The sequence below is a fragment of the Vitis riparia genome, chromosome 5 (genome assembly GCF_004353265.1).
Source record: "Vitis riparia cultivar Riparia Gloire de Montpellier isolate 1030 chromosome 5, EGFV_Vit.rip_1.0, whole genome shotgun sequence".
NCBI lineage: Eukaryota > Viridiplantae > Streptophyta > Magnoliopsida > Vitales > Vitaceae > Vitis > Vitis riparia.
In genome coordinates this window covers 18,346,427-18,418,515 of record NC_048435.1, presented here as the reverse complement: position 1 = coordinate 18,418,515, position 72,089 = coordinate 18,346,427, and the positions used below count along the sequence as shown (strand labels likewise).

The window sequence follows — 72,089 nt, the reverse complement described above, 5'->3', positions numbered from 1 at the left end:
TATTTTTCATTAGTTTTTTATGTTTACTTTTATGAATAATGATGGTCTTAGAATCCTCTTGGGTCATCTAAGAGGTAAGAATAGGGTATGAGTAAAGCTAAAAATTCAAAGTTGCATGAAGATTAATGGTGTAGTCCTATTTTTACTAATCAAATATTTGAGAATATTTGAGAGGGTTAGAAATATCTACATGTGCTCAATTAAATATTTTTAAATTCTAGAGTCTGTGAACATCATTCGTCTATGTAGAAAAATTGGTAAAAAATAGGAAAATTGTTGAAGAAGCCAAAGGGCAATCTAGGAAAAATGGCGCCACCCTATAACATGGTGTCATTTTTCACATTGATGCCACCATTTGGAGCTAGAGAAGCCCACCCATCGGAAAAGTGTGCTACCTTTTAACTTAAACGTTTTTTTCTCTAGAAATGCCATAATTTTGTTTTGGAACTTTAAGAACATGCTAGACCCATATTTTTGGGCTTTTCCCAAGCGACAATTTGATCTACCACCTTGATTTTGATGCCTCCACATGGCGTATCACTTAGGATAACATCAAAGTAAACTATTTTAAAAGATTTTGCAATTAAATAAGGGAGATTTTAAGGGGCAAGGCCCCTTGATGGGGAGCTCTTCTTCAACCTCTATAAGTGGGACTTGTTGCAATTTGAATCTTTGTAGTGTTTTCCAACTTTTAAGAGCCTTTTATGCACTAAGAAGCTATTCCTAGTCATGGTTAGTAGCCAAGCTTCTTCTCATCCCAAAGAGGATTACCTTAGGAGAAGATCAACACAAAAATGCATTGATTCTTAGGTACAATTCAATTCCTACTATAAAATTCAAGATTTTCTCATCTAATTCTAAGGATTTTTTTTTTTCAAATGTTTCTAGGATTTGACATAATTGATGTTTTATAGACACTATAAAAGTTTTCCTATAGGTTAGGTTCCTTATGGTTGATTTAGATCATTATGTGTGGATGTTTGAGTAGACCTAGAGATGATTTATTGTTTTAATTCAATAGAGGATTTGAATGTTGAAAGTGCAATTGAGTTTTTGCTTGGATTAATCCTATTCAAAGTTTCAATAGGCATGAATATATCTGGATGACTTTTTATTCAATTGATAATTCTTTATTCTATTTCATCTAAATCACCATAATCTTTCAATCATCATTCATTCATTTTATCATGAATACTTTTTATTTTCTTTTTAACTCATTTGTAAATCTCATAAGCTATAGATTTTCAACATTTAAATTCAATATCTTAAGTTTTAAATGAGCAATCCCTATGGAGATGACCTAACACTATACTAGTTTATTTCTTTAAAAAAAAAAAAAAATTGGCTTGAGAAACGAATAAAGACATATCAAAAGGTTGTTGCTATAAATCATTTTTCCAAATCATATTTCTCAAAATTCATAAAGTAAGTCTACCTATGCATAACTAAATAAAACACCAAAGCCAATACTTTTGTTGTATGGCTAGATATGATATGTGCATTTTGGATATAATTTTTCTTGATTAACTACTATTCTTACTTAATTAATGGATAATTGAGATGTGTTATGACAGATTAATATTTTCTTTCTTGCCTTGATCCTTTTTGTGACCAAAAGGAAGATATAAACAAATTTTTAGTGCATCTAGGAAGTGATGATATATTAAGTTTTTCTTAATGCACTACATTTGAGGGATATATATGTTTCATTATTGTTGTCTTATTTTCTTTTTACACACTACATTTTATGCTTATATCTTTGTTTAAGTATATTTCAAGTAACAAGTTTGAGAAGACAAGAAAAGTGAAATGAACTTACTAGTGTCATTCATATTTTTTAATGATTTTTGGTGAGAACTAGGTTGAGTGACATTAGTGCATCTTAATTTAAGAGTCGAAGATCCATTTATAATATTGATGTTTTGTCCCTAAATCACCAATAGAGAGGTTTGTTAATGTATTAGTTTAAGTTGAAAATTTTGCTCCAAAAGTTATTTGTTCGAACCTACTTTACTACCATAAAGATTTATACATGCCATGTTCGAGTTGAAAACTCTATACTTAAAGCTTGGTAAGTAGACCTTGAGTTGAATTAGTAAAAGTAATGTGTGCTAACATAAACATTTTAGTCACAATTAACTGTAAAAAGGAATTAATGGATGCTTGAAAGCACATGGAAGCGATCCATGTAGAATATTATATGAAAAACAAGAAAAACAACCTTGGACGTCCAAACATTTAACAAAGGGCACTCAAGCATCACCTTGGAAGGCTCAAGAACTTTGCATATATATTTGAAATTTAAAAAAAAAAAAATTATTCAAGAACTATATATTTTTTAATGATGATGTTATCCTTATTTAACACAATAAAAAAGTTATGGTCTTGGTATAAAAACAAATTTAAAAATATATTTTGGAGAAACCCTTGAAAAAAATGAAGAAAAGTAGTTATTCTAACTTAATGCTCTCAAATTGCTTTTTTCTCAAGAAAATCTTGGAAATCCTTTCAAATATGAAAACTAGAGATCAAGAATTTGAATTTCTAACCCTCAATATCGTTTGAAGTGATCCCTTAAGGAGCATAAGGTGTTCTATGTCATAAATGTGAAAAAAAAAGAATGTATGTGTTGATTGGTATAAGTCTCATAGAATAAGTAACGTCTAAACCAAGTAAAATTATGCACTTTTCTTTTATGTATAACGAATTTTCCATTATCAATGGACTTTTAGTTTTTGCATCTGCATAGGTTTAAACTACTCTCTATAACAACTTGTTCACGTGAGATTGATTAATTATTAATTTATCTAATCTTAAGTATCTATGAGACTAATAAAAATAATCATTTGTCCAAAATAATCCATTTGAATTTGTGGTGGATGAAAATCAAGTTCTTGATTAACAATTTGGAAATGAATCAACACCTATGTAGTTGATTATTTTAGCATTTTTTAAATTTGAGAATGTACTAACGGATAAAAATGTAAATTGGATGTCAATGGAGAATGTAACATATTCAATATTACAAAAGTTGGACTAGAATTTCCAATTTGGAAGAGTTCAAAACAAAATTACAACAAATGGAAATCGATAGGTTTGATTCCTCTTATCGCGTGTAAGTAAAAGAGCTTGATAAGTTGGACTTTGAACAAAAATAAATAAACAAACAAATAAATAAAATATTAAACATATTCCATATTACAAAGTTGGACCAAAATTTCCAATTTAGAACAGTTCAAAACAAAACTACAACAAATGGGAATTGATAAGTTTGATTCCTCTTGTCCATAAGAGAGCTTGTTAATTTGGACTTCAAACATAAATAAATAAATAAATAAAATATTTCTATAATGTAGAATGGTTCCCTTTTCATAATAAGTAAAAATGTGTTAGCAGTTAAATGATGTTACATGTGCAAGTCTCATTCCTTTGCACTAAAGTCATATTCATTTATATATTGGTATTATTCCATTTCACCTTGAATGATATTTTTTTATAACTTGTCAGTCCTTTTCACCATGGTTCAATCAATGAAATTTTCATGATACCCTTTGAACGGTGTAGATTCGAAGCCCGACCCTATGAGTGTCGGTTGGTGCATTAGATTTTGCCAAATGAGAAACAAAATCAAAACCATTCATTGATGGGAATATTGTTATTTTATTTGACAAAAGATTCTCGCATTTGTTCTACTTGCGAAACATAAAGTGATTGGCATCTCAACTTGATTTGACAAAACATTCAAATTCATTTCATGACATAAAGTTTAAAAACGTGTCAAAACATCAATGGTATCCTTCTAATTTCAAGTGGAAAGATTTTAACTAGGAATGAATAAAATTTTATTCACACATAAATTTAGACAATATATACTTCAATTTTTCATGAAGATAGATCTTCCTGATTTGGATGATGTAATTTGTGTTGCATCTTTACTAGTGACCCTGTATAATTTCATCCACAAAATTCTTCAGGTTCTTGTCAGAAGATCCACCATCCTTCACAGCTTCCCTGGCCAAATCCTTCCATTTCTTGGCATTGCTTCTCACCTCTTGACCCCTTTCTCCACCTCCCATGACCAATTCCAAGCACTTCTTGATCTCACCACCTTCAACTATTCCTTCTTGGTTCACCATCACCCGTAGGCCTGTCTTCCACACGTCTTCAATCAGCTTTGCGTTTGTGGTTTGATCAGTCCACTGAGGAAATGCCACCACTGGCACCCCAGAAGCCAAGCTTTCTAAAGTTGAATTCCAACCACAGTGTGACACAAAACATCCCAATGACGGATGTGACAGAACTTCCACTTGAGAACACCAAGGAACTATCATCCCCAGTTGTTCCAACTCTTCAACGCAACTCAATTTATCTTCTTTCTCTTCTTCTTCGTTTTCTTTGGCTCTTATGACCCACAAGAAAGGCCGCCCGCTGTCTAGCAGTCCGCGAGCAATTTCCTCTGACTGTTGCTTTGATAACACCGAGAGGCTTCCGAATGACACATAAATGACAGAAGATTCAGCGTTTGAGTTCAGCCACTGGATATAGTCCTTTGAACCACGGAAAAGATCGCCTCCAAATGACGTATCGGATGGATCTTTTCCATCCAAGAAAGCCGATGGAAGCAAGGGTCCAATTCCCATTAACTTAAACTTATTGATAGCTCTTAGAGCCTCGGATTCTAATGCATCGAAACTGTTTACCAGTACTCTCGGGTTGCTTTCACGGTTGAGCTGCTCTAGTTGCTTCTGATGCAATTTGAGGATAAAATTGTGTGCACTTGCTTTTGAGGGCACTAAAAATGAGGGAAGATCACTACTACTGAACAAGGGGAGCCCTGGTAATTCAATGGAAGAAGAGGAACCATTGCCCTTGTTCCCAATGAGCTCTCCATAACCATTGAAATAGTAGTAGTAGATATCAAAAACAGCGGCAGGTTGACTCCAAACAAGTGCAGATGGGAGGTGAAGGCTTCGGGCTACCTCTGCTACCCAAGGAATTAGCATACCATAGAGTAAGCAAGTAAAGGGACGACCTTCATTAGCTCTGGCCATGATGAGCTCAGTAAGAGCTGGGGACCCGAGACGCTCCAGCTCGGACATGAAGTTTTGGAGGCCGTCCCCGTGGTCGAATCCATGATCATAGCCATCCGAGAATGTCACAAACTCCAACCCATCCAGGGTTGGGGATTTGGACATACGGGTACCGGCAGAGCTGCTAGTGACAAAGGTGACATGGGCACCAGCACGTATGAGGAGCTTAGCTAGTTGGAGAGAGGGATTGATGTGGCCTTGTGCCGGATAAGTTACTAGGAGGATTTGGGGTTGCATTATTTGGCTGCTGAATAGTAAGTACAGGATTATTTGCTAGAAACTTGGTAGAGCGTGGATCTATGCAGAGAATGATTGGGTTAATTTGTGTAGGGAATGGCCTTGGAACGCTTAAATAAGGCACGGAGTTGGCAGAGTGGACGAATTTGGCGGTAGTCGTGAGCACCTTTGCCTTGTGTTTTAAGTGCTGTCAGACTAGTTGATAAGAGCCAGCGCCTTTACATCTCTTCTCATGAATGCACGGTGACTTGTCGTTATCTTCTCTTGCACACAAGCTGATAGTTGTCGGCTTGCGTACATTATTTTTCCCCAAATTCAGCATCATGCTGAAGACAAAGGTGCCTCGCCACAAGTTTATAACAGTGAGAGCTACAATTCTCTTAATGCTAAAATCAAATGTTTCTCCTCAACACATCTTGTGAAAACAAGAATTCTATTTAATATATATAAATTATTACCCTTGTATGCCATTTTAGACAACTTTTATAAAACCGACATACTTTTTTTTCCCTTTTTGGAAAAAGCTTCTTTTGTCTTTGGGCTGCAATAGCTTTACTTAACAACCAAAAAAATGGCACCAAGAACATGTAATTCAAGTAGCATGTTGGACACAAGAAACCGATTGAGTTAAAATAATTTAAAGGTTACAATGACGTGAAAGTTTTGCAGTTCTTGAGGTCTTTAGGTGTAAATATATGACCAATTATATTTCTACAACAAAATCTTCTATTAGGTATACAATTGAATTCTGAGTTCATCGGCCAGCAGGCAATGAGAATGAGCACATGGAATGGTCAATTGGGTTAATTTGTTTGTTGGAATTATAGGCTATGACGTGTTGCAGTGACGAATGGGAGGAATACGTTTGTAGTGACGATTTGTAGGATCTCGTGGACTGTTTGCCCTGGTTTTACTCAAAGTTTTAGTCATCGACAAGGAGCATCTTACGTCATCTCACGCCGACAACTAGTCGTCATCCTCTGCACGTCACATACTCAATGAGCATGATGAACACGACAAATTATCTTAAAGGTGGTTTCAAATTCCCATTTCTAAATATTTTTCTCCAATTCAATTACGAATTAGGCCGGCATCGCTAACTTCGATGCTTGTTTGGTGATAGCTAAAGCTTATGTGTTTACCAAAGTTAAGACAGGGGTCGGAAAAATGGAATTGTCTCAATTTACATTTTAGTATTTATGCAAGATTGATTTTGAATTTCTAAAATTGCGGCTAGCAAGCTTGACCTCTATTTGGCAAGATAATTTCACCCTTGACACTAATGAGATTTAGGAGGACTTTGCAACAAGGAAAAATAAATAAATAAATTCAACTTTGCTGAAAAGTAGTTGAGGACTTGGTAATATATGGCTGCAACTGGACGAGTCCAACCTGCCTAACCTGTGCGTAATGTGATGTTCAGGTTGGCTTGGACAAAGTTTCAAATGGATTAGTATTGGGATTGGGTTAAAATAATACACAATCACTTTGAAAATATTAAAGTCAGTGTAGACCGAAGGTTTGGGCAACCTGCCCAAATCTCAACCCACACATTATTTATTTATAATTATATTATGTATTATTTTATTAAAATATAAATACATAAAAATGATAAAAAAAAAAAAAATGAAGGTATTTAAATGATATTTGTTTTTTTATTGAATAGAAAAAATTAAAATATTTAATTTTTTTATTTAATTAAAAATATTTTATTGATATTAACCTAATTCCAAAATTTGTTTTAAGTTTACTTTTAAATTTTAAATTCTAATTACATGTATTTTTTGTCCACTCTTAGTTTTTATTTTTTTTATAAATTATTTTATTTTTATTTATTATTATTATTATTATAATATTATATTATATTATATTTTATATATTTATACTTTATTTATTTATTTCATTTTCTCTCTCCTCTCTCCTCTCTTTCTCTCTTCCTCTTTCTACCTACCCTCACCGACCCCCGCCCCCCATACCCACGTCCAAGCCCGGGCCCCCGCCCCCATTTTCCAAGACCCCTCTCTCTTTTTTTCTTTGAGACACGCAAGGCCAGCCCCCCTCATTCCCCCCTCTTTCTTTTTTTCATTTTTGCTGTTTCTCTCGTTGGAGGACACGCAAGGCCGACCTCCTTTTTTTCCCCTCCCACTTAGGGATTTTCTTCTTCTCTCCCTTCGCACAGAGTCCGCCCCCCGTGGTCGACTACCCATTTTCTTCTTCCCCATTTTTTTCCTTTTTTTCTTCCTCTCTCCCGACACCACACCCCGTCGGTTTCTCCATCTGCTCTTTTATTTATTTTATTTTTTTTCTCCTTCCCCAAACTCTCACACAGCCGGCGGCTTGACGCTTGCGTCTTTTTCGGCGCCCCCTCCATCCCCATTTCCCCCTATTTATTTATTTATTTATCTTTATTTTATTTTATTTTATTTTTGTTTCTAAAAAAAAGTCATTATCCTGCCTTTGTCTCTCATCCTCTCACTTCCCCGTATCACTCATTTTCCCATATTATTTTTAATAGTAATTATTGTTTATGAAATTTGGATTATTGAGTTAATATGAAATTTTGGATTAATTTGTTATTGGTATATTAATATGTAATTTGGTTTAATTTATTGTTAGTAAATTAATTCAAAATTTGTTAATTTAGGTTTGTGGGTATATTACATTTGATGATTAATTTGAAATATTTGGATTATATCAATTGTATACTGTTTATTTAGACTTGAACCTATTATTAATTTGTTATTTATTTGGGCTCGTTGGATTGGGCTTAGTACATTATTACCTTTGGCTATATATATTATTAATGTGGGCTTATTAATTGGATATTTGTTTGATCTTATTAGATTGGGCTTAAGATATCATTTCTTTTGGTCATGTGTATTATTAATATGGACTTGTTAATTGATATGAATTTTAGGCTTACAATGTGAATGAGATTTGTTGGATGACTTGAATATTTTGATATGAGCTTGGTCAATTTGGACATGAGACAATTATGGTGTGTATTAAAATTGAGTTTGGATTATGAGATATTAAATTTAAGCCTAATGAGATTTATTTTAATTTATCATGTGTTTAGGTTTGATTAATTGAGCTTATATTTTTGTTATTAATTTGAAATTTTTAAACTAGGGCTTATAACATGTGAGATGCTTTTTATTGGGTTATATTTGTTAATTTGGACCCATTTTTGAAATTTATTAAACTAATTTGAAACTTGAATAATTATTTTGGACTCTACATATTTTTTGATATTTATATTTGTGCTATTATTATTTTTGCATGGATCCACTCTGCAATCTTGTTGGATGAGTACGAATTGATGACACGTGGAACTTGTTGTAAGTTTATTTGGGCACATATTTTATTTTCCACTTTTATTTGATTTTATTTTTATTAGTTTGTGTAAATATTCGTTTGTATGTATTTATTGAGCGTGTACAAAATTGAACATCGAACAAACTATAAATTTTGTTTAAATGAGAGGAAGAATTCAATAATTATGTTTTGATAAAACCATAATTTTAAAATATTATTTTTAATAAAAGAAAGTTTTTTTCATTATTTATAAAAATTCAGAAAAATGCATTTATAAAAATCCAAAAAAAAAATTGTTTTTAATAGAATTCAAAAAATTGTTTTTAATAACATTGTCCAAAAGTTTCTTTGTTTATTTGTCCAAAAAATTGTTTTTGTAAATAAAGTTGTCCAAAAAATTAATTTTTAATAAAATTGTCTAAAAATATTTTTTTTAAATGAATTCTTTTTTCTTGATTAAAATGGGATTAAAAGTGTTTTTAAGAAATGGAGGATTTAAATCTTTGTTTTTTTCTTTTTTTAATTAAAACTTCTTTTGCAAATAAAGTTATATCATTTTAAATAATTTATATAAATCACTTTTTTTTAAATGAAATCAAATTAAAATATTTTTGTAAATAAAATTGTAAAAATTCATTTTTTTTAAACAAGTAAAAATAATTTTTGTGCCCAAATTGAAATTTTATAATAAATTATTTGATACCATAAGTGTAAATAACTTTTTTTTTAAAATTAAATATAAATGAAATTGAATCAAATCACTTAAAGAAAATATCTTGTCAATAAATAAATTGAAATCACTCATTCAAAATCATTTTTAATAAAATCCTTTGAAATTTCTTGAAAACTATTTTTTTTAATATTTTTTACTATTTATTTATTTAGTTTAATAAATCATTTTACATAATTCTTTTGTCATTTATTTTGTATATTCTTATAATTAGATTTCGTCATTATTTTTGTGTATATTAATTTTCATCGTGATTTCTACATTGATTATTTTTCTTGGAATCCATAATTAATTAATTAATTGCCACAATTCTCTTAATTCGTTTAGTAGAGGTCGTACGCATACAGGCCTAGAGGGGTGCTACAGCTCACTACTGTACCTTTCCAATAAGTAACTTGACCCCAGACCCAGATTTAGTTTTTCACATACCCGTACCTTTCCAATAAGTAACCTGATCCCAGACCTAAATTTAGTTTTTCACATACCCGTTTTTCCTTCAGGAGTCATACTTAGAGTTTTTTTCTTTCATATTTTGTTTTTCTCTTTAAAAATAAAACAAAAATAAGTAGCGATTCTAAGTCTTTTTCTAAAAATCAAAATTTCACCAAATAATATAAAAAGCAAGTTTCGTCATCAAGTGAGAACGCATCGAGCCAAATGCGGGGTCCACACCAACATAACAAAAGTGAATTTGTTATCAATAAGTTTAGTTTAATTATATTGATTAATGTCAATAAGTAATTTTTAATTGAATAGAAAAAGTCAAATATTTTAACTTTTTTCATTCAACCAAAAAACAAACGTTACCTTAATTTTTAATAGTTATAAAATAGTTATTTATTGGCAACTAAAATTAATTTTATTACTTTGATATATTTAGGCATTAATCTCTTGTTTCATAATATAACACATATTTTATGGGCTATGAAATAATTTTTTCCAAGTTTGACATGGGCTGAGAATTCCCTACCCTACCTTGGGTTAGGTTTAACATAGGCTGGAAATATCAACAGTTGGTTTCACGTGAGTTAACCTTTTTCCCAAAATTTTTTACCAATACGTTTTTCTCTGACATAAAAGTATTTTTTTTGAAACTGTCATTCACGTGAATCATGTCGTGTATGAATAGGCTCCGTAAGATTCAATTTGAGATCCACTTCGAGGTATTGTATTGGAATATAATAATATTGATTCATATTTATTGATCTATTTATGATGAAACATAAATAAAAAGCCACCCAAATTATAATCCTAATTAGTAATTTAGAGTTCAAAATTCTTATTATCAGTTTCCAAATTAACATTTCAATATTTAATACATTCGATTATTAAATTTTTGTGAACACAATAATAACCAAAATGAGGATATTAATATTTTAAATCTATTATTTTTTCAATATAAATTGATCTTTAATTTTAAAATGTTTACATCATTTGGAATATGTTTCATTTTTAACATGTCTTATGTTGTGTTTATAATTTTTATAGTGTTTATAACTTTTACAATTTTTAAAATTATAATTACATATTAATTTCAAAAACTCGAAGTGACAAATATCTTATTTGGTAACCATTTTAGAAAATAAACATTTGGTAACTAAAAAACAAAAATGAGTTTTTTATTCTTAAAAATATAAAACAATGTGTTTTTGGAACACATCATTTAGTTATTTTCATTATTTTTCTTATAGCAATTTTTTTCACTCATTTTCTAAGTGTTATTTAAAAAAATAATTATATAATATAAAAAATGTTTAAAAATAAAGTACTACATATAAAAATTATTTTTAAAAATATAGAAAGTATATAAGTTAAGAACATTTTAATTTCTAAACAAATTTTTTTTTCTAGAAATATAATAAAACAATTTTTAAAAATAATTTTTTAAAATCGTTGTGAAAATAGCTAGAGTATTTTTAAAAAATAAATAATGTGTAATTTCTCTCTAGTTTACATTACATGTACTATAAAAATGAACATATAACTTAAAAATAAGCAATCAAGATCGAGTTAACATATCTATTAATTTTGTTAGTTTGAATAAAATATTTAATAAATGAATGGCGCGAGAGTAAGTAAAGATAATCTCTTGAGTCAAAAAGATGAAATAGGAAAATAAAGGAAATCTAGTAAAAGAAAATTATTTGATGATGTAATAGGTAATTTAAGATTAAATATTCTCCCTTTTAAAAAGGATATCGGAAAAAAAAAAAAAAAAAAAAAAAGCTCTTTTACTTATTTGTTTCTCAAAATTAGTTGGTGCCAAAATCAAATAAAATTTTTTAGAATCACTTTTATATACAAAGGATTTATAGTGTGTTTAGAAATAATTTTAAGAAGCATTTATACTATTTTTAATATTTAAAAGATATAAATTTTAAAATATTAAAAATACTTTATGAAATTACTGTAAAATGAAATCTTAAAATTCAAGTTTTGGAATTGATAACATTTTGCTAGCTCATGAATTTTTGCAACTTAATAGGAGAAATGGGTGCTTGGAGTTATACGGTTGTTAAATTAGATATAGAAAAATGTTCATGATACTCTACAATGATCTTTTATTATAAAGTATCATCTAAATTTCTCTTTCATAAATATTGGACAATTGAGTATGAGATGTACTAGTGTAGTATATTTTTCTTTTATAGAAAGCTTTTTTGAAGAATAAAATTATTCCCTTCAAATTTATTTATCAAGAGACATATTTTCATTTGGTATGAATGTCCACGATTGTGGCCTACTAGTAATCACATAGTAGTTCCCTTCATAATGACAAATGCTTGTTTATAATTGTATTGTCTTAGCTCAAATTACTTATATTAATAAGAGATAATAAAATTTTAAGAATTGATTATTTTGTTAACTATGGTCATCAAATCAACTTGCAAAGTCTAGTTTCAAAAATCTTAAAGTCTAGTTTCAAAAATCCTAGTGCTAATGGTAAGGAGGATTTGAAACTTCTAAGACATGAAGAATGGCTATTCTAGTTTCGCTAATCACATTATGAATTGTTTTAGAACTACTTTGCAGTTTTTTTTTATTTTTTATTTATTTTATTTTATTTTATTTAAATTCAAAAAACTTTTGATTACAAAACTTGCTTTTGTGCCAAGAAAATAAATTTTAATTTTTTTTAATATGAAGACAGTGAAACTATATTTGATATAATATCTTTTGCTCATACCATCAAATGAATCCTTTTTGTATGAATTGTGTTTAGTGTTTCTCAAAATAGATCATGCAATAAATCGACCTAAGTTTTCGGTGAATGATTAATAGCATGCTACTATAACGGTTTAGAAAGGATAATTTTATAATTAATTTTAGCACACTACTATAATTTTAATAACATACACTAAAATTGGTTTTTCATTTTAGCATTTGGTACTAATTTTTGGATTTACATTAAACGTTTAGATTTTGATCGAGGTTTCTTAGATGATAAGATTTGATTTGGGTTTGTTAGTAAATCTTATTAATAGGACTGACATATTTATATGTTCGCAAATTACTCATTGATTCTATTTCCTGAACATGGAAATTGGAAATTTTAGTATAGTTGATCCATTAATAAGCCGACTAAGAGATCATGGGTTCAAATTAGGTTCAAGCCCACCACAATATCAAATGTTTTCAGAAATAGGTCCATCATTAAACTGAAAAAGTTATTGATTCATGATTTAATGATCGGATTGATGATCACATCACGATTGAATCAACGGTCAAATCATGATTGAATTGATGATATCGTAAATATAATTTATATATTATATAAATTTAAAAATATATCACTAAAAAAATTAATAATATTTTATTTTTTATATTTGATATATCAAATTATATCATAGAGATAAATATAAATATATTAAATTTGATTAAATAGAACATATATAATATTTAAATTTAAAGGTATATTTAAGATGAAAAGAAAATTATAAGATTTAATTTTATTTATATGTTTATATATTTTATTATTTCAAAATATTTTAAATTATTATATTAATTAATTTATATTATTTTTATATTTATAATTGAATAATTATTATAAAAATAAATGTGAATGTAAATATTTATATTTGTTTAATGGTTTGATATGATAGAAATTTGAAAAACATATTAGTATTTTTATATATATTTATTATACAACAATATTTCAAAAGTGATGCATAGTCAAGCGGTTTAGCCTTTGCTTTTCCACCGCAAAGTCTTTTTTTCTTGTCTTTAATTTATAATTCACCCACATCCCACATCGTAAAATTGTAGATTATTTGTGGTGTAGAAATATCTAGTTAAACAAGTTATGGAATAATTCGTAGGCCTTCGAAGATCAGTTGGACCACATGGGCCCGGTAGTTGCTATTCTGGATCCTCTTCTTGTCTTCAATTTATAATCATCCCACATCCCATGTCGGAGGATTGTGGATTGCTAGTTGGTAGAGACCATGCATTGTCTCTGGTCTGGCAATCAGGCCGCAATTCGGACCGTTAAACCACAAAATGTTGTTCGTTTTTTTAGTTCTATTCAAATAGAATTTAATTTAACTCTAAATACATATTAATATTATTAGAGAGTGATAGAATGTAAACTATAATTGACAAAAAGCTGGTTGTTCATAGAAAGAGGCATGTGGTTCCTAATGTAAAGCATCTCTAGAGAAGGAAATTGAATGTTGTAAGAGAACAAAATGCGAGAATTAGGTGATATTTGTTTTTTTAGTTAAATTTAAATAGAATTCAATTTAACTTTAAATATAGTTTAATATTATTAAGTATTAAGTTGTATTTTTTTATTATTTTATTTATATTAAGTATTATGTATCAATAGGACGAAAGTAATGTTGAAATTATGTCTTGGTTGTTTCAAAAAGTTATTTTTAGTATTAAGTAAAAAGTAAAATATTTTGATTTTTTTATTTAGTTAACTTTTAAAAAAAAATGAAAAAACTCTAGGTGATTTTGGATCAATTTTCTTCTGTCATTTTATTCTCATCGGTTGCCAATATATATACACGGAGAAGAGATATATCAAGACTCCTAAACAAGGTAAAACTAAACAAGGAAGAAACTATGTACAAATTACAAACACAATATTTGCCTACCATGCCAATCAAGGCTTACCAAAAACTTGCCAATCAAGGCTTACCATAATCGCTAATACCTCCCCTCAAGTTGGTGCATGAGGATTCCGAACACCCAACTTGCGAAGAAGAAAGTCAAACTGTCGTTTTCCCAAAGCTTTCGTATAAATATTTGCGAGCTGCATGGAAGTATGAACATACTTTGTGTGAATAACACCATTTTGTATCTCATCACGTACAAAGTGAAAATCAACTTCAATATGCTTTGTTCGTTCATGAAAAACGAGATTAGTTGTTATGTGTAAAGCCGCCTGACTATCATAGTACAAATGCATAGGGTCAGAATGCATCACACCAAGGGTAGACAACAATCCTTTCAACCATTTCAATTCACAAGTTGTGGTTGCCATGGACCTATATTCCACTTCAGCTAAAGAGCGAGACACCGTATGTTGCTTCTTGCTCTTCCAAGAAATTGGCGAATTACCCAAAAGAATAAAATAACCAGTCAAAGATTGTCGTGTTAAAGGACAACTGGCTTAATTTGAGTCATAATAAGCATATAGTTTCAGGTCGCAATCAAAGTGCAAAAGGATACCTTGTCCTGGATTGCTTTCAAATATCGAATAACTCTCAAAGCTGCTTCCCAATGTTCATCCTTCGCTTGCTGCATGAACTGAGCAAGCATATGCACACAATAAGACAGTTCTGACCAAGTAATCGTCAGGTAGATGAGCCGACCCACCAGGCGTCTGTATTGTCCAGGATCATGTAAATCAGAATTCACAGTAAGTGCTAATTTATGGTTTTGTTCAAGAGGAGTCCCAGCCGGCTTGGCTCCCAACAGCCCAACCTCAGAGATGATGTCCAGTGTATACTTGCGTTGGCATAAGAAGATACCATCTGAGTTCCTCGCAACTTCAATCCTCAAAAAATATTTTAGTTTTCCTAGATCCTTCATATGAAAACACCAACTCAAATAATATTTGAACTGTTGCACATCTGTTCCATCATTTTCAGATATAATTAGATCATCAACATAGACAAGAACATTGAGTTGAATGTGTTGAGCTTCATAAGTAAATAATGCGTAATCAGAATACGATTGCTTAAATCCATAACTTGTCAACGCCGCTACTAACTTGGAAAACCAACACCTGGGGGCCTATCACACACCATATAATGACTTTTGAAGTCTACAGACTTTACCTGATGTTGGAGATGCAAAACCAGGCGGCATCTGCATATATACCTCTTCATCTAACTCACCGTGCAGGAAGGCATTATGTACATCCATTTGATGCAATTCCCAACCCTTCGCAGCTGCAACGGCAAGAAACGTTCTCATTGTGACCATCTTTGCTGTCGGGGCAAATGTCTCATTGTAATCTATGCCTTCGACTTGTTTGTTTCCAAGAATCACTAAGCGCGCCTTGCATCTCTCGATGCTTCCATCAGAATTATATTTAATCTTGTAGACCCATTTGCTCCTGATTGCTTTCTTCCCAGGAGGCAAGTCTTCTACTGTCCATGTTTCATTGTCTTCAAGAGCTTGTATCTCCTTTCTCATCGCCTCTCTCCAACATTCATCTTTTATTGCCTCAGCATAAGTGCTTGGTTCACACCCTGTGGTAACAGCTACTAGAAAGAACCGATGTTGTGTAGAAAATTTATCACAATTCACATAATGTGCTAAAGGATAGGGTGCACCTGAGGATTTTGACTGGAACGATGAACTCGTTGAGAGGCTTACTCGAATGGTATGTGTTACATAGTCTTTAAACCGAACAAAAGGTTTCTTAACCCTTTTTCCCTTGCCAAACTGTTCCTCAGACACCATAGGTCTTGACACGTCGGTGCCCCCTTGTCTCCTACTTCAGTATTCCCATCAGTAGCCATATCCATATTATGACCCATCTCAACATCAATCTCATGCTCTACATCCGAGACAGAAGCCTGTTGCTACTCCATGTCATTCTGCATATACGGGCCCTCATCATCTACAGAGAAATCCATGACTTTATTCTCGATCAAGGAAGAGTTAACAACATTGTCGAAGTACGAAAATTCTGCTTCAACAAAGATTACATCCCTTGAAACAAAATATTCGCCGCTTTCCAATTCATATAACCGCTAACCTTTCTTTCCAAATGGATATCCAACAAAAATACATTTTTGGCTCCGACTAGCAAATTTGTCTTTATGTTGATTTTGGTCATGGGCATAGCACAAACACCTAAAAGTTTGAATGTGCTTATAGGAGGAGGCTTGTCCGTATAAGATCTCATATGGTGTCTTACCATCCAATAAAATAGATGGTGTCCTGTTAATCAAATATCCAGTTGTAAGAACACATTCACCCCAAAACTCAATAGGTAAATGTACCTGAAATCACAGGGCTCTCGCTACATTGAGAATATGACGATGTTTTCTTTCTACACGCCCATTATGTTGTGGCGTCCCGACACACGAAGTTTGATGTAAAATTCCATGTTTAGCAAAATATTTTGTCAAACACATAAACTCGGTACCATTATCACTCCTAACAATTTTCACATTTTTTTCAAATTGTCGTCTCACCATTACAATGAAATTTTTAAGAACACAAGCAACCTCATATTTTCTATTCAACAAATATATCCACACTGCACGTGAACAGTCATCAACAATTGTCAAGAAATAAATACCTCCACAAGAAGCAGGAACCCTATAAGCTCCCCATAAATCACAATGAATTAGGTCAAAACATTCTTTAGCTTTATTATCACTAGAAAAGAACACTTCTTTGGTTTGTTGAGCTTTAAAACAAATATCATAAAACTTATTCTTCACACCATCATTTCTACTAACACTATCAACTTCATAAATTAAATCTACTACCCTAGAAGAGGGATGACCCATTCTTCTATGCCAGAGCTCATAAGACGTAATACTAGTTGTCTTGTAAGCACGAATAGGAGCGACTCCCTTGAGAAAATAAAGCCCCTTGTGTTGTTCAACTGCTCCAATTTGCATCCTCGAATTGCAGTCTTGTATAACACAAATTTTATTAGTGAATTGAACAACAAGATTGGAATCATCAAGAAGCTGCAACACAGAAATCAAATTGCATTTCAATTTAGGCACAAACAAAAATGTCGTAGTTTCAATTTTTCTCCAAGAGTCACAGTTCATTTTTTCAAAGCTTTGGTCTCTACTCCATTTGGCAACCCAACCGGACAAGACATAATATCATGCAAGTCATTCAAACATTCATATGTGCCAGTCATGTGATGCGAAGCCCCTGTGTCAATAATCCAAGGAAAAATATTTTGCTTACCTGTCAACCTCTCATTAGCACCACCTTTATGTGAGTTTAACATGGTAAGAAGTGTGGCCCATTGTTCGTCACTCAACCCATTAATTCCTGTTCTATCAGAATGAGTCACAACACTTCTCCCACTATCAGTTCTTAACATTTGAACTGCATTGGCTCTAACAGTCCCTCCACGTCCTCGTCCTCCACCTGTACCCTGCTGAACACCACATCCACACCCACCACTACGCTCACCTGTGGTTGTGCGTGGCCTGTCACCCCACCATTTTGGGTAACCAATCCATTGAAAGCAACTATCAGCTTCATGTCCATTCCACTTGCAATTTGAGCAAATCACGGTCTTGTCTTTTCCATCCCTTTCTGGGTTTCGACCACCAACTTGCACTGCAAAACTCATGAGTCTGCCTCTTTCTTTCTTTGTTCGAGTCATGGTCCGTACTCGTTCTTGTTGTACGACCATAACATAAACTCGATTTAGATTCGGCAAAGGTTCGGTGCTCAGGATATTGGAACGTATTGTCCCATATCCACCTTCATCTAATCCCATCAAGAATTGATGAACTCTTTCTTATTCCCGCTTCTTCTCCAACTGAGTGGTAATGTTACATTTACACCCAGTACAAGTACATACTGGAATTGAGTCACAATTGTTCAATTCGTCCCAAAGATACTTGAGTTGACCATAATAGACAACTATGCCTTGCCCTTCCTGCTTGCAATTCACAAGATCTTATTTCAATTGTTGTACACATGGACCATTCCCAATAGAAAATCGCTGCTTGATTTCTTCCCAAAGTTCCTTTACGTTTTCCATGTAAGATATGGTTGATCGAAGTGTGGGTTCAATGGTATTAAACACCCATGAGACAAGCATTGGATTGATGGTCCACCAATCTTCAAGTTCTGGTGAATCGTTGTCTAGTTGTTTGATGGATCCATCCACGAATCCATATTTTTTTTTGGCTCGCAAAGCAGTACGCACAGCACGCGCCCATTCATCATAGTTCTCACCTTTCAGTTGAACTTGGGTAATTATATTACTTGGATTATCGTTGGAAGTCAATGCATAGGAGGTCAACATTTTTCTGTCAGAGTTGGACCCTTCATCATCTCATTTCTTCCCATCACCAGCCATGATGATGTATGTTTAGCTCACAATGGCTCTAATACCATGAAAAAAATCTAGGTGATTTTGGATCAATTTTCTTATGTCCTTTTATTCTCATCGGTTGCCAATATATATACACAGAGAAAAGATACATCAAGACTCCTAAACAAGGAAAACTCCTAAACAAGGTAAAACTAAACAAGGAAGAAATGTACAAATTACAAACACAATATTTGCCTACCATGCCAATCAAGGCTTACCATAATCGGCTTGCCAATCAAGGCTTACCATAATCGCTAATAAAATAAATAATAAATAAAAAAATAAAAAACAAACAATTTAAAATTTGAAAATAAATTGCATTAACCTTTAAGCTAAAAAAACAAATACCACCTTAATTCAATTACCAATAAAATAGAAAACTTTTGGTTGCAAATGAGTCAAGAAATTAAAACAAGATGTTAATGAAATATTGAAAGATAAAGTGATGGTAAAAGACTATAACCCCACATTGAGATGTTGACATATTTCTCAGCCACCTTAAAATTGAAACTTCATTTTTTCTTTTTCTTTTTTATTTGCTTTTATTTTTGGCTTGATTCAAAATATTGATAGGGTTGAAACAAATCATAATTCTAGGCATTTTCTCCACCCAGGATATGCTAACGTAATCCTCAATAAGTTTATTCCATTAAACTCCAACTAAAATTTTTCTATATTTTACCCTAATATATGTATATATTGTTTTTTTTTAAAAATTTTTTTCTAACTCCTTTATTTGCTTGTGCTCGGGTAATATTCTTAGACTTATATAATATTAATCATATCGTACATCCAAAATATGATAAGTTCATTTAATTAAACTATAATTACAAGTTCTATATTTTCTACTATTTGATATGAACTTGCTTATTATTAATAGGTGTTCCTAAGAGAATATGAACCGACTTACTATTTGTCACCAAAGAATATTCTACTACTTTATATGAACTTATTACCAATGAATACCTTTTCCTAGACATTACTCCTTTTATCTCCCAAATTTCCATGATTTTACATTGAATAATTTGATACTAATGTTTTGAGTGTCAATCCCATAATTTTTTTTTCCACAATTTCTGTTTTATTGAACTATCTTATATGAGAAAGTGGTATATTGATGTGGTTTAATCATCCATTCATATTTATAATCTCTTCAAGAATTAATTAATTATAAAAATAAATAACATGGTAGGTTAATTACTTCAGATCATTGACATGCTATAACAAATGCATCTATAAATTGTAGAAAGGTAAACTTTGTTTATGTTTGTATTTCCTCCTCTATTTCTTTTTCTTTTATTTTGCTATTATTTTGGCATGGATAAATTTTTTCTTTCTTGGAAATTAAATTAAGGGCATCTTGTAATAACCATAAAATCCTTGAGCAATCCTTTTGGGAGCTCCTACTTCATGTGGCTTTGCCACCTGTTGAGATTGTCAACAAATCTTGTAATCTCTTTAATAATTCTTTCCTAATTTAGAGAAAATATATATAGGTGTAAGTTGGTGTGAACAAATTATTTAAACTTGATTGTGGGGATTGATTTTAGGTATTTTGATCATAATTCCTATCTATATAAAAATGTATAGGTTCATCGAAAATTAAGAATGAAAAGAATTATTCCCCATATTTTTAGTTAATATTAGAGCAAAGTTTGAAATCTCTGCAATTTTTTTTTCTATGAATCAAAATGAGTGAAAAAAATATTCAATCTTTTGGGACAAAATCAGTTCCTTCTGTAATTAAATTTGAGTGTGTTTTTAATGCAAGTATCATTCTTATTGAATCAAACTATGACATTTGGTCCCAATTGATGAAGATGCATATTGTTAAGAGAGAGAAACTCTTGTCTATTTGTGGCAAGACAAAGTCACCTATGGAATTAGAAGATGAATATGAGAAGTGGTATGCAAAAAATCAGAAGGCTAAGAGGTGGCTATTCATATCCATGATTCTAGAAATTATGAAGCGTTATTTATGCTTACCCACTACCCGACCATGAAATCATGAGTGCTTTCTCCAAGGCCTTTTATGATGGAAATGACAATTTACAAGTTTTCTCTTTGAATTAAACGTCCTTTACGACCAAACAAAGTAGAAAATCTCTCTCTAAATATTATGGAGTGTTGATTGAAATTTTTTTAGAATTGGACCATTGTTAAAAAGTGGTCATAAAGGATGTTGATGACATTATAGTGTACAAAAAATCTATTAAATAGCTAAGGGAACACATATTTCTAGCTGGATATATTGGATGGTGATTTTCAAAAAATCCATGGAGAGATTTTGTGCAAAGAACAAGTTAAAATTTAGAGGATGTTATTTTCTGGTTTGTTGCAAGGTAATACATCTCACCACTTTGAAAGGCAAGTCCGAAAACTCGTAAGCTTTTGCTATGGTAGCTAGAAATTGGTTTAACCAAAACTGGTCTTCTCAAAACCAACAGGATCAAAGGAAACTTGACCATCTTAAAACCACCAATGGTGTCAAACAAGTCTACCTACAAGCAGTCTTTGTAATCAAACTAGTCATAACATAAGTGGATGTTTTAAGCTTGTGGAATATCTGGAATGGTGGGATCATAGTCGTTATCCACAAAAGTAGAATTCCAAAGAAATCTCTACTACCACAATTGTTCAAAGAAAGACGAAGGATGAAGTTGCTAAAAAAGCCTTAATATTGGTAGTAGTTGCAAACAATGGTAGTAAGATTTTAAATATGTCCACACTTGTTTCTAGTTATGCATGGATAATTGATTGTGGTGCTACACATCATAAGATATTTGATTCTAGACATATTTCACTTCTTAAATTGTCATCACAAATTTTTTTCTATTGCCAATGGTACTTCCATCCCAATCATTGGGGAAAGATCCTTGACCTTTAATAATACTTTGAATTTAGATTTTACTTTAGTTGTTTGGTATTTTAATTATAACCTTTTGCTAGTTTTTCAAATAACCACAACCTTATCTTATATTGTATTCTTTTGTCTTGGATTTTGTGTGTTTAAGGACATCCAAACAGGATAGTTGATTGGTTATGGTATTAGGTGAGAAAAGCTATATTACTTGGACTTGATGTCGATGAGTTCCAACAAACTATGTCAAGCTTCAATAGTGGATAGCTTTGAGGGGGAGAAAAAGAAATTTAACATTTTGGTTATGACTTCGACATTTGGACTAGAATTTTATGGGTATGATGGAAGAGCAACTAGGAAACTGCTTATCAGAATTAAACCACTCTGTCATTATTTGAACTTGTCGTGATTTCTCATGGCATCCTTTTCTCTTAATTGGTTATATTGATCATGGCTCTGTTTTAGAAAGAAAGGTAAAAGAAAGGAAAATGTTGAAAACATGCATTAAAGGGACCTTAACATTTGAAATTTGAATTTTTTGTTCCCTTTATTGAGATCAAAAGGTTATGAAAGGAAGTTTATGTCTAGTCTTGATATAATGGAACTACCTAGAAGTTGTAGTCTTTGAATCAATCCCTAAATTAATATTGTATTACTTATTTTAGGTTTATCCATTTATATTCATTCTTAAAAGAGAAGAAAAATCTCATGGAAATATAAATAAAATCAATCACTTAAATGAACACGGGATATAATATGTGGAAAATCCATCTAGAAACCTACTAGGTGTAAAAAACCACGGGTGGTTTCTCGACTGCTAAATAATCCACTAAATATGAGAAAAGAGTATATAATTTTACCTGATCAGATGCACCTATTCTCTAGGGTCTTATATTGACAACACTTACATATTTTTTCCACGTCATTGATCTAGCACTCCTCTGTGCTCCTTAATAGATCTCTCAAAGCCCTTATCAAAGTTTTGTGATGAGATCTCTCACCTTTGTTGCAGTTGAAATTCACTCTTAAAAAAGATCTTGAAAATTTGAGAATTGAATGATCAAACTTTTGATGAATGACTATGCTCTTTTAGAGTTTATAAAAGTCCACACCTTACCTTTTAAATAAAATATCTCGATTTATATTTATAAAACCCTTTTTAGAATTATGAAGAGTTTCCTAATTCTAAAGATCATTTTTAGAATGAAATATTAATTTATAGATAATCACAATTTTAAAACTTACTAAAAAATATTTCAAGAATTCTTTTTAGAATCAAACACAAATTTAGAGAACATAATTTTAAAACTTATCAAAAACAATTTTTGGAATTAAAAATATAATAGAGTTCAAATTAACAAATTAAATAGAAAGTATTTTCTTCCTAATTTCTTGTATTAGATATTTTATAAGCTTTGTCAACCATAAATACATACTTACCTTAACTTTTACGACTCTGAATAACCCAAATATGAAATTGATGAAGTCTAAAGTTGTCTTGAAATTAATAAGACCCAAGGAAGTAAGTTGCATCTAATTAGTAAGAAATGAACAAATTTGTTAGCTAAATAAAATACCCTAAGAATCAATCTCCCATTCGACAATTTTGTTACAAAATAAAAAGATATAGTGAGGTCTTCCATAACTCTCATAGAACCTCATCGAACCTAATCCTAATCTTAGTTTAAACCATTTCTTACATAGTGATGTCAATTTCCTATAATCTACACAAACACACTTAAACAATAAACTTTTGAAAAGCATAGGATAGCAAAAATGAAAAAAAAAAAAATATAATCAATAAACTTAATAAACCCTTTTTTTACTTCCCCTTTTTATCATAAAAAATGACAAATATAAGAAATTTAAGAATGATAAAACAATTATAGAGAGTGTGAGTTGTCAATCTTCTAGATGCCAACTAGAGAGTGTGAGTTGTCAAGAGAGTGAGTAGGAGTAGTGGTGGTTTCAGGGAGTAGTAGAGATATTCTTTGCAAGGTAGACACATAGTAGGTTGGTTAGAGGTGGTTTTTGGTAGAGATAACTTTCCAGGAGAGGGAGTGTCATAGACGCATATTAGTTTAAGCTGAAAATTTTGCTCCAAAAGTTATCTGTTTGAAACTACTTTACTACCATGGAGATTTATACATGCCATGTTCAAGTTGAAGACTTTACAATTAAAGCTTGGTAAGTAGACCTTGAGTTGAGCTTAGGTCAAATTAATGTGTGCTAACATAAACATTTCAGTCGCAATTAGAAATAAAAGGGAATTAATGGATGCTTGAATGCACATGAAAATAAGGATGGAAATTTTGTGGGTAACCCACCGTGCATCATCCCTATTGGGACGGGTATGAAATATAAGAAAAAACTCTAATTTCAACGGTCGTTGCTTCTTCTTCCTCTGATACACTGCCTGAAACCCTATCTCCAGGATTAATACCACTTTTTCTTCCTTCCTCATACCAACTAAAATACTCTGAAATCAATTCCATCTTGTTCTTGGTTATGCCTCAACGCCCAAAACTCCTCTAACATGACATCAAACTGGTCATAGGCCCTGATCTTCTTGTCTTAAATATGTGCAACACAATCATCTAGAACATCACCTTTAAGTCTTTATTCGAGAACACAACTCAAGAGGAATGCGAAAGCCTTTGAAGTAGTGGATTTGATGAAGTCTTGTTTCAAAGATTGACCTGAAGAGGAATTCAAATCCATGGTTGATGTTGACCCATGTTCTCGTTTGGTTCATTGTTAAGATGAATTTGTGTGTATGTGTGTGTGTGTGTGTGTGTGTGTGTGTGTGTGTGTGTGTGTTTTGTGTTTTAGATTAATTTTCAATCATTTATGCTAATTATGGGTTTAATATTATAGATTGTTGCGGTGTTAATTTGAACTTTGATATTATTTTTTCATATTTTGTATATTATCATAATTTCGTTATTTTACAATGAAAGGAAAGTGCATTTAAGTATGATCAATTAGGATTAGGGCTTAATGGACATCTAGGACTGGGCGGGGATGGGGTTATTAATCATTTTGTTAATGAGGATGGAAACCAATCAACTTGCCCCGACTCGGGTTTGTACCGGGGATGGGAAATAACTGTGTAATCAGGGGTGGGAATGGGATATATAGGAATGACCTCTCCCAAACCCGCCCCGTTTCCATTACTACATGAAAGTGGCCATGTAGAATATTATATGAAAAATGAGGAAAACAACCTTGGATGCCCAAACATTTAACAAAGGACACTCAAGTCTCACTATGGAAGGATCAAGATCTTTGCATATATATTTGAATTTTTTTAAAAAAACTATAAAAGAACTATATGTTTTTTTAATGAAAATGTTTCCTTATTTAACACAATAAAAAATTTATGGTCTTAGTTTAAAAATATATTTTGGAAAAACCTTTGAAAAAATGAAGAGTAGTCATTATTCTAACTTAAACACTTAAAGAGGCTTTTTCTTAAGAAAATCTTGAAAATCCTTTCACAGATGAAAACTAGAGATCAAGAATTTGAATTGCTAACCCTCAATATCGTTTGAAATGATCTCTCAAGGAGCATGGGGTGTTATATGTCATAGATGTGAAAAAAGAAAGTATTTATTGATTGGTATAAGTCTCATAGAATAACTAGCGTTTGAACCAAGTAAACTTGTGCACTTTCTTTTACATGTAATGGATTTTCCATGATCAATGGACTTTTGGTTTTTTCATATGCAGAGGTTTAAGCTACTCTCTATAACAACTTGTTCATGTGAGATTGATTGGTTATTAATTTATCTAATTTTAAGTATTTAGGAGACTAATCGAAACAGTCATTTGTCCAGAATAATCCATTTCGAAATAAATCATCACTTATACATTTGATTATTCAAGTATTTTTAAAATTTGAGAATGTACTTATAGATAAAGACGTGAATCTGATGTCGAAGGAGAACATATTCAATATTAGAAAGATGGATTAGAATTTCCAATTTAGAAGAGTTCAAAACCAAATTGATAGGTTTGATTCCTCTTGTCAATGAGAGATCTTGTTAAGTTGGACATCAACAAAAATTAATAAAAAATATTGCTCCAATGACAAATGGTATCTTTTTTATAGTAATTAAGTGGTGCCACCAATTTAACTCTCATTCCTTTGTATTGAAGTCATATACAATACATATTTGTATCATGTATGAGATTCCATTGTTTTCTACCTCGATGTTATTCCATTATACCTTGTATCATTTTTTTTTTTACAACTTATGTCATTCCTTTACCCTATTGTTCAATCATTGAAATTTTATGATACCCTTTGAATAGTGTAGATTCGAAGGTCAATAAGTACAGGTTGGTGCATTAGATTTTTCCAATTGAAAAACATAAATTGATTGGCTCGTTTTCAAAACATTAATCGATGGGAATATTGTTACCTTTATTTGACAAAGGATTCTCTCATTGCAAAACAAAAAGTGACAGGCTTCTCAACTTGATTTGACAAGACATATTCACATTCATCTTCCAGAATTTAGTTTGACAAACATTTTAAAAACGTGTCAAAACATTAATGGTATCCTTCCCATTTTCTAGCGGAAAGATTTTAACTAGGATTAATGAATAAAATTTTATTCACACATAAATTTAGAAAACACTTAAATTTGATTTTTTTTTTTTTAATTTTTCATGAAGATAGATCTTCCTGATTTGGATGATGTATTTTGTGCATTCTTCACTAATGCATTTTTGCTTACTTTTATAGGGAGAGAAAAATTATGACAACCATAATAAAATCTGGTATCATACAATTTTTAGGATCAATTTTTAACAATAGTTTCTACTTATAAACTTAAATATCACCAAATCAAACATGTCTTATTCATTCTTCCTTTTTTTTTTTTTTTTGTGTTGCATCTTTACTAATAACCCTGTATAATTTCATTCACAAAATTCTTGAGGTTCTTGTCAGAAGATCCACCTTCTTTCACAGCTTCCCTTGCCAAATCCTTCCATTTCTTGGCATTCCTTCTCACCTCTTGCCCCCTTTCTCCACCTCCCATGACCAATTCCAAGCACTTCTTGATCTCACCACCTTCAACTATTCCTTCTTGGTTCACCATCACCCGTAGACCCGTCTTCCACACATCTTCAATCAGCTTCGCGTTTGTAGTTTGATCAGTCCACTGAGGAAATGCCACCACTGGCACCCCACAAGCCAAGCTCTCTAAAGTTGAATTCCAACCGCAGTGTGACACAAAACATCCCAATGAAGGATGTGACAAAACCTCTACCTGAGAACACCAAGGAACTATCATCCCTTGTTGTTCCAACTCTTCAACACAACTCAGTTTATCATCTTCTTTCTCTTCTTCCCCATTTTCTTTGGCTCTTATGACCCACAAGAATGGCCGCCCGCTGTCTAGCAGTCCACGAGCAATTTCCTCTGACTGTTGCTTTGATAACACCGAGAAGCTTCCGAATGATACATAAATGACAGAAGATTCAGGCTTTGAGTTCAGCCACTGGATATAGTCCTTTGAATCACGGAAAAGATCGCCTCCAAATGAAGTATCGGATGGGTCTTTTCCATCCAAGAAAGCCAATGGAAGCAAGGGTCCAATTCCCATTAACTTAAACTTATTGAGAGCTCTTAGGGCCTCGGACTCTAATGCATCGAAACTGTTTACCAATACTCTCGGGTTGCTTTCACGGTTGAGCTGCTCTAGTTGCTTCTGAAGCGATTTGAGGACAAAATTGTATGCAATTGCTTTTGAGGGCTCTAAAAATGAGGGAAGATCACTACTACTGAGCAAGGGGAGCCCTGGTAATTCAATGGAAGAAGAGGAGCCATTGCCCTTGTTCCCAATGAGCTCTCCATAACCATTGAAATAGTAGTAGTAGATATCAAAAACAGTGGCAGGTTGACTCCAAACGAGTGCAGATGGGAGGTGAAAGCTTTGGGCGACCTCTGCCACCCAAGGAATTATGATACCGTAGAGTAAGCAAGTAAAGGGACGACCTTCATTTGCTCTGGCCACGATTAGCTCGGTAAGAGCTTGGGACCCGAGACGCTCCAGCTCGGACATGAAGTTTTGGAGGTCATCCCCGTGTTTGAATCCGTGATCGTAGCCATCCGAGAATGTCACAAATTCCAACCCTTCCAGGGTTGGGGGTTTGGACATGCGGGTACTGGCAGAGCTGCTGGTGACAAAGGTGACATGGGCCCCAGCACGTATGAGGAGCTTAGCTAGTTGGAGAGATGGATTGATGTGGCCTTGTGCCGGATAAGTTACCAGGAGGATTTGGGCTTGCATTATTTGGCTGCTGAATGGTAGGTACTGGATTATTTGCTAGAAACTTGATAGAGCGTGGATCTATGCTGTGAATGATTGGGTTAATTTGTGTAGGGAATGGCCTTGGAACGCTTAAATAAGGCACGGAGTTGGAAGAGTAGACAGTAAATAAGATAGCTGTGACGTTTGTAGTGACGAATTGGCCGAAGTTGTGAGCACCTTTGCCTTGTGTTTTAAGTGCGGTCTAGTCGATCAGAGCCAGCCTATTTACATCTCTTCTCGTGAATGCACGGTGACTTGCAGTTGTCTTCTGTTGCACACTGACTTGTAGTTGTCGGGTTGCGTACATAACTCAAATTCATTGCATATGACCGAAAGAATTTTGATTTTTTTTCCCAAATTCAGCATCATGCTGAAGATAAGATACCTCCCCACAAGTTTACAACAGTGAGAGCCAGTTCGCTCTTAATGCTAATTAAAATCAAATGTTTCTCCTCCACAAGTCTTGTGAAAACAAGAATTCGATCTATTTAATACATTTATATCACCCTTGTAGGCCATTTTAGACAATTTTTATAAAACCGACATACTTTTTTTTTCCCCTTTTTAGAAAAAGATTCTGTTCTTTATGGGCTGCGATTGCTTTACCTCAAAACCAAAAAATTGGCACCAAGAACATGTAATTCAAGTAGCATGTTGGACACAAGAAACAGTTGAGTTAAAATAATTTTAAGGTTACAATCACTAAAAGTTTTGCAGTACTTGAGGTCTTAGGTGTAAATATATGAACAATTATGTTTCTACAACAAAATCTTCTATTAGGCATACCGTATACAATTGAATTCTGTGTTCATCGGCCAGCAGGCAATGAGAATAAACCAATAATTTATATTAAGTTTATTAATGTTTGGACTAGTTGGAAGCCTTCAAATCGAATTTATCTGGTGGCATGTAGTAGGTGGGTACATGGAAAGGTTGATTGGCTTAACTTGTTTTTTGGAATTATATGCTAGAGCAGGCAGCTACGACGTGTAGGAAGTCGTGAGTTTTTTGGAATGGGAGAAGTACGTTTGCAGCGACGATTTGTACGAAGTCGTGAGTTGCTTTGCCTTGCTTTAGTCGACAAATTGGTTTCAAATTCCCAATTCTCAATCTAATATTTTACTCGAATTCAATTACGAGTTAGGATGGCAATGGCATCACCAACTCCGATGCCTATTCGGTGATAGCTAAGGCCTACGTGCATACCAATATTAAGAGAGGGATCGGAAAAATTGAATCGTCTCAATTTACATTTTAGTATTTATGCAAGATTGATTCTGAAATTTCTAAAATTGTGGCTAGCAAGCTTAATCTATATTGGCCAAGATAATTTCACCCTTGATGACGAGTTCAACCTGCCTAACCTGTGCCTAATCTAATATTCAGGTTGGCTATGAAATAATTTTATTTTATTTTATTTGATAACTCGTGTGAATCTCTGGTAATCCAAATTGCTTCCAAGTTTGATGTGAATTGAGAATTTCTAATCCGAACTTGGGTTAGATTTAGCATGGGTTGGACATATTGATGGTTGGTTAACCTTCTAACCCGTCCAAGTTACTACCTTGTTTAGTAATTTAGGGTTCAAAATTCTTATTATGAGTTTCAAAATTGACAATACAATATTTAATACATTGAACTGTTAAATTTTTGTGAACACAATAATAACCAAAACATGGATATTAAAATTTTAATCTATTATTTTTTTTTATACAAATTGATCCTTAATTTTAAAAAGTTTATATCATTTGGAATATGTTTCATTTTAAACATGTTTATTTTGTGTTTATTTTAATTAAAATATTTAAAATTATAACCATATATTAATTCCAAAAGCTCTATTAAGAAGTCATCAGCCTCCTATATGGTAACTCTTTTAAAAAACAAATATTTCATAACTAAAAAATAAAAAATAATTCTCTATTCTTAAAAATATAAAACAATATATTTTTATAGAACATCTTTCAATTATTTTAAAATGTTTTTACTTATTTTTTTAGTATTATTTTAAAAAATAATTATACAAATATGAAAAATGATTGAAATACTATATATAAAAATAATTAGTATTATTTAAAAAAATAATTATACAAATATGAAGAATGATTAAAATATTATATATATATATATATATATATATATATATATATATATATATATATAAGTTATTTTTAAAAAATATTTAAAGATTTATAAAATAGGTTAAAAATATTTTAGGTTCTTAAATAGACTTTTATTTTATAAATATTATAGAATAGTTTTTAAAAATTGTTTTTTAGAATATTTTGAAAAATATTTTTGGAACGAAATTGAATCATTTAAAAATAATAATATAATGTGTAATTTCTATCTAGGTACATTACATGTAATATAACAAAAAAAAGAATATATTAGTTAAAAATAAGTAATCAAGATTGAGTTAGCATATCTATTGATTGTGTTAGTTTGAATAAAATATTTAATAGATGGGGGGCTAGAGTGAGAAAAGATAATCTCATGAGTCAAAAAGATGAATTAGGGAAAAAAGATATATAAAGGAAGTCTCGTAAAAGAAAATTATTTGATAATATAATAGGTAATTTAATATTAAAAATTCTCCTTTTTGAAAATCATATCGACAAAAAAAATCTTTTACCTATTTCTCAAAATTAATTGGTGCTAAAATGAATTAAAAATTTTAAGAATCACTTTTATATACAATGGATTTAGAATGCATTTAGTGGTGATTTTATGAAGTGTTTTTTATATTTTAAAACTTGAAAGATACAAATTTTCAAATATTAGAAATATTAAAAATATTTCTTAAAATTACTACCAAACAAACTCTTAGAATCTATACAAAACGAGCCTTATAATTGATAACATTTGGATAGTTCATGAATTTTTGTCCTTAATAGGAAAAATGGGTTAGTGGTGTTAAGCAGTTGTTAAATTAGAAATAAATTGTAAAGTTTCGTCTAAGTTTCTCTACTAGAATATGAGATGTACTGGTCTAGTATATTTTTCTTTTATAGAAAGCTTTTTTAAAGAATAAAATTATTCCCTTTTAATTTATTTATCAAGTGAAATATTTTCATTTGGTAGGAATGTCGATTATGGCCTACTAGCAATCACATGTATAGTTGTTCCCTTCATAATGACAAATGTTTGTTTATAAATTTATTGTTTTGGCTAAAATGTCTAATAATAATAATTCATAAAAAATTTAGGAATTAATTATTATGTTAACTATGGTCAGCAAATCAACTTGCAAAGTCTAGTTTCAAAAATCTAGTGCTAATGGTAAAGAGGATTTGCAGCCTCTAAGACATGAAGAATGGCTATTCTAGATGGCTACAAAGTCCATCAATTTTCAAGCATCACCATATAAGTTAGGAATAAATTATCCAATAGGGAAACTAAGCGTAAAGAGGACTTTTATGAGACCTAACATTATGTAGTGCCCTAATCACGTTATGAATTGTTTTAAAACTACTTTGCAATTTTTTTTTCCATTAATTCAAAAAATGAGGTTTTAGCACACTAATGTTTGGATTTACATTAAATGTTTAGATTTGATTGAGGTTTGTTAGTTAATAAAATTTTATTTAGGTTTGTGGACTGCAGGCATATTTATAAGCTCGCAAATTACTCATTGATTATATTTCCTAAACATGGAATTTAGAACTTGGAAGTTGGACTTTTAGGAGAGACCTTGGTCCAATATGCCAACTAAGAGGTCTTGGGTTCAAATTAGGCTCAAGCCCGCCATAATACCGTAGTTTCAACGAATCAATATCAAGATGTGACTACTCACAAGAGAGAGTGATATAATTCACAAAAAGCAGGTTAGTCATACAAAGAGGCATGTGGTTCCTAGGAATGTGCCCACTAATGCGGAGCATATCCAAAGAAGGAAATTGAAGGTTTGTAAAAGAACAAAATGTGAGACTTAAGGCGGTATTTGTCCTTTATTATTATTATTTTACTTAAATGTAAATATAACTTAATTTAACTTAATTCTAAATACAACTTACTAGTATCAAGTATTAACTTGTTTATTTTCTTATTATTTTATTTCTATTAAATATTAAGAATTAACAGGGTGAAAGTTGTGTTTTGATTGTTTCAAAAAGTTATTTTTAGTATTTAACAAAAAATCAAATATTTTGATTTTTTTTTATTCAGTTAAAAAATTCAAAAAATAAATAATAAGTAAAAAAAAAAAAGTTAAAAACAAACAATCTAAGAATTTGTCTGACCATATGATTTAAAAACATTTTTCTATTTTTAAAAATAGAAAACTATTTTTAAAAATTCTCAAAACTATTTGGTTGTTGTTTTCTAGAAATAGTTCTTAAAAACAAAGTGAAATAGAAAATAGTTTTTAGAGAAAAAGTAAAAGTTGTTTTCACCGATTTTTAAAAAACAAAAAGAAAATATAGAATTTTTTTTATAAAAAAAACCCATAAAAAATAAATAAAATTGAACATAATATATATCATTTTATAGACCCCTTTGTGGAAAAGGCTTTATTTATTTATTTACTTTATTTATTATTTTTTTTCTCACACCTAGATAGTTGGCAGCTTGTTGTACGAATGAGTAGGGGCCGGTTCTTGAAATGATGAAAGGCTGCATGGGATCACATCTATTCATGGAGGATTGCCTACCTTTACGCTCATAATGGGATATTCTGAACAGAGGACATAGAAGTGGGGTAAGCAGAAAAGTGGGTGAAAGTTGGACAGAAGAAAAAAACGGGAACAGGAGAAACAGAGGGGGAGTTTTTTGAAGGGTGATATCTAAGGACTGAGATAAAGCTACGCAGAGGAAGAAGCTTTTTGGATGCAGATTTTGGGAGGGCTTGAAAGAAAAAGATATTTGGGAGATGGAATAAACAGGAGCTCTAGAGGAAGAGCATTAAGAAGTCCAACTATCTTTGCTTTGGAGGAGCTCTCAATGGCTATCTTTGCTTTGGAAGAGCTCTCAGGTAAGCTCACTATGCATCTTTCGTTTTACTTTCACTACTAACGTTTTTTTTCTTCTTCTCCTTTTGGCTGTTTAGGGCTTTATGTGCTTGCTTGGTCATGAGTAATATAGGTTGCACATGAGCTTTGCTGATTTCTGATTTGTTCAATATGCTCATTGTTATTGTTCCAATCACAATCTTTTTTAGTATTATTTGAACCCAATGAAGCTCTGTTTCACTTGGCCTTGTTTGGAGATTTGGTTATCTTTTTCTTATTTCAATTTGATTGCCTTCCTCCCACCAATTTGATCCCCTTTGAATAAAACGTGAAATGTGGCTTTCACTGGTTCATTTTTGTTTCTGTTCTCTATGCTCTGCTTTCTTGGTTATCCTCCTCTGTTTTCTGTGGGTATCCCGGGTGCATAACATTGTGTGTATCACCAGCTGAGGATGTTAGAGATTGGCTATGAGACATTTGGATATGCCAGTGAAGAAGTTGGTTCCCATGAAATTCCTTTCTACCTATTCCTTACACGTTTGCAGCCATCCACCTATACCCAAGCCTCTATCGGGCCTCTCGGTTATCTTTTTCATCTCTATGATTGCATGGCCTGCTTACCATGCTCCATTATGGGGAGAGATTAATGGAGGGATGGTTCCCGAAGTGAATGAAATTGATGGAGCTACGGAGGAGAATGAGGATAAGCACCTTATTCATGGAAATAGGTTCAGAACATCTAAAAAAGATGCTTTGAAAACACCCAAAAAGTGTGAACAGGTCAAGGATTCCTAGGACAAAGGTAAGCTTGCTGAATGGCTTCGCTACCACTCCACCAAGAGCGGAGATGAGCTAACCAATCATAGGGATTATATCACAAGAGAAAGCAAGAAAGCTATTGAGAGTTCTCAATTTCTTGAAAAGCTGAAAAAGAAAGGTTATGAATTTTTGTTCATGGTTGACGTCATTGATGAGTATGCAGTGGGGCAACTGAAAGAGTTTAAGGGGAAGAAGCTTGTCCCTGCAACCAATGAGGAACTGAAATTTGATGAGAGTGAGGATGAGAAAAAGGAATAGGAAGCTTTGAAGGAGAAGTTTGAGTGTCTTTGCAAGGCGATAAATGATGAGCTCGATGACAAGGTTGAGAAAGTTGTAGTTTTTGACCGTGTAGTGGATTCCCCATGCTGCTTAGTCACAGGAGAGTATGGTTGGGCTGCAAACGTGGAGAGGATCATGAAGGCCCAAACACTTAGAAACTCTAGCATGGCTGGTTACATGTCCAACACATTCTCCATCAAACCCAAATCTCATAATTGCTAGGAATTCAAGGCAGCTTCAAGTGCACTTCTAGCCCCACCTTGGTACCCTTCATACCCTACTTTTGCACCCAGGCCCATGCTTTGCATGACCACCTTTGGCTCGTAATCCCAACTATCGCAACTCATTTTTTTTTATTTTTTATTTCTTCATATTTTGATATCAAAATTATTTTCCAACATTCCAATTTTTAAATCCAAATTTCAAAACTTCAATTTTCGAATAATTCTTCAAAATTCTGATTTCCAAAATTCCAATTTTCACATTTATTTATCTAATCATTATTATTTTCGTTATTATTATTATTTTATTTATTTATTTATTTTTAAAATTCCATCTTTAAATAATTATTCAAAATTCCGATTTCCAAATTTAATTTCTAATTTCCAAAATTCCAATTTTCATGTTTATTTATTTAATAATTATTATTTCATTATTATTATTATTATTATTATTTATTTATTTTCAAAAATTCCATCTTTAAATAATTCTTTAAAATTCCGATTTCTAAATTTAATTTCTAATTTCCAAAATTCCAATTTTCACATTTATTTATTTAATCATTATTATTATTATTTCATTTATCTATTTATTTTTAAAATTCCATCTTTAAATAATTCTTCAAAATTCCGATTTCCAAATTTAATTTCTAAATTCCAAAATTCCAATTTTCACATTTATTTATTTAATCATTATTATTATTATTTTTTATTTTATTTATTTATTTTTTTTTAAACTTCCATTTTTAAATAATTCTTCAAAATTTCGATTTCAAAATTTAATTTCCAATTTCCAAAATTCCAATTTTCATATTTATTTGTTTAATCATTATTAGTATTATTTTATTTATTCATTTATCTATTTATTTTTAAAAATTTCATCTTTAAATAATTCTTTAAAATTCCGATTTTCAAATTTAATTTCCAATTTCTGATTTCCGAAATTCCAATTTTCACATTTATTTATTTAATCATTATTATTATTTTATTTATTTATTGTTAAAATTCCATCTTTAAATAATTCTTCAAAATTCTGATTTCTAATTTTCGCATTTATTCGTTTAATCATTATTTATTTATTTATTTATTTATTTTTAAAATTCCATCTTTAAATAATTATTCAAAATTCCAATTTCCAAATTTCAAAATTCTAATTTTCACATATATTTATTTAATCATTATTATTTTCATTATTATTTTTATCTTATTTATTTATTTAAAATTCCATCTTCAAATAATTCTTCAAAATTCCAATTCTTGAATTTAATTTTCAAAACTCCAATTTTCAAATAATTTTCGAAACTTCAATTTTCTAATAAGTGTCAAAACTTGATTTTCAAAAATTTTCTTTCAAATGGTTTTAAATCTTTTAAATTTATTTATTTAATTTGTTTATCCACCTAATTTAATTATTTTATTTATTCATATTTCATATAATAATTTATTTATTTATTTTATTATTTTACTTTATTTTATTCATTCATTTATTTATTTTTCATTATTATTATTGTCATTTTCTTCTTTCTTTCTTTTTCTTTTCTTCATTAAAATCCCGATTCACCAAAACCTGATTTTTTAATAGACTTGCTGCCATTTTTTTATTTAGGCATGCATATTGTGTTTTTCTTTGGGTTTTTAATAATTTTCTCGTTTTTCACTATTTTTAATAAGCATGAATGAATTTTTCATAATTTCAAAAGTATGGAATTTGTGATTAATTCATGCAAAATAAATTGGGCTTTGGTGGGGGCCCTACATATGATCTCTTTTAATTGTCAATTGTTATGTTTAATGAATATTATTTGATATTTGTATTGCTCTTTGATATGCATGTGATGATTTTATGTTTGAACTAACCTTGTTTCCATGATAGCGCACTATTACTTGCTGCCTAGGTACGCTCCCACTCCCACTTTGCTTATTCTTATGCATGATTTGTTTTATTATTTGAGCATTTCATTGGTATCCATTACTTTCCTAGTTAATTGCCATGTTTGTTTCACCTCGTTTAGTAGAGGTCGTACGTATACGGGCTTAAAGGGGTGCTACAACTCACCAATGTACTTTCCTAATAAATAACCTGACCCCCGGACCAAACTCTATTTTTCACAGACCCGTTTTTCCTTTAGGAGTCATACTTAGGGTTTTTCTTTCTTATTTTTTTCCCTTTAAAAATAAAACAAAAATAAGTGGCAACTCTAAGTCTTTTTCTAAAAATCAAAATTTCACCATATAAATAAAAAAACGAGTCATGCCATCAAGTGGGAACGCATCATGCAAAATGCGAGATCTACAAAAAGGCGATTCCACTAGGGATTAGTAGAGAGTCAAACTTGAACTCAAGTTGAGGCAAATGTGACGTTTGATTAGTCGGTTGATGGATACCTTCCCTTTATGCTTCTCTATGCTTGAGTGATCATAGCACATTGAGGATTTTGATGTGATGATTTTCTATGCTTGATTGCTATATCAATTTGTGACATTGGCATGCTGATGATATTGATCGATTCTACTCTTACCATGATTATTCTACTCACTTCGACATGTACATTCTTCTTGATGCTTATCTAATTCATCTTGACATGATTGATTATCTTAGTTGTATATTATCTTGATTATCATGGAGCCTGTTATCCTTGTTTGATATTCATCTCGATTATCATATTTCTGCCTAACTTGTGTGTAGATATGAGTGATATACATATGCTTTGCATGACTGTCTGTTGCATGACTTCTCTCATTCCTTGTGATTGCATGAGTTGCTTGTCTGTGCGGGACACACACCTATCCCCTTATGTCCAAGTTCCTAGTCTTGGTCGAACTAGTTTCCCCTGATCTTGTATTTGATGTGAGACTTGCTTCTTTGTTTGCTCTTCGACTGAGCTAGTGATTAGGAGTAGGGTCTAGCGATGGGCTATATTTATGTTTGGGAGCATTTTGGAGGTGGCCAACACATTGATGTTGATTGAAGTCCAACCTTTGAATAATTGTATAGCCCAGAGCTAGATTTTAGGATATTTGTGTGGTTAGTGTGTTTTCTTCTAGTTCCATAGGATTTTTTTAATGCACCCACACCACTCATTGTACACCTTAGATCGTTGATGAGTGACCAGAGTTGTGAAATACGCCAACCATTAGGAGAGCCTTCACCATAGGAAACCCCTTAGAATGTCGAGGTAGTGCATGTGTGGAGTTGATGATCACCTTGCATGGAAACGCCTCGTTTCTTCGGAGGCATGCAGAAGGTTGCGTATCGCCGGACGGTATGATCACTTCTACTAGGAATCCTTTAAAGTCCACCATTTTTCTTTTTAAAGCGGCCTTGACTTTGTAGGTTGAGCCTTAGATCATTCGACCAGGACTTCATTCCCTACACGTGGGTGCATCTGAGGGCCTTCAGAGCCTCTTTAGTTACAGTTCAGATCCAACACTCCCTCTTTTGATCTCTAATCGAGAGTGATTAGATATCCGTGCGAGTTTGAGTATCAGTTGGACCACTCCTTACTGTATAGTTTTGGTTTCTTCTTGTCGCTCGTTGAGTTTAGCATACTTTCTCCTTAGGGCTTTAGATAATCTTCTTTTCTTGATTTGACGCATTATTTTGATTTGTTGTCACTTTTTGCTTGACGTATTGGGATATGCTCATTGATCATGCTCACTTTTTTACATTCTCTACCTGTCATGGGCTCAATACTTCATTTTTTTGGTCGATTTGCCTAATTTTGTTTTCAACCCGATATTTTTATTACAGGAAGGTGAAAGACATGTTTTCACATTTGCCCATTTTTTGAGAGATCCACCTTGATCACTTTATCATTTTTTTTTTATAGAGCTTGGGTTGAAAGTGAATTAAGGATATTTTTTTATAGATTGAGTATCGATCTTGTGATAGTGTTGTTCTTTGCACCTCGTTCATTTTCTTCACACCTCATTCATTTTTTGAATCATTGATAGAAATTCTTTAGTCATATTTGTAGTCATTTCACGCTGGACACTCCTATGACTCTAGAGTTTCTATCGTATATCCAAGTTTTGATTGTCACCATAGGACTGTGTATCACACCTTGTCATGCACTGGGTTGTGTTGTATCATGCATTGGTCATTGTTTGTTGCATCTTGTGTCGTTGCATGATTCGTGTTTGAGTCATTTTGTTTGGTTTTTTGTAAGAGTCTATTTGTAGTCCCAGTCTTAGTTCAGTGCCCTGGGTTGAGTTAGAGAGAGGTTGATTTGTATCATTGAGCTGCTATAGACGAATTCACAATTGGTTTCGGTTGGTTAGCTTACCACTTATGTGGCTTTGATTTAGGAGGCATTGACCAATTTGAGTTAAAGGATGGATACTTAGTAGAGTAGGCATGTAGTGCTCGAGGACACACCATCTGGTTTAATGCCACCACTTCTACCTTTTCAAATGCCAGCTACACAAACTTTGCATTCTATTTCACAAGATCAGGTTGTTGTCGTTTCACCCATTGTCATACTAGTTACCGTTATTGAGGATCCTCGCTCTCATATGGACAGACTCGAGCAGAGGATTAGACGAATGAGAGATCTTGATGAGACAATTTCTTGGGATGACACTGATGATATGCCAGTGTCCACTTTGCCATTCGATTTTAGGATGCCTAAGATAGAGAGATATACGGGTGTTGGATGTCCTCGTATTCATCTCAGACTTTACAACGCAGTTATGAGGGCTCTTAGTCTAGATGAGGCACATTTTCTCACTTTGTTCCCATTGTCATTAAGCGGCACAACACAAAGATGGTACGCTTCATTAGAGTTATCTCGTTGGAGGACTTGGAAGGACTTAGCACAAGAGTTTCTGAGATAGTATTCATTCAGTAGTGATACGAGCATTACATGTAGAGGGCTTGAGTTTCTTAGACAGGGATCAGATGAGTTTGTTTCTTCTTTCATCTCTCGTTGGAGGGAGAAGACTACGGAGATGATTGAGCGACCTATTGAGAGAGATCTGATGTGCATGTTTTTAAGGAGTTTGCAACCTAGGTTTGCTCGACATTTGATAGGGATCCCTTTCCAGGATTTTAGATCATTGGTTCAGGCTTTGTTCGATGTAGATGATGACATATCTAGAGGATTATGGTTAGATATTACTCTTTCCCCAGATACTAAAGGGAAGAGAGTTGTTGGATCATCTAAGAGCTATGGAAGCGTATGTTCTGCGAGTTTTCAACATCGATGACTTGGTTATCATCCCTACGCTAGATCATTGCAGATACTTAGGAGTGATTTCCCACCCTCACAACATTGTCATCCTCAGTCAGTTCAGTAGTATCCTTCTATGCATTCTCATATTGCCATGGTACGACCTTTATTTCAGTTTCAACGTCCACAGACTAGTACCCCATGACATGAGCAGTCTCGTCCCCATCGGCGACATTAGAGGACTTATTCTGATTTGGGGATGCCTTTGGATAGAGCTTTCGAGCAACTCAAAGTTATTGGTTTTTTAGTACCATTGGCCTCTACGCCGCTCCCAAGTACTTTGTTTCCACGTTTTCGTGCTCATGAGTTCTGTGCATTTCACCATATGACAGGCCATTGTACTGATTATTGTGTTTCTCTACGTCATACCATATAGGATCTTATTGACAGTGGTGCGGTTAGATTTCCTGTATCGACCACAGATACCGATCTTGGTCCAGATATGACTACTAATTCCTTTCCAGCCTATTCCACACATGCAGTTCCTTCTTCTTCAGGCTTATACCATCATGTTTTGGACACCTAGGGCACTGATATTCACAAGACACTTTGATATTGCAGACCTTGTTGATATATTTAGGGATTATATTTTATGTTGGTCGTTTGAGTTTTTTTTCCCTGTTATTTTATATTTGAGTTTTGTTTTACAATTAGTGATTCGAGTTTGTACCCCGTGTTTCGAGAATAGGCCTTATCGTCTTGTTGTTTTGCATGATGTACTCTTGTTTCACTTAGTGATATTGTTGTTTTTTTGAGTATGTGTTTCTGTTTTTTTTTTTATTATTATTATTGTTTCATATCATGCATTTTATATGTTGTTATCTTGAGTAGCATTATGTGTTGCATTGTTTTGTCTCTTGCATGTGTTTGTTTTAGAGTCTTGGACAATATGAGTACTGTGACTGGTTCTCGAGCAGAGATTAATGGCATGATGGTTATGATACAGAGTACATTGAGATTAGACTTCTTCAACTGAGGTTCACCATGTCGGACGAGATTGCACCAATTACACTTACTATTCTTTATGAGATGATGACGGATTTGACACGGAGGATTGAGCTTATTTTGTCTGAGTATCCATCATCATCAAGAGGAGCTCCAAGAGTAGTGATGCCTTCATTGCCACATTTGACTTCACCGACATCTGTTACTTTGGGTGCCTCACATCCACAACCTCGCCCACATTCAATGTTCCAATAGCATTCCTCATCCATTACATTGGCTACATTGACACGATCTCTATCCCAACTTCACCCTCGTCGACGATGTCGGAGATCCTTTTCAGACTTAGGCATACCCTTGAGCAGAGTTTTTGAGACTTTCCAGGCCATGGGATTTTTAGCCCCTTTGGCTCCCAGGGCGCTTCCAGATCCTGTGCCTTCACAGTTTCGACTTGATTTATATTGTACGTATCATCAGTCGCCAGGACATCACACTGATCATTGCACTACTCTACGACATGCCATACAGAACATTATTGAACATTCTCAATCCGATATTTTTTTTATTCCTGTCTCAGCTCAAGCCATGCATGCAGACACCCCTTCACCAACAGTCCCTAATCTTATTGACTTGGGTGATTGACTCATGATTGGCTTACTTTGGTATGGTGGCACTCAGATTTTGTTCCCTTTATGGCTAAAGATGTGATGACAGGACCAACCACTGTTTTTGTTTTTTTAGTCTTGTTTTACTTTTGACATTTAGAGACTATAACTCGATTCTTGAGCATTGTCTTTGTTATCCTTCTTTTTGCATGATGTACTCATCAGTTATTCTATTGGATGTTTTTTCCTTTATGTACATATGCTTGTGTTTTGTGATATGATGTATTGTATTTTTTACTTGAGGCATTTATTCATTTGCACATTGTTGTCTTGAGGCCTGACCTATCATGGAGAATTTGAACTTATTAGCCTAGGATTGGAGATTTGACTTAGGGAGTTTGAGATTGTGACCCATCCTCTTGTGATCAGAGCAGTGCCTTACTCACTCTCACACCTTGACTTTGCTTTGACCTACATCCACCTATTGTGAGTTTTACACAGTATCACCCTTGATACCATTACATGACCTTTCCATTTCAGCTTTTCTAGCTTTGCACATCCCTTCTTGGATCCGACCAGGTAGAGTGTGAGAAGTTTGAGCCTAGGGTTGATCTTGCATGGTGAGGGATGGCTTATGATCTTTGGATGACTTACGATGTGAGGATTAGTCGATTGCCTGATGGGACTATCACTTATTTTGCTATGAGTATAGAGATTGATCTTGTATGATGAGAGTTGGCTAGTGGTGAGCAGTTGTGCCTGATGAGATCATCATTTACTTTACTTTGAGATGATTACCTTTGAGATTATTGTGAAGCATTTGGAGTATGGTTCGATGCACGATTCCAGAGGGTTGACATGGTTATATTAGATAGACATCGATCTTCAGTATTGATCATTTGAGGGTTTGAAAACACGATGTTTGAGACCATGGTTGCAGGATGGGTGACCTTCATTTCGGTTAGCTGATACCCTATTACCTTTATTGACATCAGAACTATTGCTAGCCCTTTGAGTTTCACATGAGCATTATAGTTTTCTTTTTTATAGCCTTGCTCACTTTTTACACTCAGATAGGAGCCCTTCGGTGTATATATGCTTTATTTAGGAGTCTCATGAGCCACGAACTTATTGACTCATCTTCTTCACTATTTTGTTGTCGTCCTAACATCATACTTCATTGTTTATATCTTTTGTTTCATTTTTTGTCTTTGTCATCGCATTTCTTTCTATGCCATGAAGGATAATATTTCACATTTCAGTGCATGGAAGACGATCATGTCTCATTCCACTCCTATCTCATGGACATTGGTTTGGAGATCCTTAATTGAGAAAGTCATTTTGTCAGAGAGGGTTTGTACATATCATTGTTTGAGTGTATGTTAATTTCATTATGTATTCTTAGTGGAGTTCATTTGTTTGATATTTAGAGTATGCGCAAAAAAAAAAAGAAAAAAAAAGGTAATGAGTACATGTATTTATTTATGTATACAATGTCATTCTCCATTGAGTGTAGATATTGGTCATTGATAGCTATTCTTTTAAGTCAGCTGCTTATGAAAGTTCGTATGTGAGCTTTCAGAGACCCACATTTCTTTGTGCCTATCTTGTTATGTATTTTACGTGTGAGAGACAAGTGACCTTTTCCTAGGGACTCCAGATCTTTGTCTTCTCCATCATTACATACATTGGCGATTTGACCATTCTCCATGACTTGATTTGAGTGGATTAGTGCTCATTCATTTTTCGTCAATTTATTTGTTCCTCTCATGGTATTTCATTCACCTTGCCTACATTGTTCTTTGTTCATATCGATTTACATTTCGTGTTCAATATTTTCCACACATCATTCTTATACATTCCATCAACAATTCAATATTCTTCATTTATTCTATTTCATCATTGATACATTTATCTTGGATTCTTTCTTCCTCACTGATATATTCATATTGGATGTCCACAGATCCATGGTTTGCGAGACTTTCTACACATACTACATTTTATACACGAGGGTATGGGGTTTTATCATTGGGATTATTGAGTCTAGTTTCCATTCATTTCTTTACCTTGTTACCCTAGCCTACATTACGTCTTGAGTCTTAAGACTACCTTGAGGCCATGACATCACACATTGTGTTTGATAGCTCTTATGTGGGGATACTTGGGATTGGTTCACTTTGATTATGATGGTTCAAGAGTTGTGGTATGACCCTACTGTAGACCTGCATTTTTCACGTGCGCCCCCACTTGATCGGCGAAACTCGCTTTTTATTTGGTGAAAAATTAATTTTTGGAAAAGTCAGAGTCGCCACTTATTTTATTTTATTTTAAAGGGAAAATAAAATAAGAAATAAAACCTTAAAAAAATGACTCTATAATTTTTGGAAAAACGTGTCTTTGAAAAACCCGAATCTAGGTCCAGGGATTAGGTTACTTATTGGGAAGGTACTTCTAAGAGGTAGCACCCCTCTAAGCCCTACAAAGGTCTCTATTAACTAAGTTGAGGGAAATGGAGCAATTAATTGACTAACTAAGGATACCTAGATAGACTAAGGTGATTTAAAAAAATACTATGTCAAATAAGATCAAATTACAATAAAGGAGAGTTAGGGTGCGTACCTGAACCACTTCTTAAGTGCTATCAAAAGATGTACATCAAAGGTTAGTTTGAAAATGTGATACAACATTTGTTTTATCCAAGCAAATCAAGCATGTATCTGAACACCCAAGAATCACATCATGTATGGATATAATCACCAATAGCATATGTGCCCACATAATTCTCAAAAATAGGTGAGGAGGAGCGTACCTGGATAGTAAGTTAGTACTCCTCTATGGGAAACAAGTTTGCTTAATAACAAATGTGAAATAATCTCACGTACCACAAAGAGGAAGCACAATTAATCAAATATCAAGCAAACAATATTGATGAGAATATCATGGATGTCGGGGCCCCCACCAAAGCAATTACTTTTGCATGAAGCGATTCTATGAATTCCATTATTTGGAATCATGAAGTTCATTCATGCTTGTTGAAAATCGAGAAAACCAGGAAAAATAGTTGACAATAAAATAATATAGTGAAAATGCATGCTTGGAGGAAAGTGGCAGCAAATTTATTAAAATCTGGGTTTTAGTGACTAGAAGGGCTCTAAAGATGGATTTTTCAAAGCTGGAAATGCTTAGTTGTAAAAGGATTCAAAAATTCGATTTAAAACAGTAAATTTCCAATCAAAGAAGCAAAGAGAGGAGGAAGTGTGTGTAGCAAGATAGCCATGCTGGAAATAGAGTCTGGGAGTATGAAGGTGCTAGTGATTCAGCTGTTGATACTTGCATGAAAAGACCCTTGTAGATTACTATAAAAAGGGCCAGTTTAGTCCTCTGGCGGACTCTGAAGCTGGTCAGACATCATCTCTGAGTCTACGATATGATCGGAACAAAAAAAAAAAAAAATATCGTGGCAACCAGACTCTCTGTAGAATCAGTGAGAGTATAGAACTTCCAAATTATACGCTTCAGAATTACCTCCTCAATTGATCCAACACTTATAACACAAAAAGTTCCTACCCCTTTCTCTTGCCCTATATGATGGGTCTGATCCTCTGCTTGTTGATCCATTTGAGAGTTCCAATTGCTGTCCAAAAATTATCAGTGTCTGCTATTTGTAAGTTCAGACCAGGACCTCCAGCACGAGTGCTTAAAAGAAACATGAAGTAAGGAGAGTCCGGAGCATTAAATTACTTTAGCTTGGTCCCCTTTTCCTCGGTCTTCGTTGAACCGTCCAATCTCAGATACTTGAATTCATTCGTTTGTAGATAGACTTCTAGAATGTCCATAAGGCGAGTCATCTGTGAGTAAAGCTGCACTCTATGCCCTGCTTTCTGAAGTTTTGGGAGTAAACTATCAAGTAGCTTTAATTTCCCCAATGCTCTAACCATTTCCTCATTTTTCTGCCAGATATTATAATCTCCAACAATTAGGCATGGGTGGTTACAACACTTTCTGAGTTGCATGGATAGGTTCTGTAAACCTTTTGACCTCCCAGATCCAGTATCCATTCCAACCCTGCCCAATTCTGTTACTTGATGATAATATGCTTTCTGCCAGGCTGACGTGTCGCATTTCAATATGACCTGGGTTTTCCCAGGAAGGTACTTTTCCACCTCATCTTTCTTCATCCTCGATATGAATGACCTTATAACATGATGCAACCAGTGGATGATCAGTAACTCTTCTTCATCTGTAAGAGAAACATCGGATAGATCTGCAAATGGTGCATTAAACCACTCCTCGAAATTCGTAACTGAATTAAAAAATGTTCGGAAGAAGAAAATTAAGCAGAGACCATAATTCCTGTAAGCTATCCTATATCAGGGTATTAGTTGATAGAAGTCTACATTGAATCTGATAGCTTGAGACAAAAGTCCTGCTGGGATTGATTCTGCAACTCAGAAAGTTGAAACTGGTCAGAAACTTGTGAATTCAAAATTTCATTATGGCGTTCTCCTCCAAGCTTAGCCTTTGCTTGATTGCTTAGATCGGATGTCAGCTAGAAACTGACTAAAGGCATCATTCTTTATCAAGATCTGGTGCTGCTGATTTGATGGTTTTTATTGAGGTTGGCGTGGAACGAACTATTGTTGAAACTGATGAGATTGTTGCTGAAATTGTTATTGTCATCTCTTTGAAAAGGTCCCTGTTTCAGAATAACATGCATTTTGAGTCCACTTGCAAACTAACCTCTACGAGCTTGTGAATTTGACAGCTTAATTCCTAAGTGATTCACACAATTTCTAACTCCCACTACTGATTTTTCCATTTTCCGTACTCCTTGCATAGAGCTTCTTTAATGTTCCAAAGCCTATTCAGGACTTATTTCAAATGCAAACAAAATAGAGAATCGTGACCTTCAATTGATACCTGCGTTCAGAAGCTACAACTGGGGATCCCAAAATCATCTAGACATATGTCACAACCCTCACTAGGCACCTTGGCAATTTATTGGCATGTCTTAAAGCTCTTTATTGACACTTAAAACATAACCAGAAACAACTTTTCCTACTCCACAACGCTTTTGGAATTCTTGAAGTTTATTAGGTTCACATGAAGTGTCAAGTAGAAATAGCTGAGCCTTAATATGACGCGATATTGTTAACCAGATCCATTTATTTTCCACTGTATACACATAACCAGTTACCCGTTGTCCAGTTGAAATCCTGAATTCTACATCCACAAGCTTGTTCTCAATATCAATGGAACCTGTAAGCATCTTCGGTTTGATTGGAGATCATCAACGTGAGGACAATCAAGTTAACGTGAGTTATTTGATTCATAATCATAATTTGAGAGGTTGGGATGCAAGTCTTCAATTTTGCTTTAGCACAGAATTTTAATTTTGAACATAAGAAAGGAAGGGCAAATATTGTTTCAGCGTTCTGTGCACGGGTAGCCGCCAGGAACTCCATTCTTTTATTAGAAACTAAGTCTTCACCGAAGAGTGAGTGCTATTGGAACATTAGAATTCCTACAATAAAAAAAAAAAAAAAAAAAAAAAAAACTTAGCATTCTGGACCTATTTGGCAGTACATCTTCCTGCTGTAGGAAACACAGGTGATCAGAGGCCTTTTTAGCCATAAAAAGCAGTAGACTGACCGAACCATCCCATGTACATGTGGGCAGTTCACCAGAACGGGACTATAGGAATCTGGCCTTCTAAAGTATCTTTGCCATCGTTCCCGAATTCTGTGTATAACAGGGCTGAATGGTATTGAATAAATTTGAAGATCATGGTGCTGGAGGAAGCTTTTTCGATCAATTATCTCTCTCACATACTGCCATTCGAATGAACCCAACATCCATGCATGTATCAGTTATAGAACAATGTGAAAATTATGATTCCATTCTCTTATAAAAATGTTGATGCTCCCAGGGATATGACTTGGTTGACAGGAAATGAGAGAAGAGCCGAAACATTTATACACTCATCTACATTCTGGCACCATCCTTCTTAAATTTATAGCTTATTTATCATCTTTTGGTTAAGGTCTTTGCCTTTCCATTGCTCCATTTTCAGTTCTGAAATTTTATTAAATCTACTATGAACAATGGTTTTGGTGAAGGACATCTTCTCAATCAAACTTTGAGTAGCTAAAGGATGGCTTGCCAATGCTTTCATAATATGCATAACACTTCCCTCAGTCCTTAGTTGGCGAACTCATGCTACATCACCATCATAATCTTTGTCGGCTAGAGATAGTTCTTCCTTATCAAGAGTCTTTTGCCTTTGATTAGCATCACTGGGATCCAGGAGAGAATTTAGAATATGAATGTGACAGCAAAAAATTCCAGAATCAAGGAGAGATTACTTATCAATAGGCCCAGATACAAGAACTTCCACTACATTTAACAAATTCGAACCAGGGTTGGTGCTATCCTTTGCAACTTCAGAAAAATTTAGCATTTTCACAGCATTCAATGATCTTATTTTGCTACCAATTTTCAACTTCTCAATATCTGTTGCAAATGCTCTTCCCACAACAAATGAGAATATTTGTGTTTCAACTAACATGGTGACTAATTGGGCTACACTAGCATGTTGCTTCATCAATCTCCTATTTCTTCAATTGAATAACAGCACTTCTCAACTAATCTCCTTCTTCAATACTCGAGCCAAGCATCAATTCAATCCCCCTAATCCCTAATTCAGATAATTTCGGACTCTCCTTTTGCTAATGCAGCCTCATCCTTTGGATATTCCTTTGCTTTGAAAATTTTCTTCTGCAGAATTCCCCATATACACTGTCCAAGCTGGTAACGGCTGCTCGTTACCTTCTGCAGTGTGTGTGTTAACAAATGTCTGAACCAAGTTTGAGTACACTGACAAAACCTGGGGTTTACCTAGATTTTCATGCAGGTAAATTTCCAGCAAGGAAAGGACATAAAATTTTGAAGAGGATAAGTTGTGAATGAGCTGTCCTACCCCCAGCTTGGTTCTTGTCATTGGCCATATCCAATCCCAGAAAATTGGAGCTTTCGATCTTTACCATATCCACCAACATCATGTGCATAGAGTCCCAGCTATGTATGCCGCCTGTCAAATACTCTCCAAGTGAACCCATCTCGTAAATTCCTTGATCATACACGCCATTTAAAGGCAATGGGTCAAATCCACTAGCCAATATTGCATTCTGCCTTGGTAGATTGCTTTCTATCTGTAATGACTTCTGGAGCTAGTTCTGTTTTGGGTACATTGGAGAGCTTAGACTAGGTTCTTCACTTCATTTTCACACTTAACAATACCTCAGTAAGCTGCAGAGCTGGATAACTTGGATTAACGTCTCCTAGTTCTTTACAATTTACTAATTCTGACTGGCCATGCATTGTCAAAAGGTATTTCTTTATTATGGCATGGAGGTGGTGAGGTGACAAAAGTGGGAGGAGATTGGTAGTGATGGACCCCATATGGCTGACCATCACATCCAACAATTGGAATTTGGGCACTGATCTGATCGCTGCTGCTTCGGAATTCTGGTTGTCATCTCCATGGGTTGAATGTAGAGACTTGTCTGAAGAATTCGAATGAAATCCGACATTATAGATGACTATAATGGTAAGTGAAATCAAATAGGAAGAGAACATTGGAGTCCACAAAATCCCTTTCTTTCCCCTGCACATTTATCATTGCAGTCCGGCAAACCACGTTCCTTCTCATTGGTATTTCTTCAAACAACTCCCGCGCTCCTCAATCTCCCCTCAGTGCACATACCAACACATCTCTATTAAAGGATCACAGGAACAAGAACTTTGTTCAATATAACCAGAGGATTTGCTGACGAGAAACACATCATAGAGCCATGATACCAGAACTCACGAGACACAATTTTGTTCAAAACAAAGTACCGAATCTGGTAGTTATGAGAAGTTCTTTAATTTCCATCCTAAAGTCTCATACTGATCTAAAATGCTTTCGGGAATTAGGAACGACGTCTCAAGAAAGACGCTCACAACTGCTTCAGTTTTAGAATCAATTTCTGGTTGTTATAAGGACGTTTCTGAATCGATTTCTGTTGGATGGAACAGAGTCTTCCTCTAGGATATCCATTGTCCTTGCTAAATTGTTGCCTGGAAGAACCTGCCTTTGAGAAGTATTCCTCGACTTCAAATGAGATTGGTTCTCTTTCTCTAAAACCCACCAAAGACCGGTGGACACGAGTTCTTTTTCTTCTCACCAAAGCAATGAAAAATTCTTCATTTCTCCCTCCTGTTTTGCGACAACAACGTGCTTTTGAACAACACCACTGTAAAAACTGTAGATTTTCTCATTATTGGTCCATCTTCTAAGTCTGCACGACCACCATCTCTCATTTTTCTCAAAACTGGTACCAAAATCAGCATCAAAAGCAGCCAAAAGAACCTCAAACAACACCACACAATGCCATAATCAAAACTTCCCAAAAACTCATTGGTCGCAACCATTCTCCATGATATTTTTCCTTGCGGGTCCAGAATCTCATCCCCAATTGCATCTCCTCATTATTTCCCATCTCTTTCCATAATCCCCAAAATTTCTGAATCAACGTTGTCAATGTTTTCCTTGCTTTCAGATTCACGCATCGCTCCGTAGAACTGATTAGAACTGTTACTGAAGGTGAATGACCCAGGTTGTATCTGACTTCTAGTCTTTAGGATCACGACAATAGTACCAGAAGGCTTAGAAAGGTCTAGGATATTTGAATGCCATATTATGCTTATCCGAATGCAGAAAAAAAAAACAGACTGTCCTTTTTCCCATGATTTTTTAAGTTTTAATTCCGAAACTGAGAACAAATCTTGAAGGCTGGGAATGAGGCTTGTTGAGGTATGGGCTAGAAATATAAGAAAACAACAAAACATATAGAAAGAGGACCAACAAAAGTCACAGTTTCACATTTCAATCCATTAGCTTAAAACAGTGATTCAGAATAAGATTTGAATAAAAACAGGATGCGATTTCTACCATCGAATCCGAAGATGGACACGTATGCAATTTATTTTCAGATGGGATCAATGACATTAACAGAATGAAGAACATATCAAACAGACAAAGATCTAATTTCAACATAGCAATTTGTGGCCCTTTCCGTCCACACCAATCAACAGTCCATTAGATATTCAGAAGCGAACACATGGAGAAATTGAATATGGGTAAGAATTCCAAGAGTAACAAGAAGCATACCTGGACGAACTTGGTTGCAATTGCTCATTTCCGCTTCCTGTGTGCTTCTTCTCAAGATAATCCCAGAATTCCTGGTTCCTCTTTCTTTTCCCCTCATCTTGTCACTCGTTCCTCATCAAGATCCTCTCCTCTCTTCCGTTGCCCCTATCTCCCTTAGAATCCTTATTTTTTAAGTATTTGTATCAGCTTCCCAAAAACTCAATCTGCTAAAGGAAATCCACTTTCCTTTCTTCTATTTCCCTTCCTTTTCGAAAATCAGAATGCTTCTCTCTTTCTATGTAGGATCTCCTCTTTCCATATGTATGCAACCATTTTAATCCTCTTTTCCTTCCAAAAATATTTTTCTTACCTTCTTTGAGTGCACGTACCTTAGTGAGAGTTGATCCACAACTCCAATTCTCTTGTCAAACAATAAAAAACGAAAATAAAAGGAATAAAACTGAAAAGAGTTAGCAATCTTGCAACCTATAAAAGAATAAAGTAAAATAAAATGAATAAATAAAGTAAAACAAAATAATAAAATAAAATAAAATAAAATGGTCAATCCTATGCAGGCCATGCAAGTCATGCAACTATGTGAATCATGTAAGAAACGCTAAAAAATGTCTAATAGGCCAAGTGTGCCTAAGAAGGCCTAAGGTGGTGCCTAATGGGCCAAGGATACCTATATGGGCCTAGGTTGAGACTAAGTGGACCTAAGTCTAAGTGAGCCTAAGTCTAAATTAGGGTTGCCAAGAGTCACAACGGGGTGAGATGAATCTCTCAAACAAAGTCCTTAAGGTGGCTTAGAAAAGATAGATTACATGAGTAGTAATGAGCCACCAGGGAATTGCCATAAAGTATTGAACAAACACTTAATAGAACATGTGCTAGAAAGACAAAATTGAGGGTCTACACCTACACTGGGGCATAGCCACCTTAGAGAGTTTTTTTATCGGATATGTAGTCATTCTACTTGATACATTGCATTGGGGTGCACACCTTTCTTGGTCGAGGATTGATTTTTTTAGATGACCATTATGCCGAGGCATACTTCTCTCAGTCGATGATGGATTTTTGAGTCATGGCCATCCCTCGGAGGAGATTAGACGTCCTTTTTCACATTGGAGCATGAGACATGATTGGTATATTTCATCTAGTGTACCTTACACAGGGGCATACCCTTCTCAATCGATGATGGTTTTTGAGGCATAGTTGTTCCTTAGAGGTGATTAGATTCCTTTCACATTGGAGTATGAGATGTGGCTCGGTGATTTGATTGGATGTGTTTATACGGGGGCATAACCTTCTCATTGGTATTGATGGATTTTTTTTTGAGATGATTAGATCAGGACACAGGCACTTGTGAGAGAATGCAGAGAAGTTTAGTCAATTTAGAGATTGCCCTATACTAGGGCATAATTCTTTCATTGGCGATTGATCTTAGAGATACCGACTTACGTCTGGGCATGATCATGTCAGAGTGCATTTTTATTGAGGCATGCCACCTTGCTTGATCTTTTTCACATTGGGACATGCTCTTTCTTTAGAGGAGGTTAGATACTCTCTTCACGTTACCACAATGACTTTGAGGAGTGGAGATTCATTTTGATCAGATGATGTATGATTGGTTGTACTCTTCTCATTGATGTTTTCTTTGGAGATGCTTACAGTGGGGCATAGTCCACTCATCGGTGATGGATTTTGTGAGATGACAGTTTATGCCAAACACATATTTTCCAAATATTATCTTGTATTGAGGGTTTACCCATTTTGAGAGGATGTCTTCATACTGGGGCATAACCACCTTGCTGATTTTGACATTGAGACTCCACCTCCTGTTTATGATTATTGCTTTCGATGGATCATAGAGTTATTGACACCCTAGGTTCAATCTTCTCAACATCCTTGGTTTGACTTGGATACCCACTTTCCTTTGTTACACACCCATACATCCTACATTTGAATCCATTATACTTGCATCCATCTTATCAGAGCCTTACATCTTTTGATCCCACATATTTTATCATCTTACATGACCTTATCCCATTCTCTTGATCAGAGGAGGATACAGACTAGTCTTGAGCTTTATGGTTAAGTTTTCACATGCCTTTGGACATTAGGTTCAACATTTTCCATGATGGTAGGACCCATTAGATTGTTGATATATTTGTGATGATGTTTTCATGTTGATAGTTGACATGTCATGTCTTGACTTGCTTACATTTTAGACTTAGAGTCTTGATCAGCTTTTGTTTGGTCCCTTGTTTTAGTTTTGCTGTGTCAACATAGTTTCTATGATGTATGGTCTTGTTTAAGCATTTATTCATTGATGTTAGACTTTTTCATTGCATCATCGTTGAGCATACCCTAGAGTGTTTTGTATGGTGACATTTTGTGTCTTATGTTGGTTACCATTTTATATTGGGGCATACCCCCATTCTTGATTTCATTAGATGTTTTGCAGATTTTTCTCACTACTGGATCTATTTCTTGATCTTTGCGAGTCGTCATACTAGGGCATATCCCTTTTAGCTTTTTTTTATTTATTGGGGCATACGCCCTCTTTGGGTTCATCATATATTCTGTTGATTTCATGATTGTTTGACCCATTTGTTGATACTTCCGAGTCTTTTACTGGGGCATACCCCTTTTTCATTGAGTTAATTATCCCACTCACTTCTTTAGGGTTCTTTTGGGCATTCCTGGTTGTAGACCACATTCTTTGTTTCTTATTTTTTCTTTAGGTGTTTTCGTTTGCAGATCGCATACTTTTTCTTTTCCCATTAGTTTGTTTAGGGTCATCCCTTCTTCCTTCAGCTTGTTTAGGGCATCCCCCTACTGTCGGTTTGTTTAGGGCATTCCCCCTTCCTTTAGTTTGTTTAGGGCATCTCCCTACAGTCAGTTTATTTAGAGCATCCCTTCTATAGTCAGTTTGTTTAGGGCATCCCCCAATCGTCAGTTTGTTTAGGGCATCTCCATTTGCTTCAATTTATTTAGGGCATCCCCCTATTGTTAGTTTGTTTGGGGCATCACCCGACTGTTTAGGACATTCTCCTTCATTCAGTTTATTTAAGGCATTCCCCTACTTTCGGTTTATTTAGGGCATCCCCCTTCCTTCAGTTTATTTAGGCCATTCCCCTACTATCAGTTTGTCTAGGGCATCCCCCTACCTTTAGCTTGTTTAGGGCATCCCCCTACTGTTAGTTTGTTTAGGGCATCCCCATTCTTTCAGATTCACCACCATAGATCAGACATCTATGGGCATTTTAAATTCACTGCCATAGATCAGACATCTATGGACATTTTAAATTCACCACCATAGATTTTCATTTATGGGCCTTGATTAGTTTTCACCACCATAGATCAGACATCTATGGCCATTTCAGATTCACCACCATGGATTTTCATCTATCAGCCTTGATATGTTGTTTCACCACCATAGATCAGGCATCTATGGGCATTTCAGTTTCACCACCATAGATAAGATATCTATGGGAATTTCAGCTTTCACCACCATAGATCAGACATCTATGGGCATTGCATTTTCACCACCATAGATTTTGATCTATGGGCCTTGATCAGTTTTCACCACCATAGATCAGACATCTATGGGCATTTAAGATTCACCACCATAGATTTTCGTCTATGGGCCTTGATCAGTTTTCACCACCATAGATCAAACATCTATGGACATTTCAGATTCACCACCATAGATCAAACATTTATGAGCATTTCAGTTTCATCACCATAGATTATCATCTATGGGCCTTAATTAGTTCTCACCACCATAGATTGGACATATATGGGCATTTCAGTTGATTTACCACCATGGATTGTCATCATTGGGCCTTTGAGATTATCACCACCACAAATTTTTATCTATGGGCCTTTGAGAGTTTCACCACCATAGATTAGCATCTATGGGCATTTCTATTGTATCACCACCATAGGTCTTCACCTATGGGCCTTCTAGTTTAGCGTTTAGAGTTAGCTTTTTAGTTTGGCTTCTAGAGCCATTATTTTCTTAGTATAGCGTTTAGAGTCAGTCTTGTCTTTTAGAGCCATAGTTCCTGAAATTCATGATCACTAGCATTACATGCTTTGTTCTCACAGTTTCACATTCCACCTTACTTCTCTCTTTGTTGCATTTGTGTTTCTCACTTCATTATGATATTCTAGAGTTTATTCTCATTTTTTGTGCAGGATATAGCTCTATGAGCTCGTAGCATGTGTCTTGATTGTATTGTTAGATAGTGTACACCTTGTGTCCTTATATGGTACACGTATGGTTTTTCCGTTTGTACTTATCCCTATGTTCCTGGGCAGTTCGACCATTACTCATCTTTGACATCGATCTTCGAGTCACTTCTGGAGACATTTGAGAAAAAGTCTAGATCCATAGCACAACTTTAGAGACATTCTGAGAGCTACCCTTCTTTTAGGATTTTAGAACCTTTTTTGTTCCTTTATTGGTTTGGGTGAGTTTGTGTTCTACTTGTGCACCTTTAGGGGTCTTTCCTTTTCTTCGGTAGAGTTCACTTCATTCTATTCACTATTCGCATTTTCTTTTCACTCTAGTGTTCATATTCCTTACACTCGTGAACTCTACCGAAGAGGGGCATATTTGTAAACCCTTTTGTGGAGAAGGCTTTATTTTTTTTATTTTTTATTTTTTATTTTTTTCTCACACCCGGATAGCTGGCAACTTGTTGTAGGAATGAGTAAGGGTCGGTTTCTTGAAGTGATGAAGGGCTGCATGGGATCACATCTATTTATGGAGGACTGCTTACCTCTACGCTCATGATGAGATATTCTGAACAGATGACATAGGAGTGGGGTGAGCAGAAAAGTGGGAGAAAGTTGGACAGAAGAAAATGGTGGAAATGGGAGAAACAGAGGGGGAGCTTTTCGAAGGGTGATATCCGAGGACTGAGAGAGAGCTAGGCAGATGAATGAGCTTTTCAGATGCAAATTTTAGGAGGGCTTGAGAGAAAAAGATATCTAGGAGATGGAATGAACAGGAGCTGTGGAGGAAAAGCATTGAGAAGTCCAACTATCTTTGCTTTGGAGGAGCTTTTAGGTAAGCTCACTATGCATATTTCGTTTTACTTTCACTACTAACATTTTTTTTTTCTCTTCTCCTTTTGGTTATTTAGGGCTTTGTGTGATTGCTTGGTCATGGGTAATATAGGTTGCACATGAGCTTTGCTGATTTCTGATTTGTTCAATATGCTCATTGTTATTGTTTTAGTCACAGTCTTTTTTAGTATTATTTGAACTCAATGAAGCTCTGTTTCACTTGGCCTTGTTTGGAGATTTGGTTATCTTTTTCTTGTTTCAATTTGATTGCCTTCTTCCCACCAATCTGAACCCCTTTGAATAAAACGTGAAATGTGGCTTTCGCTGGTTCATTTTTGTTTTTGTTTTCCATGCTTTGTTTTCTTGGTTATCCTTATTTGTTTTCTGTGGGTATCTCGAGTGCATAACATTGTGTGTATTACCAACTGAGGATGTTAGAGATTGGCTACGAGATATTTGGATAAGCCAGTGAAGAAGTTGGTTCCCATGAAATTCCTTTCTACCTATTCCCTACATGTTTGCAGCCATCCACCCATACCCAAGCCTCTATCGGACCTCTCGGTTATCTTCTTCATCTCTATGATTGCATGGCCTGCTTACAATGCTTTATTATGGGGAGAGATTAATGGAGGGATGGTTCCTGAAGTGAATGAAATTGATGGAGCTATGGAGGTGAATGAGGATAAGCACTTTATTCATGGAAATAGGTTCAGAACATCTAAGAAAGATGCTTTGAAAACACCCAAAAAGTGTGAACAGGTCAAGGATTCCTAGGACAAAGGTAAGCTTGCTGAATGGCTTCGCTACCACTTCACCAAGAGCGGAGATGAGCTAACCAGTCTTAAGGATTATATCACGAGAGAAAGTAAGAAAGCTGTTGAGAGTTCTCAATTTCTTGAAAAACTGAAGAAGAAAGGTTATGATTTTTTGTTCATGGTTGACGCCATTGATGAGTATGCAGTGGGGCAACTGAAAGAGTTTGAGGGGAAAAAGCTTGTCCCTGCAACCAATGAGGGACTGAAATTTGATGAGAGTGAGGATGAAAAAAAGAAATAGGAAGCTTTGAAAGAGAAGTTTGAGTGTCTCCGCAAGGCGAAAAATGATGTGCTCGATGACAAGGTTGAGAAAGTTGTAGTTTCTAACCGTGTAGTGGATTCCCCATGCTGCTTAGTCACAAGAGACTATGGTTGGGTTGCAAACGTGGAGAGGATCATGAAGGCCCAAGCACTTAGAAACTCCAGCATGGTTGGTTACATGTCCAACACCTTCTCCATCATACCCAAATCTCATCATTGCTTGGAATTCAAGGCAGCTTCAAGTGCACTTCTAGCCCCACCTTGGTACCCTTCATACCCCACTTTTGCACCCTAGCCCACGCCTTGCATGGCCACCTTTCGCAACTTTTTTTTTTTTTTTTTTTTTTTTTTTATTTCTTCATATTTTGATATCAAAATTATTTTCCAACATTCCGATTTTTAAATACAATTTTCAAAACTTCAATTTTCGAATAATTCTTCAAAATTCCGATTTCCAAATTTAATTTCCAATTTCCAAAATTCCAATTTTCACATTTATTTATCTAATCATTATTATTTTCGTTATTACTATCATTTATTTATTTATTTTTAAAATTCCATCTTTAAATAATTATTCAAAATTCCAATTTCTAAATTTAATTTCCAATTTTCACGTTTATTTATTTAATCATTATTATTTTCGTTATTATTATTATTATTATTATTATTTATTTATTTATTTATTTATTTATTTATTTATTTATCTATTTTTAAAAATTCCATCTTTAAATAATTCTTCAAAATTCTGATTTCTAAATTTAATTTCCAATTTCCAAAATTCCAATGTTCACATTTATTTATTTAATCATTATTATATTCGTTATTATTATGATTTCATTTATTCATTTATCTATTTATTTTTAAAATTCCATCTTTAAATAATTCTTCAAAATTCTGATTTCCAAATTTAATTTCCAATTTTCGAAATTCCAATTTTCACATTTTTTTTATTTAATCCTTATTATTTTTGTTATTATTATTTTATTTATTTATTTTTTAAAACTTCCATTTTTAAATAATTCTTCAAAATTTCGATTTCCAAATTTAATTTCCAATTTCCAAAATTCCAATTTTCACATTTATTTATTTAATCATGATTATTATTTTATTATTATTATTATTATTATTATTATTATTATTATTTATTCATTTATCTATTTATTTTTAAAAATTCCATCTTTAAATAATTCTTAAATATTCCGATTTCCAAATTTAATTTCTAATTTCCGAAATTCCATTTTTCACATTTATTTATTTCATCATTATTATTTTCGTTATTATTTTATTTATTTATTTATTTTTTAAATTTTAGCTTTAAATAATTCTTCAAAATTCTAATTTCCAAATTTAATTTCCAATTTTCGCATTTATTTGTTTAATCATTATTATTTTTGTTTATATTATTTTATTTATTTATTTTTAAAATTATATCTTTAAATAAATCTTCAAAATTCTGATTTCCAAATTTAATTTTCAATTTCCAAAATTCCAATTTTCGCATTTATTCTTTTAATCATTATTATTTTCGTTATTATTATTATTTTATTTATTTATTTTTAAAATTCCATATTTAAATAATTCTTGAAAATTCCGATTTCCAAATTTAATTTCTAATTTCTAAAATTCCAATTTTCACATATATTTATTTAATCATTATTATTTTTGTTATCATTATTATCTTATTTATTTTTAAAAATTCCATCTTCAAATAATTCTTCAAAATTCAAATTCTTAAATTTAATTTTCAAAACTCCAATTTTCAAATAATTTTCGAGACTTCAATTTTAAAAAAAGTTTCAAAACTTGATTTTCAAAAATTTGTCTTTCAAATGGTTTTAAATATTTTTAATATATTTATTTAATTTGTTTATCTACCTAATTTAATTATTTTATTTATTCATTTTTCATATAATAATTTATTTATTTATTTTATTCGTTTATTTATTTATTTGTGATTATTATTATTATTAGTATTATTGTTATTTTCTCATTTCTTTCTTTTTCTTTTCTTCATTAAAATTTTGATTCACCAAAACCTAATTTTTTAATAAACTTGCTGCCATTTTTTATTCAGGCATGCATCTTGTGTTTTTCTTTGGTTTTTAATAATTTTCTCGTTTTTCACTATTTTTAATAAGCATGAATGAATTTTTTATAATTTCAAATGCAATGGAATTTGTGAGATTAATTCATGCAAAATAAATTGGGCTTTGGTGGGGGCTCTACATATGATCTCTTTTGATTGTTAATTGTTATGTTTAATGAATATTATTTGATCTTTGTCTTGCTCTTTGATATGCATGTGATGATTTTATATTTGAGCTAACCTTGTTTCCATGATAGCGCACTATTGCTTGCTACCTAGGTACACTCCCACTCCCACTTTGCTTTTTCTTACGCATGATTTGTTTTATTATTTGAGCATTTCATTGGTATCCATTACTTTCCTAGTTAATTGCTATGTTTGCTTCACCTCGTTTAATAGAGGTCGTATGTATATAGGCTTAGAGGGGTGCTACGGCTCACCACCGTACCTTCCCAATAAGTAACCTGACCCCCGGACCCAGACTTGATTTTTCACAAACCGGTTTTTCCTTTAGGAGTCATACTTAGGGTTTTTCTTTCTTATTTTGTTTTTCCCTTTAAAAATAAAACAAAAATAAGTGACGACTTCAAGTTTTTTTCTAAAAATCAAATTTTCACCAAATAAATAAAAAAACGAGTTATGCCATCAAGTGGGAACGCATCATGCAAAATGCAGGCTCCACACATTCCCTTTCTTTCTTCATGGTCTAATACTAATATAAAAATCTTCACATATAATCTTTTAAATTACATGTGTTTTATTTTAAATTTATATAAACTTCTCTAATATTTTTCATTAACCAAATAAATTTTAAATTAAAATGTACTTGATATAAATAATTTATTAATTTTTAAAAATAATTTGAAACTCAAAAATCGATTTAATTAGTATTAAAAAGTCATGAAACTTAATAATATTAAAAACGCATAGACCAAAATTTATTTCAAATGTTTGGGTTTGTTTCTTCTTTATATATATATAATGTATTTTTATAAAAAAAAAAATTATTAGACAAATAAACTCCAAATTAAATAAGACTTAATACGTTGAATTCATTAACGAGTCTAATAATTGGTGTATAACAATTTTATTATTTCTCTTTTACATGGATTCATTACTTTTTTTTTTTTCTTCACTAGGCAAATAAATTTCAAATTAGAAAAAAAAAGGCTTAATGTGTTGGATTCTTTAACGAGTCTAATAATTTTTTAAAATAACTTAAAATTCAAATAGTGAATCAATTAATATTAGAAATTTATGGACAAAAATTGATTTAAAATGATTTTATTATTTATTTTCTAATTTTTTTTTTCACTAGAAAAAATGAACTTCAAATTAAACAAGACTTAATGCATTGGATTCATTAAAAAACCTAATAATTTTTAAAAGTAATTTAAAACTCAAATAGTAAACCAACTAATACTAGAAATTTATGAGCAAAAATTAGTCTAAATCATTGTATTGTTTCACTAGGTAAACAAACCCCAAATTAAACATGACTTAATTCATTGGATTCATTAAAAAGTATAATAATTTTTAAAAATAATGTAAAACTCAAATAATGAACCAATTAATACAAAAAATTTATGGATCTAGTCATTAAAAAAAATAATAGACCAAAATTGATATATTATGATTCATGACTTTACTGTTTCTCCTATACACAACTATATTTTCTAAATTTAGGCAAAGAAATTATAAATTAAGTAAGATATAATTAATAATTTAATTTCTTTAATGATTTTTATTTTTTATTTTTTATTTTTAAGAATAATTTTGAATTAAAAATTTGATCTAATTAATTACATATTAATTCAAAATATTCTAGAATATTATGTTCATAATTCAATACTAAATGTGTATATAAAATGAAAAACTTGACTCATTTATATGTTAAACTTTATTCATTATTCATTTTAAATAAAATATTGTTAAAACTTATTATTTTATATTGTTATTGTTATTATTATTCATTTTTAATAAAAAATTATGAAGATGTTAATATCCTTATGTTTTAACCTATACTAAAATAATGTATTTTTATAAAAGATATAACTTTTGATTTTATTATATTATTATTCATATTTTACTAAAAACTATTTATTTATTTTTTAATTTTTTGTAATTACAAAATTATTTTTATTTTTAATAAGACTTGAATTAAATTAAATTTATATTATGTAAATTGAATTTGCAATGTTTTTACAAAACCAAAAAAAAAAATTATTTTTAAAACAACTTATCAAAATAAATTTTTTGTTTTCTATCTTTAAAAACTGTTTTTATAAACAACTTGTCAAATACCTTTATTCTTATAAAACATTAAAAAACTGTTTTTTATTCTTTAATTTTAAAAATGTTTTTGGAAAACATGCCAAAACAAACCCTAAAATTTGAAAGCAAATCGTATTTAAAATTATGTTAAAAAAAAAAAAAAAAAACAAACACCACCTAAGTTCAATTGCTATAAAACAAAAAACTTTAAGTTGCAATTGCAAATGAGTTTACAAACTAAAACAAATGTCAAATAAAGCCTTTCCACAGTAAAAGACCATAACCCTGCATTGAGATGTAGACATATTTAACCCCCACCTTAAAATTGTATCTTCCTTTTTTCTATCTGTTCTATTTGCTTTTATTTTTTGCTTGACTCAAAATATTGATAGGGTCGAAACAAATTATAATTCTAAGCATTTTCTCCGCAAATGTAATCCTCAACGCTCAATAAGCTTATTCAATTAAGCTCTACCTACAAACTTTCTATATTTTATCCTAATATACATATATATTGTTTTTTTTTTTTTTTTACAAATCAACTCCTATATTTGCTTATGCTCTTGCAATATTCTCACATTTATATAGTATAAGTCATATTGTCCATTCAAAATATGATAAGTCCATTTAATTAAATTGTAATTACAAGTTCTATGTTTTCTACTATTTGATGTGAACTTGCTTACTAATAGGTGTTACTAGAGAATATGAACTGGCTTACTATGTTTCCAAAGAATGCTTTACTACTTTATATGGACTTGATTAGTAATAAATACCTTTCCCTAGACATTACTCTCTTTATCCCCCAATTTTGCATGATTTTACATTGACTAGCTTGATATTAATGTTTTGAGTGTCAACCCCATAATTTTTTCCCACAATTTCTGTTTTATTGAGCTATCTATCTTATATGAGAAAGTGGTACATTAATGTGGTGTAATCATCCATTCATATTTGTAATCTCTCCAAGAATTAATTAATTATAAAAATAAATAATATGGTAAGTTATCTCATGATCATTAACATACTAAAACAAATGTATCTATAAATTGTAGAAAAGTAAACTTTCTTTGTGTTTGTCTTTCTCCCTTCATTTCTTTTTCCTCTATTTTACTATTATTTTGGCATGGATAATTTTTTCTTTCTTATAGAGTATTAAATCTAGGAAATTAAATTAAGGGGACAAAAAATGTTTAAAACTCCTCATGTAATCTTAAATAACCATAAAATCCTTGAGTAATCCTTTTGGGAGCGCCTACTTCATGTGGCTCTACCACTTGTTAAGATTGTCAATGATCCTTGTAATCTGCTTGATAATTTTTTTTCCTAATTTAGATAAAATATAGGTGTACAATAGGTGTGAACAAATCAATTAAACTTGATTGTAGGGATTGATTTTAAGTTCCCTGATTATAATTTCTATCTATATAATAAAAAAATAAGAATGAAAAAAATTCTTCCCTATTTAGTATCAGAGCAAGATTTCAAATCTTTGTAATTCTTCCCCTCTCAATATCAAAATGAGCGAAAAAATATTCAATCGTTTAGGATGAAATTAATCTAAAGGCATTTTCAATGCATGAATCATACTAAATCAAATTATGATGTTTAGTCCCCGTTGATGGAGATGCATATTTCTAAGAGAGAGAAACTCTCCTACATTTGTGGCAAGAGAAAATTACCTACAAAATCGAAAGATGGACATGAGAAGTAGTATGCTGAAAATCAGAAAATCAAGAGGTGGCTATTGATGTCCACGACTCCAAAAATTATGAAGCGTTATTTATGCTTTACCCACTACCCATGAAATTTGGAGCTCTCTATTCAAGGCCTTTTATGATGGAAATGATGAATTATAAGTTTTCTCCTTGAATCAAACAACCTTTACCGCTGAACAAAGTGAAAAATCTCTTTGAATATTATGGAGTGTTGATTGAAAATTTTTAAGCATTAGGCCATTGCGATAAAGTTGACATAAAGGATGTCAATGACATTGTAGTGTACAAGAAATCTATTGAATAGCTAAGGGTACACATATTTCTAGTTAGATTTGATGGTGATTTTCAACAAATACCTAGAGAGATTTTGTGCAAAGAACAAGTTATAGATTTGGAGGAATGTTATTCTCCGATTCATTGTGAGGTAGTACAACACACCACTTTGAAAGGCAAGTCCAAAAACTCTTAGCTTCCGTTATAGTAGCTAGAAATTGGTTTAACCAAAAATGATCTTCTCAAAACCAACAAGATGAACGAAGCCCAACCATCCTAAAACCACCAATGGTGTCAAAAAGTCTACCTACAAATTCACTCATTGTAATCAAACTAGTCATACCAAAAATGGATGTTTTGAGCTTGTGGAATATCTAGAATGGTGGGATTATAGTCGTGATCCACAAAAATGGAATTCTAAAGAGATCTCTACTACCACGATTGTTGAAAGAAAGACTAAGGATGAAGTTGTTGAAAAGGCCTTAGCATTGGTAGTAGTTACAAACAATGATAATGAGGTTTTAAATATGTCCACAGTTGCTTCTAATTATGCATGGATAATTGATTATGGTGCTACATATGATAAGATATTTGATTCTAGATAAATTTCACCTCTTAAACTGTCTTCACAAAAAATTGTTTCTATTGCCAATGGTACTTTGACCCCAATCATTGGGCAAAGATCCTTGACCCTTACCGATGCTTTGAATTTAGATTCTATTTTAGTTATTTCATCTTTGGATTATAACCTCGTGTTCATTTTCCAAATAACCATGACCTTGTCTTATGTTGTAATTTTTTATCCTAAATTTTGTGTATTTAAGGACATCTGCACAAGGCAGATGATTGGTTATGGTATTAGGCGGGGGAAGTTGTATTACTTGGACTTGATGTCAAAGAGTTCCAACAAGCTACGTCAAGCTTTAACAATGGATAACTCTAATGGGTAGAAGAAGAAATCTGACATTTGGTTATGTCATTGACATTTGGGGCATGCTTCCTTTGGTTATTTGAAGAAATTATTTCCTAGTTTATTTGCAAAATTTGATGTTTCTAGTTTCCACTATGATGTTTGTGAACTAGCAAAGAGCCATCGTGCTTCATTTCCCTTAATTTTGAATAAATGTCCAATCCCTTTTATGGTTATATATGATGGTTTGAGATCCATCCAAAGTCCCTACTTTAGGTGGATCATGTTGATTTAAGGTAGAAAGCAACTATGAACAAAGAGATGAAATCCTTGCAAAAAAAAGAAAGAAAGAAACCTAGGAACTCATTGATCCTCCACTAAGAAAGAAACTAGTTAAATTATTAGAGATTTATACTATGAAGTATAAAGAAGATGGAACAATTAAATACTTTAAAGCAAGACTAGTGGCAAAAGGGTACACACAAATCTATGGGATCAATTATATAAAGACATCCACACTCATAGCTAAAATCAACACAGTTTGAGTTTTGTTGTTTTTAGTTGTGAACTTAGATTGTCCATTGCAACAACTCAATGTGAATAATACCTTACCGCATGGTGAATTGTCCATAGAAGTCTACATGGATCTCTGACCAAGGTGCATGATACCAAAAAGGCATAGTAAGAAGGTGTGTAAATTAAAGAAAATGTTGTATGAGTTGAAACGATCTCGGAGAGTATGGTTTGGAAGATTCATAAAGTCTATGATTGTCTTTGGCTACTTTTAGAGCAATTTAGACTATACTTTATTCCTGAAGAGATATCAAAGTAAGATCATTGCACTCATTATTTTTGTTGATGATATGGTGATAAAGAAAGAATGACTAAAAAATTACTTGTCCAAAGAGTTTGAAATGAAAAACTTAGGTCCTTTGAAATATTTTCTTAGGATCAACATGTCTCAATCTAAGAAAGGATTTTTTTTTTTTTTTTTGAAATATGACTTAGATCTATTACAAGAGATTGATATGTCAACATGTCAAACAAGTCAAACAAAGGATAAACTAGTGGAAGAAGGTTTAAAGTTATGTGTTGAGTCCAATCAAGCACCGATTGATAAAGGGAGATTTCAAAGACTTGTAGAAAGATTGATGTACTTAGCACACACAAGGTCAGACCTTGATTATGCATTGAGTATTGTTAGCCAATTTATGCATAACCCTGGAAAGCAACTATGAATGCAGTTATATGCATTGAGGATAGAGTGTTGGTTTTTCTTGATGACAACCTTGCTATTTTATAATAGATTTATTTCTCATTCAAATTATAAAATGTTTCTAAAATAACTTTGATTTTATTTTATATAAGAAATTAGATTTGAGTATTACAAAGAACTTAAAGGTTAAAAAGAGAAAGAAGGAAAAAAAAAGGACTTTTTCCTCTAGATAAAAGTTAAAAAATAAATAAAAATAAAAAAAGACAATTTTTTTTTAAGACAATTATGTTAAAAAAATGATAAATAAAAAATAGAAAGAGTCTAAATAACATGCTATAAGATTTAAGTAAATAATAATAATAATAACAACATCAACATTTTAATAAAAAAAAACCAATTTTTAAACCCCAAGAACGTAATTTTTTTTAAGAAAAAGAAAAAGAAAAAGAAAACCTTTGACATTCAAACTATCTAAAGGAGTCTAGGAATTTAGCTCTTTTATTTTATTTTATTGAAAAATGAACTTTTTTAATCAAAATTATTTGTTTTGAAATATGAGTAATATAAAAAATTGAAGATAGAAAATGAAAAAATTTGATAAGTGTAAATTTATGATTCATGCTATATGCAGATATAATACCTCAACTTAATATTAGTATATCTAATGAATAGAGAATATAAAAAAGATGTGAGTAATACATTACGTGACTTGTCTTATCTTATATTTGAATGAAGATGAGACACCATAAATAATATATTAACTTAATTATCCTCTCTCATGGTCATCTTATCTTTTATCTTATTCGATATATATTATACCGTAAATCCAACTTTTTAATGGAGGAAATAATGTCATGCACATTGTGAAATGGATTTTATAGTTTTATTTGTTTTAAAGAGCGTTTGATGGTAATTTTAGGAAGAATTTTTTGCCTTTTTAACACTTAAATTTTTTTCAAGTATTATAAAAAATAAAAACACTTCTTAAAATCACTATTAAACACATTAATAGTGTTTTTATATGAGATATTTTTAATAAAAGTGATTTTAGGAGAATCATCAATTAAGTGTTTTTCTAAAAAAAATAAAATTATAAAATGATTTTTCAGATTTTTAAAAGTGTTTTCTAAATTCTCTAACATTTAATTTAATTTTTTAAATATCATTTTAAGTTAAAAGTGTTTCAAAATAACTGTCAAATGGATTATTAGTTTTCGATGGATTGTTAGTTTCTTATCAATATCTTAAACATAATTGGGAAGGTTGAAAGAAGTAAAAAACAAGATGATAGAAGATAAAAATAAGGGTTATTTGATTAAAAGGGCTTCTCAAAACCCGATTTTTGAAATTTAACCTTCCACCATTTTTTGGTATCATTTAGATAAAAATACCTTTATTATATTCTTGTAAAAATAACCATTTCTTTTAAAACTTATATATAAATACTTGAAATAAAAAAGGGCAATTATGTAAAAAATGGGTTACTTTTCCGGTAAAACATGAGATGGATTAGATTTATGATGTGAGAATTATTTCATCATTTTTAACCAAATATTTCTAAAAATAAACAGAAACGGTCTCCTCTTCCCCACCGTGGGAACTATCATTCAATGCAAGTGACCTTAGATTGGAGCAAGATCTGCCACATAAATTCAAATAATTTAACAAAATGCCACACAAATTTTAGAATGGGTGAAGGGGATAACCTAGATCTATGCATCAATGGTATATATATAACCATGAATAACGTCCTATATAAAGCTGTCATGTCATGTGGGAGTCTCACATGCCAGGCATCATCTCCATCACAAATTGATGAACACAAAGACAAACTCAATAAAACTTCCTCCGCAAATTCGTCATCACAAACGTCATTGTTGTAAATCCCATATCCTTATTTATTCCCTTTACCTCCCTGCAAGTCCAAGACACCTCTTCACTTCACTGCCTGACACAAACTTCATTCTCTTGTGATAAACCCCACAAATCTCACACCCATGGGGTCTCCACACTTCCTCCTTGTAACATTTCCGGCGCAAGGCCACATTAACCCAGCTCTTCAATTCGCCAAGCGGATCATACGGACCGGTGCACAAGTCTCCTTCGCCACCAGCGTATCGGCCCACCGGCGCATGGCTAAAAGGTCGACCCCTGAAGGCTTAAACTTTGTCCCCTTCTCTGATGGCTATGATGATGGATTTAAACCTACTGATGATGTTCAACACTACATGTCCGAGATCAAGCGTCGGGGTTCGGAGACTCTGAGAGAGATTGTTGTGCGGAACGCGGATGAAGGCCAGCCTTTTACTTGTATAGTTTACACCCTGCTGCTTCCTTGGGCGGCTGAGGTGGCACGTGGCCTTGGGGTTCCATCTGCCCTTCTTTGGATTCAGCCCGCCACTGTTTTAGATATTTATTACTATTACTTCAATGGTTATGGTGATGTGTTTAGAAACATTAGCAATGAGCCTTCTTGTTCCGTTGAGTTACCAGGACTGCCGCTGCTCTCTAGCCGTGACCTTCCATCTTTTTTGGTGAAATCGAATGCATATACTTTTGTTCTTCCAACATTTCAGGAGCAGCTGGAGGCACTCAGCCAAGAAACAAGCCCAAAAGTACTGGTGAACACCTTTGATGCACTAGAGCCCGAGCCGCTGAGAGCTGTAGATAAACTTCACTTGATTGGAATTGGTCCCTTGGTTCCATCTGCATATTTGGATGGAAAAGATCCATCCGATACTTCTTTTGGAGGTGACATTTTCCAAGGTTCAGACGACTATATGGAATGGTTGAACTCCAAGCCCAAATCATCGGTGGTATACGTATCATTCGGGAGTATATCAGTTTTGTCAAAGACACAAAAGGAAGATATCGCACGGGCTTTGCTAGATTGTGGCCATCCTTTCTTGTGGGTCATAAGAGCACCAGAAAATGGAGAAGAAGTGAAAGAAGAAGACAAGCTGAGCTGCAGAGAAGAATTGGAGCAGAAAGGGATGATAGTATCATGGTGTTCTCAGATAGAGGTTTTGACACATCCATCATTGGGGTGTTTTGTATCACATTGCGGGTGGAATTCAACGTTAGAGAGCTTGGTTTCCGGGGTTCCTGTCGTAGCATTTCCCCAGTGGACAGATCAAGGGACCAACGCAAAGCTGATTGAAGACATGTGGAAAATAGGCATTAGGGTGACAGTGAATGAAGAGGGAATAGTAGAAAGTGATGAGTTCAAGCGGTGCTTGGAAATTGTTATGGGAGGTGGAGAGAAGGGGGAAGAAATGAGAAGGAATGCTGAGAAATGGAAGAATTTGGCCAGGGAAGCTGTGAAGGATGGTGGATCATCTGACAAGAATCTCAAGGGTTTTGTGGATGAGGTTGGACATGCCTGCTACGAGTCCATTGGTTCATGAAACTTGTTTGTTGTTTTGCTGGAAAGACTTACAGATGATTGGTCCCCCTTCCCTTTTATTATTACATCTTTTCTTTTTGTTTTATCTGGGATGTTCGATTCAGAGAATGTGACCAGTTGTTATCCGCATGCCAATCTTCCTTAGGTCCATCCCCTCTCTATTAAAATGAATATTAGTATGTATACTCTGGTTGTAATTCAAGTGATGCATAGCATTTTAATTTAAAATATTGAAATAAAAAATGGAAACAAGAAATTTACTCCGCTCTCTCTATGAATTATTATAGTTTGATTACTTATTAGAAATGAGCTATGTTGTACTTACTCATATGTAAAACCTTTTTATGGTAAATAGTTAATTTTTAGTTATTTTATATATCTATAATACTTTTAACATACCAAAGTTGTTATACTCCTTCTCTCTTTATGAATTATTATAGTTTGATTACTTATTAGAAATGAGATTATAGGGTGTTTCATCTAATAATCTCTTTTGTTGTACTTACCCATATCTAAGACCTTTTTATGGTAAATACTTTGTAGTTATTTTATATATCTATGATACTTTTAATATACCAAATTTATTACTTAAAATTAATGAAATTAATTGTTTTAAGGCAAAACAAAAAGCAAAAAATGTAACCAAAGAAAGCCTAAGCAATAAGTTTTAAGGCAACAAATAAAAAATTTTTAATTTAAAATCAATTTAACTTAAAATCACTGTCATTTCATATGTCAAACTCGAGAAAGCTTAGGACATTCTCTTAGTAACCTATGAAGGCACTTTGCCTATGAATTTGTCTAAAATCTAGATGCTTACATCTAAATTTTAAAACATAAGAATGCAAGAGGATCAGACCTTCTTTGCATTCTACTCATAACTTAGTAATATATTCAACTCTTACTTTAACTTAGGGGAAAAGATACCTGAGTCCAAAGTCATAAGAAAGATTTTAGAATTTTTCCCTAGGAGATTTAAACCCAAGGTCATGACCATAGAGGAAAGCAAGGACATTGATTCTATGAGAGTTAATGACCTTGTAGAATTACTTTAGACCTATGAGATGTCTCTACTTGATTCTCAAAAGCCTTGGGAAATTGCCTTTAAGGCTTCTAAGAATGAGGAAAAAGAAACTTAAATTTTGAATTTGCAGGAATGGAAGAGCATACCTTAATGTTTAAATGAATTAAAGATGCCATGAGATTTTAGAGAAGGTTCTTTAGAAAACAAGACTCAAAGAAAGGGAAAAGAACTAAAAATTCTTTCAAAGAAAAAGATAAGGGCTTTTCTAAGGGTAAAATAATTGAGTGCTTTAACTGTGATGGGTTATGACATGTGTATTCTAACTATCTTAGTCCCAAAGATGTTAAAAAGTCTATGCAGGTATCCTAGAGTGACATGGACTCAAATGAGAGCGACTTTTCGACTTCTAAAGATACTACGATTAACATGATTACCTTGCTTTCATTACTTCAATTAGTTCTAATCATGATATTAATAGTGATTGTCATGATAATGCCTTTATACTTGAAAATTGGTGTGAAAAGTATTGACTTTTATTGAATAATTGCATCAAAGTTATTCCTACCCATGCATCACAAAGCTCTGAACTTGGTGTGTTAAATGAAAAAAGAAAAAACTTAACTATCTTGAAAAGATTTGATTTGTTGAGACTAAGCATAAATATCTTCTTTAGAGAAACAATGCTCTAACTTAAGAAGTTGAACACCAAAGAAAAGAACGTTCTTCAAATAATGAAATATTTCATCCTAGGAAAATAATCTTAAATTAAATAATTGATAAATGTAAATCCCATGGAAATAAGAGAGGTCTTGGTTACATAAAGAAGACAAAAACTCCCACTATTAGAGAAACAGTCATTGTGAAGGGTTAAGAGGAAACTCTGAACCTTATAGCTTCCTCTAGCACACCTCCTTAATGTTTTTTTTGTAAGAAATTGGGACACACTCAAAATAGCTGCTATAGTAGACTTTTTGATAGGTATGAGTCCCATCTAAATGGGCTAGTGAATAAATCAAATGTCCTCAAAATATAATTTTAAATATCAAGAAAGGAAAAAGTCTAACCCTTAGCCTAGGATCAAGAGGAGCTCACCTAGTACAGCTCTTAAGGTTAAATAGGTTTGGTTTAGAAATGATAGGCCCAAGTGTAATATGGTATTCACTCCACTTAAGGTTAAAGGCCCTAGTAAGTGGTACTTTGATATTGTTTTCTCTAAAAACATAATAGGGGATAAATCCTTCTTTACTTCTTTTAAAGATTTCAATGGAGGTGATGTCACATTTGGTGATGGAGTATTACCCAAGTGAGAGGTAGGGGTAGTGTATCTATTTTTGGATGTCCTGAATTAAATGATTTTTTTTTTTTTTTTTTGTTGATGGACTTAAGGTTAACTTGATTAGTATAAACCAAATTTGTGATAGTAAACTAAGTGTGAGGTTTTCCCAAGCTCTTCGTGAAGTGTTTAGTAAAGAAGTACTCACACTCATTAGGCATAGGACCATGGATTACAATTATACAGTTAATTCTAATTCTAACTCTTCTTTAGTCTGTAATAAGGCTAAATTTGATGTTACTAAGGTATGGAATAGTAAGTTAGGGCATATTTATTATAAGGATCTTGCAAACATAGCAAATAAAAACCTAGTTAGAGGTATCCCTAAGTTAAGTGGACAACCAAACACTATATGTGGTGCTTGTATAATGAAAGGGAAACAAGTAAAAGAGCCTCACAGAAAGATTGAAGGAACTAGTACATCTAGGGTCCTACATTTTCTTCACACAGACCTCACAGGTCCTATGCGAATTGAAGCAAAGGTGAAAAGAAATACATTCTTGTGATAGTTGATAACTTCTCTAGGTATTCTTTTGTTTCATTCGTGAGAGAAAAATTAGAAACCACTGAACACTTGAAAATTCTTTGCACAAAAATTTAGGCAGAAAAATGTTTTCCCATTGTAAGAATTAGGAGTGATAAGAGAAAAGAATTTGTGATAGGAAAGGGATAAAACATGAATTTTCAGTCCTTAGAACTCCCCAAAAAATGGAGTGGTCGAAAGAAAGAATCTTATTCTTTGAGAAATGGCATGTGTGATACTATAGACTCATGACACTCCTCCTTAGTTTTGGGTCGAAGCCATTAGCACTGCTTGTTGCACTACCAATATAATTTTTCTTACACCATGGACAAATAAAACTGCATATGAATTGTGGTGAGGAAAAAAGCCTAATTTGAAATACTTTAGGATATTTGTCGTAGGTGCTATATTCTCAATGATGGGGAAAATTTAGGAAAATGTGACTTTAAATCTTATTTAGATATTTTACTAGGTTATTCTACCAAGAAAAAAGCCTACAGAATATATAATCTAGATTCTAAAGTAATCCAAAAATCTTATAATGTGATTATTAATGATTAAGGATCCACTCAGGAAAAGAAAAATTTAGATATAGTGCCTTGGGAATCCATTAAAGATATCCTTGAAGCCTTTATTGAGATAGTGGATGAGACTAGAGATATTCCTAAGACCATTCTTGAAAAGGGCATTTAGCCCAAAATTGACATGAAGGTATGAAGATATTGGAACAAGTGAAGTAGTAAATAAGAATACATCCAAGGTACCTAAAAATCACCAAATCTCTAATGTCATTGGAAACATGAAAGATTCCATGGTAGCAAGGA

At 32.9% G+C, this 72,089-nt stretch overlaps 3 protein-coding genes and 2 pseudogenes across 3 annotated transcripts; 3 read left to right on the top strand and 2 right to left on the bottom strand.

Moving 5' to 3' along the window:
* Nucleotides 1–3,728: 3,728 nt before the first annotated feature.
* LOC117914114 (crocetin glucosyltransferase, chloroplastic-like) lies at nucleotides 3,729–5,476 on the bottom strand. The gene has a single exon (XM_034829310.1). The coding sequence runs from the start codon at nucleotides 5,325–5,327 to the stop codon at nucleotides 3,936–3,938; it is 1,392 nt and encodes a 463-aa protein (XP_034685201.1). The 5' UTR covers nucleotides 5,328–5,476; the 3' UTR covers nucleotides 3,729–3,935.
* A 21,071-nt stretch (nucleotides 5,477–26,547) lies between these two features.
* LOC117915003 (crocetin glucosyltransferase, chloroplastic-like) lies at nucleotides 26,548–28,154 on the bottom strand. The gene has a single exon (XM_034830542.1). It carries the CDS (start codon nucleotides 28,085–28,087, stop codon nucleotides 26,693–26,695), a length of 1,395 nt encoding a protein of 464 aa, XP_034686433.1. The 5' UTR covers nucleotides 28,088–28,154; the 3' UTR covers nucleotides 26,548–26,692.
* A 5,371-nt stretch (nucleotides 28,155–33,525) lies between these two features.
* LOC117915238 lies at nucleotides 33,526–34,377 on the top strand (annotated as a pseudogene).
* A 21,682-nt stretch (nucleotides 34,378–56,059) lies between these two features.
* LOC117915237 lies at nucleotides 56,060–56,642 on the top strand (annotated as a pseudogene).
* A 10,254-nt stretch (nucleotides 56,643–66,896) lies between these two features.
* Nucleotides 66,897–68,648, top strand: LOC117913919 (UDP-glycosyltransferase 75C1-like). Its single transcript, XM_034829042.1, has one exon. It carries the CDS (start codon nucleotides 66,977–66,979, stop codon nucleotides 68,384–68,386), a length of 1,410 nt encoding a protein of 469 aa, XP_034684933.1. The 5' UTR covers nucleotides 66,897–66,976; the 3' UTR covers nucleotides 68,387–68,648.
* Nucleotides 68,649–72,089: the final 3,441 nt, after the last annotated feature.

Bases quoted from the DNA above. Each gene is read 5' to 3' on its own strand.
- LOC117914114 (XM_034829310.1), bottom strand. From the start codon at position 5,327: ATGCAACCCCAAATCCTCCTAGTAACTTATCCGGCACAAGGCCACATC.
- LOC117915003 (XM_034830542.1), bottom strand. From the start codon at position 28,087: ATGCAAGCCCAAATCCTCCTGGTAACTTATCCGGCACAAGGCCACATC.
- LOC117913919 (XM_034829042.1), top strand. From the start codon at position 66,977: ATGGGGTCTCCACACTTCCTCCTTGTAACATTTCCGGCGCAAGGCCAC.